The 71,900-nt window shown below is 48.9% G+C and overlaps 1 long non-coding RNA gene across 1 annotated transcript; it reads right to left on the reverse strand.

Moving 5' to 3' along the window:
• Positions 1 to 18,788: 18,788 nt before the first annotated feature.
• Positions 18,789 to 30,600, reverse strand: LOC131998921 (uncharacterized). The gene is made up of 4 exons (XR_009398924.1): positions 30,331 to 30,600; positions 26,087 to 26,261; positions 20,293 to 20,406; positions 18,789 to 19,042 (listed from the first exon to the last, which is right to left on the reverse strand). It is a non-coding gene; the product is annotated as an uncharacterized LOC131998921 (long non-coding RNA).
• Positions 30,601 to 71,900: the final 41,300 nt, after the last annotated feature.

A 71,900-nucleotide genomic window follows, 5' to 3' on the forward strand; every position in this document is an offset into this window, starting at 1 on the left:
AGGGTCAATGGTCTCTTTGTAGTCAATTAGGACGCTGGAAAACGATTGTCTGCAAAGGTTTGGGCAAATCCTTATACATCAACTCAGATGCCCTCCATCTGCCCCCAAAGTTAACACCCACAGGGGCCCCCCCAGAGTTGATGGGATCCTGAAGGATCCACCAGTAAAGTCCTACCAGTAATTCCCTTAAGTAGTCAAGAAGAAACTAAAATTTAAATTAATGGGAAACCTTTCCAGTTCTTGTAGATACCACAGCTGCATTCTCCACTACCAACCCACTGTGATAGGACAACAGATCACTTGAAGTGAAAAATGATGTTTCCATATTGGGAGTATCTCATAAAATTCAGAGAGACTTACTATCTCAACCAGGACAAATGACTCTAGTATCTTTCACTGAAAAACCTTCCTTTCTGCTGTGATTCGGCTCCCGATTAGGTTGAGATCTTCTTTCTAAATTAAAAGCACTAATATGTTTTACCTCTGATGGAAGCCCCACCTCCGAATTTCCTGACCAACAACAACCTGATCTTTTATCTGCTTTACAATCTGTCCTTGATGTAGAAGAGGACAAATTCCAGCGAAAGTCCTCTAATGGAATCAAGATGACCTCAAATATGTGGGCCACTTCTAACACTGACTTCGGAAGAAGAAAAAGTGCAGAGCCTCTAAAGATTCTGGGAGACATGACCAAACCTTGTCTCAGATTGCCTGAACATCCGTTAAAGCCCAAGACTGCAAAAGGTGCACACCAATCGTGGAAGACCTTACCACCCATGGGCTAATCATCCCCTGAGCCAGTCCCCCAACACGCTGAACTGGCCAGTCCAGAAACCTAATGGGCATGATGACGATTTGTGCAGGACTTAAGGGCTATTCACAAGGGAGTGGCTCCGCATTTCCCAGTTGTCCCAAACCCAGACACCCTTTCGTCATGAGTTCCACCAGCTCATAGAGGTTCACTCTGTGGACCTGTGTTCAGCCTTCTCCAGCATCCCCGTTGACCCAACAGCCAGTACCAATTCACCCTGACTTGGAACAATTCACAGTCTACCAGGATAGCCATGCCTCGAGGGTTCCCTGAGGCCCCTTCTTATTTCCCCCAAGTACCCCTCCAAGTTCAAAGCATGTCCCATTCTCTGGGAAATCGACCCTTTTACAATCTATAGATGACCTCTTTCTGTGTTCTGTTACCCAAGAGGCGTCCATAAAAGATTCCCTTCATTTGCTGCAAGTTACTGAAAAGGGCAGAACAGCTATAAGCTATAAAAATTCCAAAGACTTCTAGATACCGTTCATTACCTAGGTCATAATCTCGGGGCTGAAAGAATCCAGGTATCTCCAAAGAGAACGAAGCTAATGCAAGAATTCTGTAGGTGCCCTACTGAACAGCAGCTTCACAGATTCCTAGGCCTGGCTGGCATCGTAGCTCTAGGTTCCCATTGCTTCTCTATTGGCTTCCCTACTCTAGGGGAACTTACTAAAATTTTCAGTCCCTGGGCGCCCTCCTTAGGAAGGTGAAGATGAGCCGGTCTTTACACAACTAGAATAAGGGCTATGAGAGCCACTTGCCCTGGGGCTACCGAACTCCTCAAAACGCTTCACCAAGTTTATGCAGGAAAGAGACAAGCAGGCCCTGGGGATGCTCATACAACAGCTGGAACATCTGCTTATCACTTTCTAGGGCACGGGCCTTGATTCCGTCCCTCCAGGCTATCTGAACTGGCTAGAGCCACAGCTGCAAAGTTAACAGAAGCTTCTGCTGATTTAACCCTAGGAAGTGACATTGTTTTACACACTTGGCTGCCCAAAGTCTCCTCAATTCTGAAAGGACCCAACGTCTCGCGGCAAGCAGAGGGACCTCCTCTGAGATCCTTCTGCTGTCACCACCTAATTTTATCTTAGACGTTGCAACATTCTTAATCCTGGGGCTCTCCTACCCCCGCCTGACGAAGGCGAGCCCCATGATGGTGAATAACATCCCGTTCGTGACACTGAGTCCTGATTTACAAGGCATCCCTTTGACTAATCCTGATCTAATTTTGCTTGTTGGTGGGTCAGATGGTAAAGACAGAAAAGGAAATTACCGAGCTGCCTTAGCTGTTGCCTCGTGTGAACAACCTGAGAGCGGACACCTTCCACAAGTTAAGTCGACCCCCGGGACAGCCCCATGCCCTCCCCGGAGCAGACCACTTATCAGAGGGATGAATTAATATTTATCTTGATGGCTCGTTTGCCTTTGGGGTTGTCCATGATTTGGGGATGTTGTGGAAAGAACCGGGACCCCCGTCGTAAGTGGACCAATAAACCAGCTTCTCACAGCTCTTCTCTTATCTTCTGAAGCTGCTGTTGTCAAAATTGAGGCTCCCACTGAAAGAACTGAGCCTGAATGTCAGAGAAATGCCCTGGCTGACTATTAGGCAAAGGTGGAAACCACAGGATCTCCAAAAACTGTGGTGCATGTGGATGAAGTTCATTCTGCTTCTTCAGGAGAATGATCCCCAATTGCCAGACTTTGGCCATCCCCTGGTCCTTGTCACATGGCAGCATTCTGCTCTTGCCTCAGAGAAACCATGATGGCAAACAATGGCTATAAAATCAGTGAACAGTCAGGGCTGTTGGAAACCCAGGGCAGCTGCTTGCCTCTTCCTGGCTCCCTGGCAGACGCTGTCTTTAGGGTTTTGTGTCCTTCTCCCACCACAGTGCAATTAAGATCACTCAAACTATGAACACGCTCTGGTGGGGAAACTTCTCTAAAACCGCCAAGACAGTGTGCCACCGACATCTGGCCTGTCAGGCTCATAATCTTGGAAAGACTATTATGCATTCCCAGAGCCCTCCAACCTCCTCCCTCTGGACCCTTTGAGTGCCTGCAACCAAACTTTATTCAACTGTTCTTCCTATGGGTTATCAGTATGTTCCGGTTATTGGACGTGTGTTTTCTGAATGGGTTGAAACTCCCCTGTCCCAAGGTTGATGCCCTCACAGTGGCAAATAAGCTCTTGGAAAATGTGATTCCCACTTGGGGTATACCTACCACCACATCCAGTGATGGGGGCACTCACCTCATTGCGAATCCTATAAGCCTAAAGGAAAGCCTTGCAAACTTGTTCCTGTTACCCTCCCTGGTACCCTCCATATTCAGGCAAGGCCAAGAGAACTGATGGGATCCTCAGACTCAAAATCCCTAAACTGGCTGAAACTATTGGACTCCGTTGGTTTAAAGTGTTGCCTTTGGTCTTGCTGAGTGTTTGAGGTACCCCCTTTAGGAAACATAAGCTCACTCCTCATGAGATAATCACTGGTAGACCAACATCTGTTGTCTGCAAATGTGACCTGCTACTGTATGTCCTTAATGTCTTATGCTAAAGTCTATCATCAACAGATTGAAGAAGCCTCCCCAAAACCCTATTCAAAAAATTCGGTTGTGGTGCTTGGGTGGCTCAGTCGGTTAAGTGTCTGTTTTCATTCAACTCAGGTCATGAAGCTGAGGTCCTGGGATAGAGCCCTGCATTGGGCTCCTTGCTCAGAGGGGAGTCTGCTTCCTCTGTCTCCCTCTGCTGTTCCCCTGCTTGCATGCACTCTTTCTCTCTCTCTGTCAATAAATAAGTAAAATCTTTTAAAAAAAAAAATCCTGTTGGTCACGGTCTAGATCCTAGTAGCTAGGCATTCTGGAAACCTCACCAGAGGAGGACAGCCCTAGAGCTGTGATGGAAGGGATTTTACCAAGCGCTCCTGACCACTGACATTATAGTAGAATTAGAAAGCATTGAACCTTGGGTTCACAACTCACAGCTGAAGAAGTTTCTACCTGTTACCTGATTCTGTGCAAACACTGGAGACCTCCAAGTCAAATTCATGAGGAAGACAAGCAGCTGACGTGGAGGTAGACTGCTTCCTCCTAAGATACCAAAACTTTACACTTGAACTAAACACAAGACCCTCTCTTCTTCTCTTTCTTTCCTTAACTCTGGCATTGGCCTGGAAAGATAACGCCATCATCCCTAAATCCCAGGCCATTGCCAATGAGGGTAACCTTCAGGTTGCTGAACTTGTCATCCAAATACGTCCATGGTGCTAAAGATCTCCTGGCCCTTCTTATGATCAATTTCTCTTCTATTCCCAATGTCATTGTAAACGACTGTTGACCCCTGTGCCAGAAGCCATTTACAGAATATTTTATGACTAGAACATCCAAGTGCCTCATTTTTACCTTTCTCTAATTACACCTGTACCCAACTAGACACACATACTTATGTAGACCATAGTACATTTGCACCCCCAAATTCTTATGATTATCTACACCAGGTCTGCCCCTAGTCACAAAAAGATCTCACCAGCAGTACCCATCTTTGCAAGGAATTTAGATCACCTTTTTATTTCAGCCTAGGAGATTTACCTCCTGACAGTGCTAGAAACCTGACTGACCCCTACCCTTGGACGGGTAGATGCAAAACAGTGCCCCCTTAGCAGGAGTGGTTCATGCCCCAACAGGATTAATCTCTGCCTGTGCTGGTTATTATTCTTCTTAAACCCATGAATGTCTTGACAGCTAGCATACAACCAGGCAGCTTCACTTATCTGTGCCCCTAACTGTCCAAAATTAAACTGAAATACCTCATTAGTCAGCTCCCCTGCACTTACATCATTGAGTTAGAAGGGACCTATGAATAAGCTTTGATCCAGGATTCCCTTTCTTTGGCTTTCCCCACCCCCCATCTAGGAGTGAGTGCAAATGAAGCTATAGTGAGGAACTTCTCCATAACTCCTAAGATATTACAGTCTTCTGCTAAAGCAGTAGATGCCCAACAAAATTCCTTGGACTCCCTAGCCATGGTTGATCTTGATAATATGATAGCCTTTAATTATCTTTTCGCTGAGTAAGGAGACATCTGTGTTGTGGCCAATACCACTTGCTGCACCTGGGTTAACACTTTGGGGAAAGTTAAACTCAGTTCTACCATATTACTGAACAAGACATTTGGCTTAAGAAAGTGACTCTTTCGGGACGCTTAGGTGGCTCAGTTGGTTGGGCAGCTGCCTTCGACTCAGGTCATGATCCCAGCGTCCTGAGATCAAGTCCCACATCAGGCTCCTTGCTCAGCAGAGAGCCTGCTTCTCCCTCTGCCTCCTTCCACCAGTACTCACTCTCTCTCTCTCTCTCTCTGACAAATAAATAAATAAAATCTTTAAAAGAAAAAGTGACTCTTTCAATGGAATATTTTTATGACTATTTAATTTTGATTGGTTTGGGTGTTGGAGACTGTGCTTCCAAAGTGTACTCCAGAGATTGGGAATGATCCTGCTTATAATAATCACAATCGTCTCCCTGTTGTACTGTGTTCTCCCAAAAGTTTTAGACGCATGTTTGCAGCTGCTAACCACCAAGCTAATGATCTCCCCAGGACTGGAATGTCAAAAAAGGAACAGAGAAAGACCATCTTAAAAAAAAAAAAAAAAAAGTGAGCCCAAGGTCATGACCTGTGAGGTTCATAGAGATTCTGCAAAAAGATCTCATGACCTATGGATACCACCAAGGATCAGCAAAAACAACAAGAACTTAAGAACTGTAGCTATGCATGGTGCTGATGCCTTACACTTTGATCACGTCTCTAGTTAAACTGTGAGTCTGATCCAAAAGGGGACTTGTTACAAAGAGATAATAGGCCTAAATTGGAGTCACTTGTGCTAAGCCCATGTCACCAAACTGGAGTTTCAGCCCCATCCTCACCCCCAGGAATGTAATCTTAACCCATCAACCTGGAATTACCTGGTCAGCACCTGGGAGGTCATCTGCCTGAGGAAGGTGATCTTGCTGAAATAATCCAGTCCTTGCTGGCTATTTCCTTGTCCTGCCCTCTTCTGCCTCTGAGAGTCTTCTGATTGTACAGTCCTTGGAGCTAACAACCATCCTCTTGACGGGATGCTGTCTGATTCATGAATGGTCGAACAAAGTCACGAAGATCTTTAAAATTTACTCGGTTGAATTTCATTTTTTAATAGTGCTTATTACATTTTTTAAAAGAGTCCATTTTACTTAAAAGTAGGTATTTGAGGGTTGGGGGAAATAGGAGGGGGAGATGAACCATGAGAGACTGTGGGCTCTGAGAAACAAACTGAGGGTTTTGGAGGGGATGTGTGGTAGGAGGTTGGGTGAGCTGGTGGTGGGTATTATGGAGGGCACATATTGCATGGAGCACTGGGTGTGGTGCATAAACAATGAATTCTGGAACACCAGAATTTAAAAAAAAAAGAAATTTAAAAAAATAATATTTTTTAAAAGGAAAAAACCTTTTTAAAGTAGGTATTTATGGGAAGTCTTTTGAAGGTAAATGGCTTTCCTGGTTGTGTTTGCTCTTGGGAAAGAGCATATATTCCTATTCCAGAAGTGGCTGCTGCTGCCATAGGGCTTGGTATGGGCCCTGGCATGGTCAGATCTGGGACTCAGAAAAGCAGCTTAAGCAACAGGGGTGGGTGAGGCTGACATCCCGCAGCCTTGAAGGAAGCAACATGGCAGCAAGGCACAAGCTTTGGGCCCCTGTTTGCACTCCAGCTTTGCCGTCTACTCTCCCACACACACACACGAGTTGGGACCAGTTATTTAACCTTCATAATGGTTAGTCTCCGTCTGTAAAGTGAAAATCAGACCTACTGTCTAGGGTGGTTGTGTGGTTTAAATTTGATACGACAGGGGGAATATTCCTTGTGGAGTAAATGCTCAACAAAGTCTAATGTCCTTTTCCCTGATGGGATGAAGAAGGTGGGAGAAGGGGCCAAGAGTCACAGGGCCTCCAGCTGCCCTGTTCCAAACATTTCACAACTCGTTGGTTCTCTCCCAAGGCCCTGAGTGCTGGCTTCAGGGTCCCTCTAAGGATTCACTGATAAACATCTTAATCTGCACAGAGAGGCACTGAGTTAAAGGGAGGAAATTAACATTTTTGAAGCAAATTCGTCAACAGTTGAGTGTGACTGGAATATGTTTAAAAGCCAGCTTGAATCTGTACTTTTCCAGGCCAAAATATCTCTCACTTCCCAGGGTTCTGAAAAATCATTTGTTTGGCCCTGCACTGAGTAAGCCTTCAGTGACCACCCACCGTGCACGAATCCTTATGCTAACCACTAACAAGACAAGAGTGCCTTCTCCCTGTCACTTATTCAATGGACCAAAGGACATTTCTTGAATGCCTATTAAAATAATTTTCTTTCTATCCTTCTGAGCCCTCAACTGAGACCACCCAGACTAACAAGAGGAAAATAAATATAAGATAATTAACATATACCTCATAAAGACATAGGAGAACTCACAGAAGAATGAGCCATTCCTCTGAGGTGGCCTACACCACCAGCTTAAATATCACATCGGCACTAAAGACAGAGGAAAGCATGTTTGTGGTGAGGGGCTTTGGAGAGGCCAGGTATGGAAAGTTACCAGAAAAAGCATGGTGAGCAAGGGCAAGGGTGTTACGCACATTGAAGCCAAGCCTTCTCTAGTAACGAGTCTCCTGTGATTTAGAATGACCTTTCTCTTCTTGGTACAGAGAGGGAGACAGGCTTGTAAATGAGGATTTCTTTCACAAAAACAAATATCCCTTACAACTAACTATTTTCAGAGCCTCTAACTGCTGTCTCTCAACAGCCTTTAACTGCTGTCTCTCAAAATAATCCATGTGTCAACGAGGCATATTTTGGGGTAGCATATTCTGTGCAAGACCCAGAGGACACAAAGATGAAATACTTGGTTCTTATTCCCAAAGGACTTCGCTGGTCCAAACAAAGACTTCAAGAAACACAATAAGCCCAGAAAAATTACTCCTACCTCCCACCTGTCCTCTGGAGACGTCCTTCATTTTGAGTGTTGGTAACATACAATAAGGAGCAAGGTTTTAAGCCACAAGCAATTATGGAGGAATTCTAGGCTTACCACTGACAATAATAGGAAGTTTGTGAGTGGGGAGTGGACCTTTCACAAAATCTCTGGAAATTGGATCACACAGGGAGCACCCGAGTAACTCAGTTGGCTGAGTGTCTTACTCTTGGGTTTGGCTCAGGACGTGATCTCAGGGTTGTGGGATAGAGCCCCAAGTTCAGCTCCCCATGTTCAGTGTGGAGTCTGCTTGGGAGTCTTTCTCTCCCCCTCCCTCTGCTCAGCTTCCCACCGGTAATAAATAAATAAATAAAATCTTTAAAAAAAGAAAGAAATTGGGTCACATATTCTTGGGTGATGTCTTAATGCTGGTTCATCCACCCAGTTGATATTTCTTGAGTGCCTACTCTGTGTTAAGCATGGTATCAATCGTTTAACTAATGCTCAAGCCTTCTTTCTTCCCTTTCCACATTTCAGACCCAGCAGAGGCTATGGTACCAGAAATCTATAGGCACATCCCCAGCATTACTGATATGGGCTCCTTTCACAGAGGCCCACGAATCAAATCATAGGCCCCTGTGACAGGTTTTCTCTCCGGAGAATCATGGACATTATTAATTCAAGAACATCTTAGAGAAATAACTCCCTAGTAGGGATGTCAGTATAGGGGTGGAAATTTTTTCCCTCCTCCCTTTTAAGTTCTTTGGCTGGTCTAATAATTGAATGGACATAAGACATAGGAGAAAACAAATCTAATTTCATACACACAGTTACTCTGAGGCTCAAAGAGGTGACCAAAGCAGTAAGCTTTTATGCCTTTTAGACAAAAAAAGAAAAAACAAAACCATGAATCTGTGGAATATTGACAAGAAAAAGGTTTGGGCCTGGAGGTAGTAAATTGGTGAAGTGATAAGCTTTATTTTTCAGCTCTTAAATTCCCTACCCCTGGTGATAAGGGTGCCTTCTACCATCCTGGTATGTGGAGAAGAGAAGATGTGGAGAATCTTCTCACAGAGGGATTCATCTCCTGTTTTCAGGGGACAAAGGAAAGTGTCAAGGTGTCCTTCTTGTGCTGGTTGTTTCTCAAGGTTTTTTTGTTTTGTTGTTTTAAAGATTTTGTTTACTTATTTAACAGAGAGAAAGAGAGTGAGCACATAAGCAGTGGGAAGGAGCAGAGGAAGAAGGAGATACATGCCTCTGTGGAACGGGGAGCCTGACATGGGCCTAAATCCCAGGAGCCTGGGACCACAACCCAAGCCAAAGGCAGACACTTAACCGACTGAGCCACCCAGGCGTCCCCTCAAGTTCCTTTAATTCAAAATAATCAATATGCCAAAATGGCATAGTATGGTGTGGCATATACCGTTCTCCTTCACCAGTGTGGGGAGAGAAAGTCATTCTGTCTTATTAAAAGCCAGAGTGTGCTGCATGGTCACCTTCTGTTTGTCTTTACATCTTTTGGAAAAATAAGCCCCAAACCAACATGGCCTCCATTTCAAACTATTGAGATTGTTTCTAGCGTAAGCCATACGGATGTGGGTTTCCCTCTGCCCTAAGTGAAATGGTCGATGTGTGAGAGATAGAGAGTTGGCAACATCAACTCTGAAACACCCAAGAGTGATTCTTTGTTCAATTTTTTTAAAAAAGGAAAATAAGCAGGGAGAAATGCCAGTCCACACAGAGTCTGTAGGCAGCCTGTAGGATTCGTGACTGCTAAGAATCTACCATGAAGCCCCAGAAAGACAAGTTGCTAACAGGAGCTGAGGACACAATTCGGAATGACCATAGTGATTCTGGGGAGGGAGGTGTGTGATGCCTCCTGCTGCACCCAGGGACATTGCCAGCCAAATTTGAGGTCCCGTTGTCTTGATACATGAAGGAGAGAAAAGATGGCATCCTGAAGCAGAGGAGGAGTCCTGGAGTCTATGGAAAGAAACAGTGGCCTGCTGAAGGAGATCAGCAACAAAGAGCCCCCACTGGAGCCATAGAAAGGCCTTGACTTCTAGAAAGAGAACCTCCTGCCCCGCTCCTTTCTCATCTTCTCAGCCATCAAACTGCAATGTAAGTAAGACAATGAGGAGAGGATTTGGGGAGAACTGTAGGTCTCCAGTGCCACCCAGGGTTCCACTAGGAGGACCAATCCTCTTTGTCCTGCTTTCTGTCCAGATGTTTGAAAAGTGCCATAGAAGGTTTCAGAACATTCATAAAGAGAATAACAGATGTTCACACAGTTTCAAGCACTTGAGAGACCTACCTGTGGGTCCAGGATCTGGTAAGGCAAGTAAGGCACTAATCTTGGCACAAAATTTCAGGGGTGCCAAAAGAAATAGCTGCAGCAGTCAAGATAGATATTATTCAAGGCAGTGTTTTAAAAAAGCCAAATTTGTGCAAAAAAAAAAATCCATGACAAATAAAATGCACAATAAGCTCTCGATAAACAGTGATGTTACAGAGCAACACAGCAATGACAAGAACAAGATGAGTCGGCTCCAGATGGTTCAGTCTCTAAATGGGAGGGTCCAGTGCGTAGGCCAGGAGCCCCAGAAGCATGGAGAAATAAGGGAAGCTTATTTCAAAGAATTAGGAAAGAAAACATTTCTTTGTAAAAATAGCTGATATTGTGATTTATAATAAGAAATATATATTTAGTCTTCATCCCCATTTCTGCCACAGAGCTCCTAAAACCCCTGGAATGTTCTAAGTGAAGAGAAGCTAAAGGTGTCTTTCATGGTGTGAATGAGGTGACTTTAGGGATGGGAGCTGGAAGTTTCAGTCCCGCCCCCAAGGCCTCTGGGGAGGGGAGAAGGGTTGGAGGTGGGATCAGTCACCAATGGCCAATGACTCATTAATCATGATTATGTAATGAAGCCTCCATAAAACCCAAAAAGGACAGGTAGAGAGAACTTCTGGGTTGGTGGGCAAGTAGAGGTATGGAGAGAGGTGTGCCTAGATGGGGCATGAAACTCCATGCCTTTCCCCCATGCCTGACCCTATACATCTCTTCCATGTGGCTGTCCCTGAATTATATCCTATTATAGCAAACTGGTGATCTAATTAGTAAAATGTTTCTCTGAGTTCTGTAAGCTTCTCCAGAAGATGAATCCAACCCAAGGAGGGGGTCGTTGGCATCTCTGATCTATAACTGGTGGGCCACAAGCACAGGCGACCAGCTGGACTTCTGGTCAGTGTCTGAGGTGGGGAAGAGCGGACAATTCTGTAGGACTGAGCCCTTAACCTGTGGGATCTGGTGCTACCTCCAGGTAAACAGTGTCCCATTGGAATCAAATTGTACGACACCCAACTGGTGTTGGAGAATGGGTTGGTGGTGCGGAAAAGAGCCCCACATGTTGGAACTGGGTGCAGAATGCCAAAAGAACATCTCTTTTTGGACTTGCTCTTGCCCAGCCTACCAATAATAGGTGTTTACTTCGTGTTTGCTGAAAGAAAGACAAGATCTAGATGAAGACAGCTCATGGTTGCTTATCAAGGCTTAGTGTCAGAAATGAGATCAGTGAGGCAAGACACTGCCCAAGGACCCCAGAATTCTGCTTATCCAGAATTCATGCTGGGCTTCTCATTTCTTTTTCATTATAGAATTTTTTAAAATATTCATAACAGTAGAGTGAATCATACAACAATCCCACCACATATTCACCACCACCAGCTTCAATAATTATAAAGATTTTGTTCATCTTATTTCCTGTACCTTCCATTCTCATCTCAGAGTACTTTAGAGCAAATCCCAGACGTCATATTATTCCACCCATGAATACTTCGGTTTTGCCTCCCACAGATAAAGCCTTTAAAACGTATCATTGCAGGGGCGCCTGGGTGGCTCAGTGGGTTAAAGCCTCTGACTTCAGCTCAAGTCATGATCTCAGGGTCCTGGGATCGAGCCCCACATCAGGTTCTCTGTGCTCAGCTGGGAGCCTGCTTGCCCCTCTCTCTGCCTCTCTGCCTACTTGTGATCTCTGTCTGTCAAAAAAAAAAAAAAATCGTAAAAATCTTAAAATGTACAACTGCAAAATCATAGTCACAAGTGATAAAATTAAAAGTAATTCCATCCATGTCCATGCATACCTAGGCAAGGTCCAGTTTCTCCTACTGTATCAGTGCTATTTGTTTATGCAGTCATTCTAATCAGGATCCAAATATAGTTTACACATTGCGTGCATCTGATTTGTCTCTTAAACCTTTTTTAATCTGTAATGATTCCTGTCTTTTTTGCCCCCTTAAAAAAACAACTCAAACCATTTGTCCAGTAGAATTTCCTACATACTTGTAATGACCATTAATGGGTTCCTCTGACCTTTGAATTTCCTGTAAGCTGGGGATCTGATCTAAAGGCTTGACTAGATTCCAGTTGAGGGATTTTGGTGGCATTCTTAGGTGATCTTGGGCATTTCCTATTACGTCACACACCAGGAAAAGCATCACGTCTGTTGCCCCACCATGAGTAGGGTAAGGTCCCCGCATATAAAGTCCTACATTAACCTTTTGCCTCATGATTTCGGCATCCAATCGTTATTCTTAACTGGGCCAGGAGAGATTGCAAAATTCTAGCCATTAAAAAGGGGAACCTCTCTGAGCTCTGTCCTAGGGCTTCTTTTTTCTCACTTTATGCCTAAGATTAGAAATACAACATAACAATTTGTTTTGTTTGAACTTCACAGTGTTTTTTTAAGCAGTAGAGCTGGCATTTTAAAGTGGGGGTATTGTACATTTTAAAAATGCAATTTTTCTGCTTCCTTTGAAAAGTCAAACAGCATTGGGGATGCCTGACCACAGGATGGCAGTCTCTGGGATCTGAGGAGGGGCTGACACTCTAGACACAGTGTGCTCCTCGTTCTCTGGAACCCTGCCAGGCCCTCCTGTGTCTTCAGAATGATGTTGAGCACCTGTTGCATCTACCAGGCCATTGCTACATTGTCTTCCGTATGACAGAAAGATCATTCTCTGGGCTAAGGCCTCCATCAAAAGTACACCAAAAGCGAAGCTGGTTTCAAGAAAAGTAATAAAGAGAACCTTTGTGAAAATAACTTTTAAAAAAATAAGAATAATGGCCAAATAAAGTATATCTGTGTTAAAAGAATACAGCTCAAAATGCTAGTGGGTTCCTACCAGTGCGTTTGTTCATTGATCTCTGGGGTGTTGACCCCACCCCTGCCCTCCATTCTCAGCATCAGAACACCCGTCCCCACAATCTCAGAACCCATCTTGCTAGGGACTCAACCTTATGCCCCCCAGAACTCAGACGGACACCCGTCAAAGAACAAAACTCAACTGAGTAAATTTGAAGATCTAGTTGGCTTTATTCCACAATTCATGAATCGGGCAGCGTCTCCTCATCAACAAGTACAAAGGAGCTCCAAGAGCTTTGCAAAATGGAAGGTTCTTAGAAGCAGAGGGTATGACAAAGAAGGCTCTAAAAGCAGGATGAGTTCAGGCAAGGTTACCTTCCCTTAGGAACAGGCAGAGGGTCTTACGGAGACTTCCTCACTAGGGCTGATTAGGAAAATCCAGACTGAGTGGTTTAAAATTCCATTGCTGGGGGAGGCGGAACCTGCCATTAGGTTAGGTATTAAATCTTGGTAGGGCTTAGCAAAAGTGACTCCATTTGTGACCTATTATTTCTTTATTCTTTCTTTCTTTCTTTCTTTCTCTCTCTCTCTCTTTTTCTTTTAATAAGCCCTAACCCCCTAACCCCCCATGTGACTGTGTTCAGACATGGGATCTTTAAAGAGGTGTTTAGGTTAAAATGAGACCATTAGAGTGGACCCTAATCCAATCTGACTGGTGTCCTTATAAGATGAAGAAATCAAGACAGAGAGACAGCAGGGATATTTATACACAGAGAGCAGCAGAGTAGTCAAGGGCAAGCCAAGGACAGAAGAAAGCAACGCAGTCTGCTCCCTGATGTTAGACTTCCAACTTCCAGAACGATGAGCAGATGAATTTCTGCTGTTTAACCCAGCCAGTCCCGGCAGATCTAGCAGACTAATATACATCCCTGTGCTTTAGATCTTAAGGCCATGTCCCCAGTACTGTCTGAAGCCCCAGACTAGAATATCCAACAGCCCTTGCTACAGCTACAAGCAAATATCCTGCAGGTTTGAGCAAACGTGCAAAGACAGGAATTGACTGAGGTCGGGGGGTATAGGCTTAGCTAAAGTAGAGAGGACAGGCAAAGAAGTTTGGACAGGTAGATGGCAGTGAAAATTGTCAAGTGCTCAGAAGCAGTAGGGTTTTCAGAGGCCACCAAAGAATTTCAGACCAAGTGACATTTGGGAAAGATTAATCATGGAAGTGTTACCTTTCCTTATTAGGAAGAGCTGTTAACATGGTTTGTTTTGCTTTGGTGTATTTTAATCCTCAAACCCACCAACCAAACATAGCTGACCGCAATAAACATTTGTTAATTTCAATTGACTCAGAGTCAACCCTTGGGAACAAAAGGGCAGGAGCCCTGGCCTGAATTGGCATTTTGCGGTTGTGTAAACAAACACCATTTTGTGTGCTAACCACCCCCAGGTAAAAAGGGACTAAGTTTGGGCCCATGGGGGTGGGATGTAGCATACAAACACGGGGGAAACAAGGGTTTTGTCTGTGTCAGGTTAGCATTGGGTCACTGATGGAGAAGGGGGACTTCATGCTTGAACACCCTCCCAAACGGGTAGCAATGAAAGAAGAAAAGAAAAGAAAGAGACACTCAGAGGAGATGAAGTGGGACTAGGAAGCAAGGTATACGTCTTTGAGAACTAGAAAGAGAACAGGAATGCAAAGCTTTAGTGAAATTTGATGGAACAACGGAGGGAGTTGGCCAAGCTCACAGATTAAAGACAGGGAACTGGATCCAGCTGGGGGGATGGTGGATGGGGGGGTCTGGGGGTGGGCTCAATTTGTGGAAGGAGTTGCGGGAAAAAATGGCCCATTGCTTGTGACTACAACTTTATCAAAGCCTTTGGGAAAGGGAGGTGGTGTGGTAGAGAGGACAGAGACTCTGCCACTGGCCCAAGGCCCTTCCTGCCCACTCTCTCTGTAGCCAGATTATGGTTTCCTTGGTGTCAACAGGAAACAAGAGCTCTAAAACCCAAGTGCAGGTCAAATGTCTGTTCTAGGCCCCTGGGGCCTGTGTGGAAGCACCGGAAAAAATGCACAGAGATAGGAAGAGTGAGAAATGCAAACAGATGCAAAACCCCCCAAACCTCACATTTACTTTGGGTTCATGAACAAAATATAAGAAATACATGAATGCCATGCAGGAGAATCGACCTACTGGACGAAGGAACTTTCATTCCAGATGCAAAAGCTTTCTGAAACACTACACATGACAAACCTATGAAACAAGGACATCTAGGGTGCTCAAAGAGTTGAAGGGAAGCATTGCCTCTGCTACAAGAGGATATAACAGGATATAACAAAACAGGCAGAAATTAAACAAGACGGATGTGAGAAAGAAAAGAATGAAATCGTAGTGTCTGCTACACACAGCCCAACTTGTTTTCTCAAGAAGCCTCGCAAAGAGGGGCAAAATGTTTATTTTCACTAGAAATCAGTACAAAATAGACTAAACTTGAAAAAAATTAGAACAGCTCGGTATTGCTATTGATACAAATGTGCCAGAAAGCTACATGCTCCTCCATCTACAAAGCCATGAAGATGTTCGCATCTTTTGACTCAAAATAATTTCACATTGAGGCATTTACTCTATAGACACAAAAGCGAAAGGCTACAGGTACAGATTGGTCATCACCTAAGATGGCTACTTCCTGAAAATGGTCTGAGTGTGCTTTATAAGAATCATAACTTAATAAAGCATGGTATCAAATGAGGGGAAGAATACAGATTCATTAAAACAATTATGATGATTGCGTGAAAACATTTGAAGGATTTATGATGAAGAGGTTAAAGCCTAAAAATAAGTTTTGCAAGGTGCTGGGTGGCTCAGTCAGTTAAGCGTCTGCCATCAGCTCAGGTCATGATCTCAGGGTCCTGGGATGGAGGCCCCCATCAGGCTCTGCGCTCAGGGAGGAGCCTGCTTGTCCCTCTCCCTCTTTGCTCTCTTTCTCTCTCAAATAAATAAATAAAATCTTCTAAAAAAGTAGATTTTGTTTTCCAGCTCTGATGGAGTAACTATCCAACTAATCATCCCACCGTAAACAACCAAAACACGAGACAAAATAGATAAGAAACTGTTTGTTTGGCATTGGACATTACGTAGTGCGAGCGTGCCAGCCCCGGGAGAAGGGGAACTTACAGGAAGAGCCCCATTATAACCCCAGCCCCTCCATAAGGACAGTTTCCCAACTGTGATGTGGCAAGCTGGAGTCTAAACAGACTGCAGAGCTCCTCTGATCCCGGGAGGCAGGAGCTGGAGAAGCTGAAGTGGTTGAAATCTGTGGGGCAAACATTCAGACAGGAGGGAGCTAGGGCAAGCATAAATCCATGTTCTGGGTCTTTACAAGTCCTTCAGTGAATATTGGGCTGCATGCTTGCGGGGTGAGAACACCGGACATCTCTAGGTAGTGGCCACGAGGGGCTGAAAGCAGAATAAAGGTCACATGATTGAGTCATGCTTGGAGAGTACTGGGGTTCAGGACCAGCCAGACCCCACAGTTAAAGAACAAGTAAAGCATATTGTAAAAATTGTAATGTCATTCAATGCAACAACTCGGAACACTTGGCTTTGTCAAACTAATTCATGAAGAAATAATCTATCAAGAGACCCGTAGCTATGAAAGAAGTTGAATTTGTAGGGAAAAACCTTCTCACAAAGAAAACCCCCGGTCCAGGTGGCTTCCTTCGTGAATACTGTGAAATACTTTAGAAAGAACGAATATCAACATTGCACAAACTCCTTCAGAAAGGAGAGGAAGAGGAAACTTTTCCCCGTTTGTGTTATGAGGTTCGCTTTACCCTGATTCCAAAACAAACAAAGACATTTCCAGAAAAGAAAAGTACAGATAAAGATCCCTTGTAATTATAGATGCAAAAATACTCGAAAAATTAACAGATCCAATCAGCAACATGTACAAGGGAGGGAAAAAGTCTCTTATATCATGACCAAGGCGGGGTTCATCCTAGGAAATCAAGTTTGATTTAACACTCAAAAAGACCCAACCGTGTAGCCACTGTGAAAAACAGCTGGGCAGTTTCTTAAAGGGTTAAGCAGAGAACTACCAGACAACACAGCAATTCCATACCTGGGTGTCTGCTTAAGGGAAATGCACATGTTCACCCCAAAATTGACACATCAATGTTCATAGCAGCATTATTCACAAAAGCCAAGAACAGCCTAAATGTCCATCAACTGGTGAGTGGATGAAATGGGTATATCCACACGATGGATAGACAATAGGAGGGACAAACTACTCGCATGTGTTACATCATGGAAAGAACCTTAAACTAGTATGCTAAGTGGAAGAAACCAGACACAAAAGACCACGTACGGTATGATTCCACGTGTAATGGAAAGGTCCAGAAAAAGCAAATATATTATGTAGATGAGTGGTTGCCTGGGAATGGAGGTGGGGGGATAGGGATTAACTGAAATGGGCTTGAAGAATCTTAACCAGGGGAATGAAGGTGACCTAACACTAATTCATCATCATGATTGCAGCACTCAATAATGCTACTAAGCATCATTGAGTCACATCCTTGAAAGGAGTGAATGTTATGTAAGTTTGAAGTTACTTGGAACTTGTTTTTTTTTAATGGTATCTTCTTTTTTAAAAGATTTTATTTATTTATTTGACAGAAAGAGAGAGATCTCAGGTAGGCAGAGGGGCAGGCAGAGAGAGAGGGATGAAGCAGGCTCCCAGCTGAGCAGAGAGCCCGATGCCGGGCTCGATCCCAGGACCCTGAGATCATGACCTGAGGCGAAGGCAGAGGCTTAACCCACTGAGCCACCCAGGTATCCGACTTAGAACTTATTTTTAAAAATGAATGTATTGACTACATCAATAGAATGGAGAAAAACCATGTGGTTATCCTAATAAATACAGAAAAAACATTAGACAAGTTTCAACATTCATTTATAGTCTAAAATAAAAAATTTAAGAAGTGGGAAGAACCAACTCTATAGAAATCTAAGAGTAGAAAAAGCAAACTTCCTTAATCCTAATAGAGGGCATCGATGACAGGTCACAGATAGCATCATATTTTTTTTTTAAAGATTTATTTATTTGACAGAGAGAGAGATCACAAGTAGGCAGAGAGGCAGGCAGAGAGAGGAAGGGAAGCAGGCTCCCTGATGAGGAGAGAGCCCGATGTGGGACTCCATCCCAGGACCCTGAGACCATGATCTGAGCCAAAGGCAGAGGCTTTAACCCACTGAGCCACCCAGGCGCCCCACAGGTAGCATCATATTTAATGGTCATCTTAACTCATAGTTGTTTATGGTGGACCAGAAGACTTACCAATAACATAGAGGTCAATGAACACTCATTTTGTATGTTATATGTATAATATACTGTATTCTTACAGTAAAGTAAGAGAGAGAAGAGGGGCACCTCGGTGGCTCAGTGGGTTAAAGCCTCTGCATTTGGCTCAGGTCATGATCCCAGGGTCCTGGGATCGAGCCCCACATCAGGCTCTCTGCTCAGCAGGGAGCCTTCTTCCTCCTCTCTCTCTCTCTGCCCGCCTCTCTGCCTACTTGTGACCTCTCTCTGTCAAATAAATAAATAAAATCTTTTTTCAAAAAAAGTAAGAGAGAGAAGATATTTATTTTCTTTATTAAGAAAAGCATAAGGAAGAGGGTGCACTTATAGTACTGTACTCTGTTTACACTCTACTCTGTTTAGTGAAAAAAAAAAAAAAACCCACATATAAGTGGACTTCCACAGTTCACAACCCTGTTGTTCAAGACTCAACTGTAAATCTCTAACTGAAAAATATAAACCTCAAACTACTTCACAGCATACATAAAATTTATTTGAACTGAAGCATAGACTTAAAAGTTGAAACCATAAAACAGAAGCAAAAGTACTTATGACATTGTAGTAAGCCAAGATTTAAAGCACAAAAAGCACGAGCCATAAAACAATTGATAAATTGGACATCTTAAGAATTCAAAAGTCCAGGGCATCTGGGTGACTCAGTCAACTAAGTGTCCAACTCTTGATCTCAGTTCAGGTCATGATCTCAGGGTATGAGTTCGAGCCCCAGGTTGGGAGCCTACTTAAAAAGAAAAAAAAAATTTCAAACTTTTGACTCTTCAAAGGATATCATTAAAAAGGTAAGAAAACAAGCTACAGACCAGGAGAAAACACTTACAGTAGATAACATCCAACAAAGGATCTGTATTCGGGTTACACAAAGGACACCTGAAGCTCACTAATAAAAAATTTCAAAACAACCCAACTTAAAAGGGAATAGTGGAAGACATGAATAGAGACTTCACGAGATAAAATCTGTAAATGGCCAATAATTGAGAAGATCAAGTGTGGCAAGGACAAGGAGCAACTGGAATTGTCACGCACGACCGGCAGAGCATAAAATGGTGCAGATGTTTGGAAAACAATTAGGTAGTTCTCATAAATATATACTTGTTATGTACTCTAACAATTATACTTCTAGGTATTTACCAAAGATGAATATATATGTACACACACACCCAAAACAAACAACAGCAGCAACAAAAACCTATACTTAAATGTTCCTACCAGCTTTCTTCAGAAAAGCCCAAAACTGGAAACAACTCAAATGTCCATCAGCTGGATAAACACAAGGTAGTATAGCCATAAAATGGACAATTACTCAGCAATACTGATGGGGTCCGTGATCAAAGGAGCGAGACTGATACAAAGTGAAGGTCAAGCAAAGCTTTATTTCGCACCAACACCAAGAATCAAACCGACAGGCCAGGGCATCTCTTATGGAGAGAGCGACGACCGCCAGCCTCACAGACTAGCTTTTAGAGAGCAAAGGCCATGTGGTTGAGCCTGGCCAATGAGACTGTAACACACAGAGAAAGTTGCATAGTCATGCTAGGTCACACATAGGTGGCCAATTGAATTACAATTTACCCTATAGTAGCTGTTTGAACTAGCCTATCACTCTGGCCAGAACTGGTGCCCTAGTTTGGCGCCCAAAAGGCGGGGTTTACATTCTTTGGTGGTTATGGAGATAGTATGTGTCTTTTACTGATTGGATGTCTCCACCTGGCCTGACTTGTCCTTGCATTCTGGACTCTGTTATTTCCACCTGACCTGACCTGTCCTTGTATTTTGGGCTCTGTTATTAGGGACTGATCAACCATATTTTACTGGGTTTCCCAGACTTGCTTTTAAGTAAGTTCCCCTGGGAGAGGTGAGCAGGGTCAGTTTACGTTTTACTGTATAAACAACAAAATGGCTGTTTAAACGAGATGGAGTCGCTCTGGCTACTTAGGCCCCTACAAAACAAAGGAATGAACTACTGATACGTACCTCAGCATAGATGAACCTCAAAAACATTATCCTGGGAGAAAGAAGTCAGTCAAGAAAGGGCACCTGCTGAATGGCCGTGGCATTCACAAGTTCTCAGAACAGAGTACGCTGAGTCTATAGAGATGAAAATCAGATGAGTGGTTATCTGAACAATGGGTGTGAATGGAATTCATACATACATACAGGGGAAAATTTTGGGGTGCTGGAAATGTTTTTCTCTCCATTGAAGTGGTTACCTGGTGTATACATTTGTCAAATTCATGAAGCTGTGAACATATTGCATATAGATCATACCCCAATAAGGTTGATTAAAAAATGGATTTTACCTGTGAGTTTTTGTTTCCTTAAGAAACCAGATAGAGGAATTTTACCTCATGGATGTCTCAGATGTTACTTATACAAACATCTGAAGATAATAAGAAGGAACAGGAAGGGTGGGGGGGAGAGGCAGGACCTTGACCATAACCTTGAAGGGTTTTGTGAATCCTGCTAAGGTATCTGGACTCCATCCTGTGTTAGAGGCAGTGGGATGATAGCTAAGGTTTAATGAGGTTTTTTTGAAATGTTCCATTTATATTATTGCCATATTTTTTCAAGGAAATGTATTTATTTTTAAATATAGGCCAGGGACCCTGAAGCTGACATGTTCTACTGGAGAGGTAAAAAAAATTAATACCTTAGCTGGATTAGCAGGTCATCTAAGCAAGTCTGTTTATCAGTATGTATTGATTCAGGTGTTTAATGTACAGTGCCTAATTTTATTTACACAAAAGTTCTAAAATATAAGCATATTATATCAGCTCTTACTACCTATCAAACCACCCCAAAAATAGTGGCTTAAAAAGAAGTCACCACTTATTTAACTCACTGTTCTGCATGTAGACAGATTGGGCTGGGCTCAGCTGGAAGTCTTCTAGACTCGGCTGTGTTCACTTACATCTCCATGCTTAGCTGCCAAGCAGACGGAGGCCAGCTGATCTGAACGGTCACTCCCAGAGAGGCTCCTTTCTGCTCCACATGCCTCTCATCCTCCAGTAAGCCATTCCATGTTTTCTCACATTGCAACTGGGCAGGGTTCGGAGAGAGAGCACACGTGGGCAAGCCTTCTTGAGCTTAGACTTGGAACTGGTGCCCATCATTCTTTGAGCCCAAGCAAATTAAAATGTCCACCCAGATTCAGAGGGATGAGAAATAGAAAATCCACCCCTTCTGGATGGATGCAGCTCATTGCTAAGGGTGAGGATTTAGGAAGGGTGGACGATTGTAACCATTTTTGCACCTAATGCAATTGCCATCGCCTTTTCATGTGAAAAAAAGGGGGGGGGGGCTAGAGAAGTGAAGTGATTTTTCTATGGTCACGCAGTAAACGACAGGCTGCCAGGCTCCAATTCCAGACCAGTTCCACAACAAAATGTGAATCAGCATGTTAACGTATAATATTTCATGCTATTGAAACCATGCTTCCCACAGAATCAACAGACTGGAAAATGAAGGAGCAAGAGGTTTAGGAGCAGTAATGATTTTAAATTTAAGAGTTTATTTCCTGAGACCTAAACAGAAAAGAATTTCACTTCTTTTCAGTAACATCAGTAATAATGTCCCCCCAAAATATTCCATTTGGCCCTAAAGGGGTTCAGAACAAGTGTCCCCACCATGTGCCACTTTGACCTGAGGACTGTTATTAGCTGAAGTCATTAAGACCCGGCAGACTCAAGAAAACTTCTACCTCTCCCATAAACCTCCTAAAAGAATTCAGAGAAGGGGCCTGGTCCAACAAGTGAGCTATTACCAAGAGCACCTCTTTTATCCAAATGACCTTTCTGTTCAGCAGGACAAACAGCTAATTACCCAACATCTGCTCTTCTTACCGTCTTTTGAATCCCCCTCTTAGGAGCCTCCCGCCCCATCGCATCCTTAACTCACGATGGCACATAAGCCTCCATTGCCTGCTTGTCTTTGGGTCTCATAATCTTATTGGGCCCCATGGTTATGTAATTAAACTTAGTTTTCTCCTGTTAATCTGTTTTATGTTAATTTGGTTATTAGACCAGCCAAAAAATCTAGAAGGAGAGAAATAAAATTATTTTCTCCCCAACAGCCCTGTGTTTCCTTATCCTTCAGAAAAAGAGGAACACAAAAACACCTGTCTATTTACCAAAAGCTCTTTGGGGTATAAAAGCACACATCTGTAGATATAACCACAATGTTTTGAGGGGCCACAGTCAGTCTTGGGAAAAGGGGAGGGAGAAAAGCCCTCTTTCTGTAACTAAGCTACCAGTTCCTATGCAGGAATCTCAATATTTGGGCAAGAGATCACAGGGAAAATCCCCCATGATTAGAAACATTATCAGATTATTGCCCAAGCAAGCCAGTCTGGAACTGGGTAGATGAATGGACATTTAAGATCAAATGTCAGCAGGGGAGAGAGCTCATTAATCCTGAGACCCCAACAATGGGTTGGAGCTAAGAGAGAACAATGGCAGGACAAGCTCATGGACTACTCTAGAGTCATTGGCTGGGGACGGAGCAGCCAGGCCAGTGCAGGAAGTGGAGCTGGACTGCGGGAAATGGGAACTGGAAATGTACACATATACATTGACAAAGGGAGGAAGCGGCTGCAGAGAAGTAGGACTAGTTAGAGCTAGGAGGTCTCGGCTATCAAGTTGCTGAGGTATGAGAGCTTGGCATAGCTATTTACTGTCACACCCCCAAATTTGAATGAGCCAATCCTTCTGACCAAAATAAATGGGATGATGCAGAGATCTTCAAACCTGCCCAATCAGGGGGTTCCCCTGGAGAGCTTATGCACAGTACACCTTCCTGGGCTCCTGCCTGGAAATCCTGATTACTGTCCGTTATGGCGGGGTGGGGAGGGAACCAGGAATCTGTGTTTTTAACAAAAGCTCCGGATGGTCCTGAGGCTGAGACAAGCATGGAATATGAATGTGCAGTTGTGCAGAGCTTTCTAACTTTTATCTCAGTGGGGCACACATTAGAAATACTTGGGGTGCGTATGGGAGGGCACTCTTCTTGATGGAAGGCAACAGCCTCAGGTGCTCTGGCCCCCTGAGGGTTGGGGTAATCAGGATCTTAGTGCTCCTCAACGGGTGTAATAGTCAAAATACAGAGTCATAATAGAGACAGCGTCTGATGCAGGAGGCTCCCTGCTTCGCCTGGGTCTGCCTTTTACGCTGTGTGAGAGTCTGGAAGATTCCAGGGAAGGATCTAGGGCAGCAGGCTAAGGCAGGAGGCCTTGGAAGGCTTAGGGCCTTTGCTATTTGTTACCTTATAAGGAAGAAGTTCAACATTAATAATAGCACTGCCTGACATGCATTCGCTGGGTGCCATTTGGGAGATTTCAATGTTCTGGAAAGGGTTTGGTATTTGGATTCCCACACAGGCACCACCATGGACTAACTATGAGCGCTGGCCCCGTGTAAACCACCATTTCCTCATCTGCAGAAGAGGGTGACCATGAGTCCTCACTCGTAGGACTGTCAGGATCATCAAATACACAGAGTAGCCCCTGGTACTTTCGTTCAGACCGAACCCACGGCACAGGCTCTGGCTCCTCTTTTCAATCACGAAATCTAAAGATGCTACAGGCACCTCAGTTTAAATGTTGTTTGGGATTTTCCTTCTGTTTGTGTTTTCAAGTTGAAGGGGAGCAGACTTTGCAACCACAGTCTACGCCTCTTTGGTGTAAGGATTGTTTTCAGCTGCTTATTTTCAAGAAACAGCAGATACAGGAGACACTTAGAAAACTGAGTAGAAGTTACCGTTTTGTGAGAGAAATGAGCATTTGTAAGGGAAGTCTCCGTTTGGGGCCACTTAAATCTGCACAGCAACCTTACCCTTGTGGATTTTAATTTTCCTGGTCACCTCCCATCACTGCCCCCCCCCCCACATCTTCTTTGGGCTGTAGCTAGAGATGGTATTTAAAGTGGTAGCTTAGGAGCGCCTGGGTGGCTCAGTCAGTTAAGCATATGACTCTTGATTTCATCTCGGGTCATGATCTCAGGGCCATGGGATCGAGCCCCAAGTTGGGCTCTGCATGGGGTATGAAGTCTGCTAAAGATTCTCTTTCTCCCTCTCCCTCTGCGCTTCTCCTCCTGATCTCACACACACTCTCTCTCTCTCTCTCTCTCAAAAAAAAAAGGCAGTGGCTAGGGCCATTTTGGGGAGTTACTCAGTTTTCTTGGTATTTCCCATGCATACAGGAGGGATACATGTCAGTAAACTTCTGTTCCTCCCCCTCCGTTAATCCATTTTTTAATTTCAAGGGACCTCAGCCAAGAACCTGGAAGGGTAGAGGAAAAATTATTTTTCCTACCCCAGAAAGTAAGTGAAATGTTCTAAAAGTTCACATGCAGGTCCACAATATCTTATCTGCAATGCCAAAGTCCAAAAAAACTGTGAATTCCAGAGGCTTCCCATATTTGGTGGAACAATTTGACCTGACCTGAAACCCTTTCCAAGAAAACCCTGACATAGGCTTTGCTCATATGGTTTACTCCAGAAATGCTAGTGTTCCATTTTGAGGTGTTCCTCAAACTCCCCTAGGGTTCTGACATAAGGTACGATATATGCACAGTGTTTTCTTTCTAAAATCTGGAAAGTAAAGAATTCTGGAATAATTGATCCTAAGGGGAGGTGTTTTTACTCATAAGACTTCCGACATAAAAAATGTGGGGTGTTTTTCCTCACATCAACCAATTCGCCAACTCTCCAGATACTAAGTGGGTGTCCTACAACTTAATCGTGACTCCAGCTACCCCAAATCAGCTTCAGATCCACAAGTTTAGGGGCCAGTTCCACAAGACTACCCCCACTTCAGACACCAGTCCCAAGTATTGGGTCCCCAAGTAACCTACACTTCTATCCATCTTGGCTACAACCTCCCCTCCCTTTCAGGTTTGGTAGTTTTCTAGAACAGCTCACAGAACTCCACAAAACACATTACTGGTTTTATTACCAGTTTATTATAAAGTATATAAATGAACAACCACATGAAAATGTACATAGGGTAATATCCAGAAGGGTCTGGAGCACAGGAGTTTCTGCCTCCATGGAGTTCAGAGTTCAGCACCTTCCCAGCATGTACCTAGGCTCCCCAACTTGGTAACTCCCCAAACTCCATCATTTAGGGGGTTCTGTGGAGGTTCCATTACATAGGCACAGTTGATAAAATCATTGGCTGTTGGTGATTGGACTCAGTCTCCAGCCTCTCTCACCTACTGGAGGTCTGAGAGTAGGGCTGAAACCTCCAACCTTCTAATCACAGGGCTGATTCCTCAGGCAACCAGCATCCATCCTGAGGCTACCCAGGGGCCCACTAAGAGTCACCGCTTTAGCATAAACTCAGGTAAGGTTGAAAGGGGCTTGTTATTTATAACAAAAGACACTCTTATCACTGAGGAAATGCCAAGAGTATTAGAAGCTCTGTGTCAGGAACCAGAGACAAAGACCAAATATATATTTCCCATTATGTCACATAGGGATTTCTGAGAAGGGACTATAACCTGTCTTCCTCCCTCCCCTTCCCCCAACTAAAAGTCACAGAATTGTTAGCCATTGAGGAGGTTTCTAAGATGCTTTGCAATGGTGTCAGGATCTCTTCAATCATATCTCCTGTAAAGAAATCCTAACTTCTTGTAATTATGGACCTTGAAAATAAAATAACATGGTGTTTCGCCACAAAATTGGTTTATTCTGGAATAGCAGAGAAACTGCAGTCAGAGACACCTATGACAACCTGTAGGCAAGTCCAGAGGAAAAAAGAGAGGAACATTACCTTCTAGGAAAAAAGGAAGAAGCTGGGAGGGGTTGCTTGGAAGAAAAGTCCATTGGAGGAAAGTGAGAGTTCAGGGTGGTGATGGCTTCTCATTGGCTGGGTTGTGGCTGTGGCAGATGCTCACTGACTGGGCTATTGCTGGACAAGCAGAAAATCTTCCTGCTTCCTGTTGGGTCTACAATTGATGGTGAATTAGTGGGGCATGAGAGCTCCCTCTTTTGGCCCCCCCAACTCTATTTTAAATGAAGTTTCCTGTATTCAGTTGCACAGAGTCTTTCAGAACCAGGGACCTCAGTTTTTAAGTCCTAGAAAGTCATTCCATCATGGATCACTTCCTCTTTTCAGAGGACTTCCGGAGTCTGCACCAAATCTGTTTCCTTTGTCCACCCCTACCTCTCTCCCCTCCTGCCAGTTGTCCCTGTCCTGCTACCTGTAGCCCAGAGAATCTAGCAAGCCCTCTTCAGCCAGGTCCAGCTCTGAGGGCCAGCCATATAATTCTGGGGCCAAGGACAAAATGAAAATATGGGGTGCTGGATCAAAAAAAAAAAAAAAAAAGGACAAAATGCCACTGAAGGCATTAAAAATATAAAGCTTTTTCCTTTCTTCCACAGTCACTCTCTCTCAATTTGTCATGATGGCTTTTTGTTTTGTTTTGTTTTGTCTTGCTTTTATTTTTTTTAAGCAGGCCCCACACCTAGTATGGCAGAATGTGTGCTTACTGAGAAATAGGACAAGAGCAAGAGTTGATTTTGTGCAGTGTCTCAAATGTTCTGGTAAGAACAAAATATACATGTACAGACTGGCCATGAAGTGCACACTGTGTCATTTTCCAGATTGGGTTACAGGAGCCTGCCTCTTTGGTCTGGGGCTCTCTCTCCTCCCTCACTCTGAAGGAAGCCAGCCACTGTGCTGTGAGCAGTCTGATAGAAAGGGTCCTGTGGTAAGACACTGACAACAGGTGAGTGAGCTTGTGAGTGGATTCTCCAGCCCCAGTCAAGCCTTCGGTTGACTGCAGCCCTGACTGACAGCTTGACTGCCGCTTCCAGAGAGACGCTGAGCCAAATGACCCAACTGAGCCCCTTCCAGATTCACTGATAGGAAAGGAAAGGGAACCATGGGTGCCTGTCTCCTTTCCCTTCTACTGGAACTCCCTTGTCTATGTTCTGATTTCCAAGGACGTTCTGGTTGGAAAGTGTCATAGCTCCCCTCTTATTGGGTTGCGCCTGTAACACACTTACCTTGTACTCACTTTGAGCCTCCCTGGACTCTTGCACAACATGAGTTTATAGGGCATCTTGAACACTAACGTGTGAGTAGGGAGCAAGGAATGGGGACATGCCTATTGTGTGTATTTCTTTTATTCATATACAAGCTCCAGGGCCCCATTAGATTTCACTTACCAAATACAAGTTTAAAGATAAAATTATAAGTTCAAGACAGCCCCAGCAGAGCATTAGGCCAGGCCCTTCTGACCACGGGACCTTGTGGTGCCTGCACAGTTCACAAAACCATGAGGCTAGGCCTTCTGCAGGTGAGGTCTACAGATTGGGTCCTCCTGCCTGTTCTATGTTTGGACCATCCAAGTTTAGGACCCCCAAGAGAGACAACATCTAAGCCACCTAAGGGTTCTAAGCTGGAAGGAGTTCACCTATGCAGTTTTTAATGAAGAAAAATGGTTTCCTGTGCTGGTCCCAACACCAGGGGCATTTTGCAGATTTTCAAGAGGTTGTGTAAGACAAAGTCTCAAAAGCACTGGTTGTATTTAGAAATATGCAGGTCACCTTGATAAGAGCCATTTCAGTGGAACGTGAGGGAAAGGCAAGAGCCAGAGCATCGTCTGATCAATGAGTGAGGATGAGGAAGAGGAGTCTTGGGGGGATAGGTAATGAGCAGGAGAGAAAAAGCTGTGGTGGGGGAGGCATGAGTTCAGGAGAGAGGTTTGCAAAAATAAGAGAGAGTCAAGCACTGTTGGTGCTGCTGGGAAGAAACTGATAGGGAGATTAGTATGGGGCCACTGAAGACCCAGGGGAGGCAGGAGACACAGACGAGGCTGAGGCTGGTGAGAATCTGTACATCTGAGACAACAACCAAGAATTCCATGCTCCCCCATGGAACTGCTCTTTCACTGGGGTCTGTAAAGTCCAGTCTGAAGGACAGGATCCACACCTCACAGGCAACTACAAAATCACTCAACAAGCCATGGAATGGGGATTCCAGAGATCACGTGGGAAAGCGAGGAGAAAAGAGAGTGGTGAGGCAGGAAATGCTCTGTGTGTGTGTACATGTATGTGTGTATGCACATGTGTCTGTATATTAGTCTGCATGGGAATAAAAATACAGTGAAGCAAAACAGCAGGAAGGACAGACAGGACGGCGAGTGGAGTGTGAATTGAGTCAGCTTCACTCTCCATAGCCCTTGTCTCACTTTTAAGGTCCTACCTCCAATGTTGGGGACCAGCAAGCCAGATCAGTGGGACCCTGGACTGACTACTCTGGAGCTTTCCTTCAAGCCAAAGCCCAGCCTGTCCAGATTTGTGATCTGCCCTTCAGCCAAATCTGCAAAGAAGTTGTAGGGGAACATGGAACCTTGTCAGGAGGCCAAGCCCTGTCCCAGCTCAGTCAACATCTGTGTCATCTTGAGGGCAGCCTTACACCTGTCTGGGTTTCTGTTTCCTCATGTCTAAAATAGAAGGTGCATGGATAGGCAACAGACCCAAGGCTCCATTCAGCTCTTCAGCTCTCAGGTTAAAACTATTGTAACCCAACCAAAAAATGGGCAAAGGCCATGAAGAGACATTTCTCCAAATGGTGACAAGCATAAGAAAAGATGCTCAACCTCATTAATCATTATGGAAAGGCAAATCAAAACTGAGGTGAGATGCTTCACACCCAGTAGAACAGCTAATTAAAAAAAAAAAAAAAAAAAAAAAAAAACCTGAAAATAACAAAGTTGGCAAGGATGTGAAGAATTTGGAATCTTGGGCGCCTGGGTGGCTCAGTGGGGTAAGCCGCTGCCTTCGGCTCAGGTCATGATCTCAGGGTCCTGGGATCGAGTCCCACATCAGGCTCTCTGCTCAGCAGGGAGCCTGCTTCCTCCTCTCTCTCTGCCTGCCTCTCTGCCTACTTGTGATCTCTCTCTGTCAAATAAATAAATAAAATCTTAAAAAAAAAATTTAAGAATTTGGAATCTTTGGGTACTGCTGATGCAGAAGTAAAACGATACAGCTACTGCAGGAACCAAGCCAATGGTCCCTCAAGAAGTTGCACATAGAATTCCCACATAAGCTTGCCATTCTTCTGGGTGCATACCTAAAAGAATTGAAAACAGGCGCTCACATAGGTACTTAAACATGAATAGGTACAGCAGCACTATTCACAGCCAAGGCAGGGGAACAACTCAAATATCCACTAATAGGTGAATGGATAAACAACACGGAACATCATTCATCCGCAGAAAGAATGAAGTGCTAGGACGTTAAGCTTAGTGAAACAAGTCAGCCAGAGAAAGACCAACACCACATGATCTAATTTCTGTGGAGAAGCTTAAACAAAAGCAAACCAAACTCACAAGTACAGAGGCTAGATTGGTGGTGGCCAGAGGTGGCGGCAGGAATGGGAAGGGGTGGGCAAAATGGGTGAAGGGAATCAAAAGCTACAAATCTCCGGGTGTAAAGTAAAGAAGTCCTAGGGATATGACGTACAGCGTGGTGAATATAGTTAATAACACTCTGGATCACATTTGAAACTTAAGAGAGTAGATCTTAAAAGTTCTCACCACTAGGTAGAGAAGACGGTTGCATAGCAATGTGAATGTACTAAACATCACTGAATTGTACACTTCAAAACGGCTAATTTTATATTACTGTGCACCTTACCCTAATTAAAAGAAAGGGGAAGAGGTGACCCTAGGATCTCTTCATGGGAGAAGAAAACCCCCTATGAGTACTTGAAGTCACTCTTCTGAAACGAGTCACAGCCCCTCCAGGCTGCCCATCTCCCTCCTCACATCTGATTAATGGGCTTGGAGTCCACAGCACAAGACACAATGTCTCTTCCTTAATGACCAGCCCCAAAGGTCTGCCTTCCCCCTTCCCCAGTTCCATCCCCAGATATCTGGAAGACGCCCTTCCCTTGGTGAGTAAAAGAGAGCCACTTCCCCAGCACCTATTTTGGGAACTAGCCTGGAGCATGGGAAAACAACCACCATATAGGGAGACATTCTGCTGTGAAAGCCTCCGACTTACCAGAGGTGGAAGGTGGAGCCTCTCCCCGGAGCCTGAAGGGCTGAGGAAACAGACACTTCAAAGGTTGGCAGAGGCTGCTGTCCAGGTTTCCTGTGGCCTGGGAAGAGGCGCACGGTCCCTGGCTTTGTCTCGCCCGGATGGACCTGGGTGTGTGGGATTAGTCATACTCTGGCTCACTTTACAAAGGAGGGGACTCTTGGACAAATTGATTCTCAACCTGTTCTCCTAAAGAACTGTGGGGAGTCGGTTATTTTCAACCTCTCTTGGGAATGCAAATGTTAGCCTAGACGGAGGAGGGAGTGAAAGGACAAAAGGCCTTAAATTAGGACCGTATGGGGGATGGGGCTGAGCTGGAATTGCCCGGTAAGTCACCAGTGACTTTGGGCAAATGATTTCACTGCTAATTTAAATGGAGGGGTTTGCCTTACACCAGGGAAAATGAAAGAAATCAATGAAGTTCTGTTGCAGATAAGTCTGCCGTTCAATATATGCAGACCTGTGTCACTGTGGGTGCTGAAGCTTCCATGACTTCTGGGAAGAGCAATACCTCTGTGACCTAGTCTCCAGGTTATGGTAACTGAAGGCTCTTGGGGTCAATGTGGTCACAAAATATAACACCAATAAGCAATAAAAGTTGACTTCAAGACAATGATACATAGCAGTGCCTGGGTGGCTCAGTCAGTTTAGCATCTGCCTTTGGCTTAGGTCATGATCCCAGGGTCCTGGGATTGAGCCCCGCATCCCATTGAGCAGGGAGTCTGCCTCTCCCTCTCCCTCTGCTCCTTCCCCTGCTCTCTCTCTCTCTTTCTCTCTCTCTCTCTCAAATAAATGAATAAAAAGATAACCTTATATAGTGAGAAGGGGGAAAAAAAGACAATGTTCTGTAGTGAGAAGAAAAAAAAGACAATGTTGGGTAGTGAGAAAAACACTGGAGTCCATCAGACGTGGGTTTGTACCAGTTGTGTGGCCTTAATTTCTCCCTCTGTAAAATAGAACACACACACAGATACCTGTTAGAGTTGTGGATATGAGAAAGCATGAATGTCATATGTCTAGAACACAGTAGGCTGTCAATAAATAATGGTTGTTATTTCTCTGACAAGCCTCCCACCTTCTATTGAGGTTGAGTTTTTGTCCTAGAGACCAATCAGACCATTATATGCCCAGTGCCTGGAGACAGATCCTCATCTGGACCTCCAGACATGTCAGAAGTGTAGGATGAAGAGATATTAAGATATCCCTTCTGGCACCCCTTCTCTCTGTACTAAAAGCCAAAACACATATCATTATTAATTCCACTCCTAAGAATGTATTAAAAGGAAAAAACTGGTGGAAAATGAAAAGACCACTCATACAGGTGTTTTTCAGAAAGTTGTTTATGATACACAACAGAAACATATTCTACTAGGAGGCCTCGGAAGATGACTCATTGATACCATGGCATATCACGTCAAATGATCAATGCTGTATTGTAGAGAGATGACAACATGTAAATACAGTGATGTAAAATTTAAGAAATTGACCTCAAAATCACACACACTTTAGAATAATAACTATTCAGCTTATAGCCAAACAGTGGAAGGGCCCAAGGAGAAATGCAATGACATTAGGGTGCAATTTTTTTGATGCCATACAGCGATTTAATATCAAATATTCTTTTAATTATCTTCTTCCTTTTTTTAAAAGATATATTCATTTATGTATTTGAGAGAAAGAGCACAAGAGTGAGTGGGGAGAGAGGCGGAGGGAGAGGGAGAGAGAGAGAATCCCAAGTAGACTCCCTGCTGAGTGTGGAGCCCAAAGTGGAGCTCGACCCAACAACCCTGAGATCGTGGCCTGAGCCAAAATCAAAGAGTCAGATGCTCAACTGACTGAGCCACCCAGGCGCCCCTTTAATTATCTTTTCTAACGATGTGGTTGAATAGATGATTTCTGAGACTTCCTTCCTCTCTAGGGCTCTTTGGCCCCCTGCTTGAGCAAGCTGCCTATAGATTTATCTCAACTTGTGTTTCCTCGTCTGTAAAATTAGATAGTACTTCTCTAGTTTCAAATTCTGAGATCCACCTGTGCTCACTGTGGCTGCAAAATAAATTACCCCTAAACTCAGCAGCTTCAACAATGAGGACTTATTGTCTCATGCAGTTTCTGAGGGTCAGAATCTGGAAGGGGCTCGGCTGGGTTGTTGGGCTTGGCGTCTCTCTGGAAGGGGCAGTCAAGCTCTAAGTCAGGGCTGCAGTCAACAGAAGGTTTGACTGGGGCTGGAGAATCCCCTCACACACTGTCAGTGTCTGGCCACAGGGGTCTCTCTGTGGGATTGCTCACGGCATGGTTGCTAGCTACCCTCAGAGGGAGTGACTCCAGAAAGAGAGCCCCAGATGGAAGCTGAGGGCTAATAATCTGATCTGGGAAGGGACATGCCATCACTCTGCCACATGCTATTGGTCACACAGAGCAGCGCTGAGACTCTGGGAAGGAACTACTCAAGGGTGTGAACACCAGAAGGTAAGACTCACTGGGACTAGTGAGGGCTGGGTATGGTATCATAAGACAAAATTGCACCCTGCCCGCACACTCCCACATACCGCCCACATATCAGGCTTCACATTGCCCACCACACTCCACCTAGCAGGTGGTCAAGAAATCCTTATTGACTAAGGGAAGACATGATTTTCTGCATTTATTAAAGGTTTGTGAGGAGTAGAGACAATATACAAAATTCCTGGCTTATCAAATGCACCCCATGGAGAGGCAGACACCCCTGTCCTTCTCCATACAAATGAAATTGCAGCTCACTCTATGAAGGGTCACAAGCTGGCAAGGTAGCAGAGCTTGGGTCCAAACCCAGGTAGACCTACCTGACTCTGAAGCCCATGCTATTTTTATTCTTCACTATATGTCGCTGAATTCACACACACACACACACACACACACACACACACAGAGAGAGAGAGAGAGAGAGAGAGAACAATCTCTCTTTCAGGCCTACGATTAATTTTCAGGTGACTCAGGGGCAGAACTTTCAAAACCCACTGCACATGTGGGACCCATCTGTTAGATTCCCTCTTTCCCATGTGCCTTCCCACCCCCTTACCCACTGCCAGAGATGAGCTGATAAACGCTTCATGACCAGCTCTGTGGGCTAAAAGACATGCTGATCTGTAGCTATTGCTGGTGGCCATGGTGTAAATATTCCCACCAAGGCCACCTTCGCCTGACGTCACGGAGCACAGAGCTGGGAAGAGAAGCACCGTACACTGCTGTGAACCTGTAAGAGCCAGCTCCAGCCCACCACCTAGTCCTCAAGTATATGAAACTTCTAAAAGGACAGAGAATGGCTCTCAACCCTATTTGGACCTGTTGAAAAGTTACTGCCTTTCTAGTTATTCCTGCTCTGCCTCTTCCTGTACAAGCCACCTGGCCTATGGATGTGTACATGGAGTCTGGAGCCTACAGTCAAGCTGGTTCTGAATTTGCCTCCCCTGAGCCTTGTCCATACCAGCAGCTCTGACCCAGGGCTTGTGTATGTATGACTTGGAGGTACAGACCTATCTATTGACCCTTCCCATAGAAGTTCTAGATAAAACCATCGATGTCCTAGCTTGAACCTTCCCATAGGAGGTTCTAGAGAAGACCACCAATGTTCTAGTTATCCCCATACCCACTCCTTTTATATTGCCAGCTGCTGCAGGCTCAGTGGGAGTACTCAAACTTCTTTTGTGGGAGGCTGGGGGGGCATTCATTATTAGACATCCTAATGTCAGAGCGGATGAGAGTGCACAGCCACACAGAGTACAAAGCTCACCGAGCTTTGTGCTGGCAGTGAGTCTTACCTTCTACCCATCAAACCCACAGGACTATGAGCATGGGGTGTAAGGAGTACTTTCTCTTCCTATTCAACTCACCTCACTCTGTCTTCTTAATACACATGGGTCTCTCTGTGTTGCTACTGGGCAACTCCAGCAGGCAATCCTATTACAGACACTAAAGAACTGAACCCCTTTTCTATTCTCTTAAACCCCTCACTCCCCTCCCCAGGGTCCTGCCTCTTTGAATCTCTGGTCAGTCTTAGTGCCGTTTGGTTCCAGTTTCAAGAGAGACAAACCTCCAAGTTCTGCCTGTGGAACATCTGAAAGAAACCCAGACCCAGCATGGGTCTCCTGCAAGTGCCATGAGCTCACTGGAAGAGTCCTTCCTTGGGTTCCGTGACTGATTGTCCCAGCCTGGGCACAGAGAAGGTCTTGAGAAGACGGTGCAGTGGGATCCTGATCCTGGTGCCCAATCGCTGTGCTGCTCACATTGTGGACAGATCCTTCTGCTTTGCCAGCAGCTCCCAGGAACATTTGTCTCTTTCTAAGACTCAACGAAGTGCCCCCAGAAGTCGCATTTTGGAAACTGAATCAATTTAGACAAAAGCAATTAGAGCCTAGACTTGGGCAGATCTGGGGAATGGACCAAACCCCAGTGGAGGAGACAGACTAGCAGAGGAAGGAGGATGTCCTGGGATGGATGAAACAGGCAGAGGGCCAAGGAGAAAAAACCAGGGTGGCTGGCCCACGTCTCCAGCCAAGACCAATCGGTGTCCTCATTATTTTAAAAATGTGTCCAGGATTTTGTTTTAATCAGATATGGCAAGGTGACCAATGCAGAGACAAGTGCCTCAGAAGAATTGGCCATGACTTATAATCCCCAAGAGAGAGGGGCATACCAGTCATGTCACCCAGGGCCATGGGGGGAAACAGCAGGGTCAGTCGGGAGGTAGGAGTGAAGGGTGAGCATGGACCTGAGACTTCACTGTGGTTCTTGTAGGACAGAATGGGTGAGGCAGGGTGGATAAGTTGAGTTGGTTTAGGATTGGATAGTTTGGATAATTCTAGCAGGCTCTGGGCCACAAGGGTGGTCCCTGGTGGTTCAGAACCAGCCCTGAGTGATTTAGGGCAAAGGGTAGATTGACTTGGTGTATGAGTTTGATAAAGCAGGTGGGCAGGAGTATGGGCTTTTAACTCATGGGCAAGTCATTAGCTATCTTGAGGAATTAGCCAGGACTGGGTTGGACCATCCCTCCCAGGGCCACGGGGCCCCAAGATGTCAAAGCATCATAAAATATAGAGAACAAAAACATGATTAACACAGTCAACCTGGCAGATTCCTCTGTCTAAGGATCTGAGGTTCTGAAATCAGATGGATCGTGGAATTCAAGCTCTGGGTCTTCTCACGCGAGTTGACCACAGGAAGTTGCTAGAAGGCCCTGAAGGTCAGCTTTGTAGACTGCATGGGGGGGTGGGGACGTAACCCCAAAACAGATCCAACACACAAGAGGCACTAGAGAAAGAGCAACGCCAATTACGATTAGCAGGAGGCGAAGAGTGAGTGGGGTAAGGGTGTGGGAGAGGCGGGAGGGTGGAGGGAGGTGGGGGGTGGCTCGTACACTAGCTTTGTATTTCATTCTGTTCCATTTCAGCTTGTTAAAAATCACAAGTGAAGTGATGGTGAAGTGCCATCAGCAACACTGATGCCCTTTGATAGGTTTTGTTAATGTCTAGAAACTTCCACACAAGGGAACATGATACAGTACAAATAGGTGAGGAAATATGATCATACAAAGTAATATTTATGTTTTGTAATTGAGGGCAAAAGGCAGGGCACAAGATCTAAACTTTCATAAAATCTCATTTGAATTTATACATATAAACACACATACCCATATCTGGTCCCTGGGTGAAAAGGGAGATTTTTACCACATGGTGCCATCAACGGCTCTGGGGACACTAGCCTCCTGGGCTGGTGGGTCCCACTTGCGATGGTTGGGGGCAGACTGGGAGCCCTTGCTGCTCGGAGCTCTGGAGTCCCCCCAGGCCAGGCCAGCATGGGGTTGGGGAAGGAGAGGGGCCTGGATCAGAGGTGGTCCTCACAGAGGGGAGCCAAGCATAGTTTGTCCCACCTCCCTGGCTAATTTGAGGCATCTGAAGCCTCAGCACCTGGACACAGGGCTTGGACGGGCTCTGGAGCCTGTGAACAGTGGTGACGTAGCCCTTGGTGGCCCCCAGAGGCTGCTGCATCAGTGATCTGAGGCATAAAAGGCAGGAACATAGGTGAAATAATCCCACAACAGAGTATGGCATGTTCACCCTGCTTAGGGCCACCCAGACAGCCTCAGAGACAGATGGAGGGGGCATGAGTTGGGCATTAAAAAGTCACCTGTGGGCGCCTGGGTGGTTCAGTCATTAAGCATCTGCCTTCAACTCAGGTCATGATCCCTGGGTCCTGGGATGGGGTCCGGAATCAGGCTCCCTGCTCAGCAGGGAGTCTGCTTCTCCCTCTGCCCTTCCCCCTGATTGTGCTCTCTCTTGTTCTCTTTCTAATAAATAAACAAAATCTTTTTTTTAAAAACACCTGTTTAGCCAAATGTAAATAAGGCACCACAAGACCTTAAAGACTTCATTTTCACAACCCACTATCCCCTTATTACTGCCCACCATCTGGGGCCGCTTGGGAAACCTCCTTTGCCTCTGTGAGCCTTTGTGTCTTCATCTATAGAATGGGAGAGAGAGCGTCTATTTCCAAGCTTATTAGGAGAATTAAATAAGATCATAAACAATTTTGTATCTGTCTGTCTATCTATCTATATTTTATAGGTTACACTGTTCAGCTGTAATTTTCAAAAAGCTTAAAACATGATTCTCATTAAAATGTACAGGGAAGGGGTGCCTGGGTGGCTCAGTTAGTTACGTGACTGCCTTCTGCTCAGGTCATGATCTCAGGGTCTTGTGATCAAGCCCCGCGTCAGACTTCCTGCTCAGTAAAGGGTCTGTCTCTCCCTCTCCCTCTGCCCCTACCCCAACTTGTGTTCTCTCTCTTGCTCTCAAATGAATAAATAAAATCATTTAAAAATACACACATATGTGTTTTATATATTTTATATATTTATGTAACTGTATTATTTCATATATTTATATATGTTCCATATACATAGTGAAAAATATGTACAGAATGAACACAAGTGGAAGGTTTATTCAGTTTATTTACAAGGGAACCAGTAAGGTAATAGAACGAGTTCCAGGAGCTGGTAGGAGCTGCATTTTCTAAACATATATTTTTTAAGGTTAAAATGAGATACTGAACTGCCACAAAATTGGTCCATGTCCACACAGGTATAGTCTTTGGGGTTATCTTTTCCACTGAACCAAAAAAATTGGTATTTCTGCCAGACAGACCCCTCCAGGCCAGCGTGGAAGTCAGCACACGGTGTGCCTTGGGAAAAGCAGACACAGGCTCGCTCTCCGTGGGGGAGCCTAGGAAACAAGGCCCGGGAGGATGTGGTAAAGACAGCCTGAGCCCCTGCAACTTGTTCCACCTTCAATTGTGGAGCGACGTTTCTGAAGAACGCAGAGCCGTTTCCAGCAACCGTGGAGTCTCCTTCACTCGCTGACCCTGTGCTTCTGCTGCTCCTGAGGCTTCCAGAACACGAGAGTGTTGTTTTCCTCCTTTCGTCCCGCAAGAGCCCTGTGAAGCTGGTGTTGCAAATCCCACTTTCAAATGGGGGGAACCAAGGCGCGGGGGTTTGCTGGTTTCTGTTCCTGCTAGCAGCAGAGTTTTCTGGTCTTCCATGAAAAATGGCCCAGGAAGACATAATCCCCAGGGCTGAGCCATAGCTGTAAGACCCACCAGATGCTGTAGCAAGCACTGGGGGGTCCCCCCATCCCCATGCCAGCTGCAGGCTCTGCTGGATCCAGGTCCCAACAGGGCACTGCTGTGGCTGGGATTGAGGAAACTCTTCGTTTCTCCTTTATTCCTCTTGGAGAGTCTACAGCGGTGGTCTTCAAAGTGGGAGACAATGCCCCTTGGGCCACAGGAAGACTCACCCACAGGTTACCCAGGGGTACCATGTTGAAGGCAATCAATTTCCAGATTCTCAACTTCCTGTTGACTCCCAAAGCAGATCGACCCAAGAACCCAGCCTGCAGTCCAAGAGAAAGGCAGCTCTGTCCTTCCTCCTCCTGCCTTCCCCCACCTCACAAAGGAAGGGCAGACCCATAGCCTCTCTACTAGGGAGTCTTGCTTTGGGGTGTAAATTCCTCAGGGGCCAAATAAAAGAACTAGAAATATCCACATCTACTTGCCCTCAATTTAGTGAGATGTTTTCTAATTCCTGCAACTAAGTGGAAGAAAGGTCTAATTGTGCCAAGAGAGCATTAAAATGCATTGTTGACAAGAGACAACTGTGACTTAGAAGACAGTTGAAGAATAGAATGACGTCATGGCAAAACTTCCTCACCGTCTGCTTGTTCATGGGAGCAAGGCTGGTCAGAACTTACATGTATAAATACAAAAATTAGCCCAGAACTGAGGCTGGACCTGCATGCATTTTTGCAATAATACACATCCAAAGATGCACGAACTCCATCACACCATTTTACTTCCAGTAACATTTTACTTTTTTTTTTTGTTTGGCCATTAACATAATCTGCAACATATTCTCTTGCTTAGCCAAATCATGTACTGGTAATCATCAACATGACAAGTCCATTCAGGAACCTCTTTCCCTATGTTCCTATGTTCAGAGGGAATTACAATCATCTGCCTTTTTAACCACATCCATAGTTTCAAAGCAGGCAAGGACTATATTTACTACGTCGAAATCAAATCCAGGGGGAGGGACGTACGAGTTCAAAGAGGAAAAAAAGGACACTATAAAATATACAACTTTGGCAAGGAATTATTTACGTATTGTATAAATGTTTGATAATGGGTATAGAAGGAAGCCAGAATACGTCATGCCAAAATATGCCTCTTTTACCTAAAAATTATTTTGAGCTGAAGGCAATTAAGAAGAACCAAATGCAGGAAAAGCTCTCTCCACTCTGCCCCTTTCCGCCTCAAGGCAGGGTGTAAATTTTCCTTTGCTAGAGACAGGTCTAGACTCATCAGCCCAGCGGTGGCACCAGGGGACAGCACAGAAACTTGACTCCTTTCATTTCCCACATGTGTTTATATTTCCACAGTCTGCTGCCCTTGGAGCCTGAAACCTTTGTCCTGTCATCTCTCTACAAATGCATCGTTCCTCCTTTTATTTTTTTTTAAATATTTTATTTATTAATTTGACAGAGAGAGCAGAGGGAGCAGGAGAGGGAGAAGCAGGCTCCCTTCTGAGCAGGGAGCCCCGACATGGGGTTCGATCCCAGGACCCCAAGATCATGACCTGAGCCAAAGGCCAATGCTTAACTGACTGACCCACCCAGGCGCCCCTGCATCACTGCTCTTAAAGATGTCAGATAAGTCCTCATTGTCAAATCAATTTCATTTAGGTCATTTAGGTCCCGCGAGTCAGGACAGTTCAAACGATACATAATGAGGCATTACGTCCTCCATCAGACTCCTCCGGGTCTGATGTCACACCAATAGCTTGAAATCATCCAGGGGAGAATTTATGCCGCAGATAACAGCAAAGGCTATGAATCAGACCTTGATTTGTTATTTTGTTGACTATCTGCACTTAAGGCACCGCAGAGACAATGTTAATAATGCAGATGACAATTCACAGAGTATCGTAATTGCAGCTGCCATATAATGAATAGTATAAACCAAGAGAGAGAGTGTTCTTCCAGTATTCAACAGCAGTACCCAATCCAGCAAAGAAGTCACTCCTGGAGCTGACACATCAGAGAAGCTCCCATGCCTTGCGTTGTTTCGCTTTTGTAGTCATTAACAAATGGAAGCATCAACCCTGGTGGGTGGCCTACTTACCCTCCTTTGTCCTTTGCAAGCACGGGCTATGGTTTGGCAAACACTTTCTGGAGGAATCACTGGTTGTAGAATGTATAAGAAAGGGTATTGTATATTTTTTAAAAGATTTTATTTATTTATTTGACACAGAGAAAGAGAGAGAGCACAAGTAGGCAGAGAGGCAGGCAGAGAGAGAGGGGGAAACAGGCCCCCTGCTGAGCAGAGAGCCCATGCAGGGCTCAATCCCAGGACCCTATTTATATATAAATATATAATTTTTTTAAAGATTTCTTTATTTATTTGAGGGGGGCGGGCAGTGGGGAGAGGCAGAGGCAGAGGGAGAGGGCTAGAAGCAGACTCTCCGCTGAGCAGAGCCCAACACAGGGCTCCATCTCACGACCCTGAGACCATGACCTGAGCCAAAAAGAGTCAGACACTAAACTGACTGAGCCACCCGGATGCCTCTGGCATTAGTATTTGTAGAGTCTACCAGCTGAGACAAACATGCAGAAGGGCTAAGAATCACTGCCCTAGAAGGAGCTGAAAAGGAGAAGAGATGCTAGCCCCTCTCCTAGCACGAGCCTTCTGCTTCCAACAGGTGCAGCTCAGGGTCCCCCCCTCCCCCAATTAGAGAAACTGGCCTGTCTCTGCGCTGCACCCATCACGTCTGCAGGTAGAACTCTTGCTCCAGTGCCATCGACCATAAGGTCATTCCCCCTATCCTGGGAGCTTCCAAGGGACCAGGACCGCGCCTTAATTTATCCACTGAAGGCCTGGCAAGTGGTTGATGGGTCCTGGACATTAGGCAAATAAATCAATGAATTGCGTCAAGAGAATAGCATTCCAGACATCCAACAATAACATTTTGGATGAATAAATTATGGAACAGTCATTTAACAAAATGCTCTGCAGCCATTAAAAATGATTGTGGGGGAAATGATTTAATGCCATAAGAAAGTGTTCATGATATATTGTAATTGCAAGGTGATAGATGCAAGATAGCATAGAAATTATGAACAATTTTATTTCAAAAACAGGTATAAAATATGTTCCTTAACTTCGCAGCGTATCAATCAACTCCTGGCCTGAGTCCGACTGACTCCAGGGAAGCAAGTGCTTTGTAACTCTGTGTTTGGATTTTTACTGAAAATCCATCCTCCAAGGGAAGAATTTGTTTAGTTTATGATTAATAGTCTTAGGATTCTGACACAGAAGGGACTAGGACTCACTGGAGATTCATCTTTATCATTTTTAATCTATGGAATTTTCAAATTTGATTTTTAACATTTACATAACATGACTTACCCACGGTGAGCAGGTTGAGAGGCCCAGTGATAATTATCCAAGGGTTAGGGAGATGGAGGGGAAAGATAAAACAGCCCCTTGAAAACTCACGGGAACAAAGTGAAATTGTTCCCGGATGGATCTGGAAACCACTGGCTGGGGACGAAAAGAGAGGACAACGATGTAATGTGCTTAGCAACACTTTGGAACTCAAACACACTTTACCAAATAAATCATTCACCATTGTTCTAGATCATGGCTCCCCTGGACATTGCAAAACAAACATTTCTGCGGGCATGTGCCAAGAATGGGAAAACAGGCCAGCCAGTTCCCTCTGGACCAATACACTAAATGGGTTGGTGTGGGAGATTGGCCTTGGCCCGTCTCTCGGCCCTTCCCTGCTTAGTCCCCCAGAATGTGTGTTGGGGGGGGAAGTGGCATAGAGCCAGCTTCCAGAACAGGCCGCCCCACCCAGCATCCTGGAGTGTACAACTGCAGGAACCCAACAAGGGGAGAAACACAAGCAAGAACTCAAAGATGGCAGTGCGGACCGAGTCTGACCTCATATTCCCCCTGGCATGCAGTGGCTCAAGCAAACACATTAGATAAGTCTGAAAATATGTCTTCTGACAGAATGCTTGGCCTTCTGGTGGACTCCAGAAATTGTGGGCTCTTTTCAGTGCTGAGAAAGAAATGGGCCGGCCTGCCGGTTTTAAGGTCTGGTTCATCTCATTTTGCATTTTCACAGACTTGGGTCAAGCACTTCCTCTGTTCTAGGGACACCGTAGCTGCTTGGGACCCAGCAACCAGACGCAATTTCTTTCTTCTCCGAGGTTCCAGGTGGAAGAGGAGACAGGTAAAGAGAACCACTTAAATTCAAGACAGAACAAATCAAGGGACCATGATCATTGTCACTGCCATCAACGCCACAGCCTAGCGCATCAGTGGAATGCCTCTTCTGGTCTGGAGCCCCAAGACCTTGCATGTACCACCACTTTAATTCCCTCAAGAGCTTACGAGGAAGCTCCTATTATCAGCCCCACTTTACAGGTGGGGAAATCGAGGCTTAGAAAGCATGAGCAATTAGCTCAGTGTGTTAAAGCCAACTGTGGCAAACCAAGGGTACAATCTTGAGTCTGTCTCCAGAGCCCCTATTAATTTCCATCATTTTACAAGAAAGGAAGATATGAGCGAACACGCGTGGGGCAGTGACGGGGCCATTGAGGGCGAGGGAAGCGTGAAGCAGGGCTGAGAAGGAAATCAAGGAAGTCTCCACGGAGGAGGAGGCATCGAAATCGGATTTTGAAGCTGAGCTCAATCCCAAAAGGTGAGGAAGAAGGGCCCCCTGAGCAGAGGCCCGAGGGCGAGAGTCTGGAAGTCCTACCAGAGTAACCCAAACGTTTGGCAGTATTGGAATAAGTCAACTTTAACTGCTGTTGGCCACTTAAATATTGGTCTTCAAAGAGGCCTCCCCCGGAACCCGTTCACTCATTCTGCAACTCCTATTACTTACCCAAACTTAATCTCAGATTCCTCTTGAGAAGTTGGAGAGGAGCCCGTGTTCCATGTGATAGCACAGTGTGACATTGCTTCCCTTTCGCTGCCTACTGCAATTTGTCAAACAGCCCCAGACCAAAGGTTAATACAACAGGAGCATGTGGTCGCCTGCTCAAAACTGTCGGGTGATAAGTGACTGTTCCAGCTGGGGCTCCTTTCCAAGAACCAACACAGCTGCCATGCTTGGAGTCACAGGGGCATGGCTTGTCGGTCCAGGGAGGGTGGAGGGAGTAAGTGCGGCTCTCTGACACCTCCCGCACTCCAAGTGTCCGTGCATGGGCAGTGAGACCCTCGGAGGACACCTGCATCCCATGGCATGGGGAAAGGCGAGGCTGGAGAAGCCAGAAGCACTGGATCCCGGAGGCCCGGAGAGCCGTGCTCTGGGATTTGGTCCTGCCCTGCAAGTGCTGGGTCCCCCTCGCCAGTTTTCAAAGAGAAGGGGACCATGATTTGAAGTACGTTTCAGGAAGGGAAGCCTGGCTGTCATCTAAATAAGGCTTAATATTTCTGTCTCAACAACTGATAAAACAAAGCTATACAATGTTCAGTAAGCCGTGACCAATGCTGTGCCCACCAGGCAAAGCAACTGCAACATCTGTCCCTATTTCAAGGGCACATTACATGTTCACCAGGTCAGCCTGATGCTGGGTGTGGACACTGACGTCCACAGATTGTTCTTTGTCACCAGCATCTCAGGGAACCTGCATAGACACTGCAAGGCTCAGCCTCACAGATCCCCAAGTTATCCTCTCCCATTCCGACATTCGGTGATTTCTCCCACTGCTAAGTGTGAAAGAGCATCTTTGCGAGGGAACGCAGCTCTGGCTGCGGGCCTAATGTGCATTTAGAGAGCTCTCCGGAGACCCATCCCTGTCCTGGGAAATGGGGGCAGACGCGTAATTACATTTTAGCGGCGGGACCTGGATGGTGGCACGCCTCATCAGTCCCACGGCTGGCGCTTCCCGGATCATAGCTGGCACGGGTCCAGGATGTGGAGGTCAGATGGCAGAGAGGCTACGCCATAGGCCAGTTAGCTGGAAAACCTTCCCACCCAGACCAAGCAGTTGTACAAGGCATGGAACCTGGAAATTAGGGCAGCTGGCCCCCTGCAGCGCTCCGTAACCGGGTTCTCACACAGACACAGCCCAAGTACGGTTGCGTGCATTAGCATGGAGAGTAGGCACAGTATGGAACGGAGAGTCTGATAGGAGAGGACACCGTTGCTCCTGCTCGTTGAAATATCTGTGGCTCTGCAAGGCACCTGGGTGCTGCCTTAATCACCCAGTCTCCGGGGGCCATACGGAGGCTTGAAACAAAATGACATGTTGAAATATGGGGTTATCCAGAAATAATTTGGAGTCCCCAACCGAAGAGAAAGATGATGGCAGTGCCAGAGAAGCCTGGCTGCTCTTTGAGAAGAGGCTGCAGGGGACAGAGGTGCCCGCTGAGTGCCTAGTTCGGGGAGAATTGGCTTCCGCAGGGCTTCCGTTTGGGACTTCGCTCAAGAAGAGCTGAGCTCTAGTCTTTCCAAATGCAAAGCCAGAAGTGAGATGAGCAGAGTCAGGGGCCTCAGGGAAGGTGTCTGTCGTGGACGTGATGCTGAGCCCGAAGATCCTGTCCACTGCCACGACTCACACCACCAATGAGCGCACAGCCCTCCCCTGGCCACATCTGGCTGAGTTTGGGCGTGTGTCTCAAGCTGGTCTGATCAGGCTGGAGGCAACCATCCCTACAGTTAGGAAAGAGGTTTCTCTGTCTTGTCCTGGTGAGTGTGAAAAAGGAGGCACCTTGGCCCAATGGTCACTGGCCACCATCTGGCAGTCAGGACATGGATCAGCTCCAGGTGACATCAGTGCTGAGCAGAGAGGCTGGAAGGGACCTAAGTCATGGCTGAGCACCATGACATGGGCCGAGCGGTGACGGAAGCCTGCACCTCTGGAGCGTGAGTCACGTGAGACGTTCACGTCCTCCCTGTCTGAAGCCTCTTGCGTCAGATGTCTTCCTTGGCTGCTCGGAGCCTCCTGAGCCGTAGAGCTCTCCCTTCCCCCCAGCCCTGGAGCGGCTGCCCACGGAAGTGTGAGCAGGTGTCTCACAGGGAACCTTGACGCGGGAAGCAGGCCGGGGCCGCCTTCGAACCTCCATGGCTTGTCTGGAGCGTTCACAAAATGTTTCGGTGGCATTCCTTCTACAAAGACATACTTGGTTTGCATAGCAATCAGGGGGAGCATTCTTCATCGGCAGCAAGGAAAGGATGCTCCTGTGTTTCAAGAAATGCAAAGCCCTTCCGGTGTGGCCTGCGTTTTGAAACAAGTATCAGTCTGAGAAATATCTCACTCTTCTCACTAAGGAAAAAACCAGCACAGATGCAATGGTAAATGGCTCCATGAGGAGGCGACCACAGAGAGGAAGGGACCCGAGTGAGCAGGAGACCGGGGTGATGGGGAGAGCTCACACCCCACCCAACCCAGCTGACGGGCTTCAGCAGGTGCTTGCCTGTGGGAATGGGGGCCCAGCCCCCCTCCCCAATCTTCTGATTCCTCGAAGGAAGCTGTAGAACAGAATCTGTATGTGAATTCTCCACTTAAAAAAGAAACAAAAGCAGATCAATGCTGTCTAGATCAGCGTCATGTATCTGTGGCCGTTTGAGCGGGTTCCTGGCCAGGGTGTAGTCTGGCCGAACCCGGGCTGTGTGCCATGGGCCCTGCACCTCCAAACAGACGACCAAGTGTGTACAAAGCTGAGTCATCACAGTGTCCTCTGTAGCACTGCCCCTGGGGACACAACCTTCATTCCTAATCACAGGGACAAGTTCCGTAAACACTGGCCAAGCAAGCTCCCTGGGTGCGAGGTTACACAACTGTTGAAAAAAGTTATTTACAAGTAACTCAGGAGAAATGTTTATGATACTGTAATGATAAGCAGGGGAAAGGAGCCTGCCCAGTTACAGACATTAGGGATTCCGACTCTGGCAAACTATACAGGACGGAACCACGCGTTAGAAATGAAGCCGGGAAGCAAACAAATCATACACGAACAGGAATTCTCTCCGGGTGGAGAGAGACTATTACTTATTCTTCCTCTCCTTACACTTTTTCGAACTTTGCATTTGTCTCAGAATTTCATAAGCATGAAAAATAAACGTCATCATCAGGTTTCTAACTCATTAGGGCAACGACTGCACCAAGCGTGTCGGTGCCTGGACGTCGGCTTCAGCTGGGTTCGTGCCTGCAAACATCCCCAGGGCCGCTATTTTCCTGCCACACTCTGGGCCAGGCGTGCAGGATGGAGCTGAGTTCGAGCCTGTGCCTGCGCAGAGGAGCCAACATACCAACTGGTATGAACCAGACAACTTTAAAATGGTGCAGTAGGAAGATCTCTGGCACAGAGCCATGGGGGTCCACGCTTCAGATGAGGGAGGCGTCTGCGGAGAAGACGATGTCCTAGCAGACCCGTAAGAGCTTGTCAGAGCTCTCTGGCTGAGCAAACAGGGGAAGGGGCTCTAAGGGAGGGTCTGAACAGTGCAAAGCAATGGAGACAGGAAATAGTACAGCCGATTTGGGGAAGCCTGGCCATTTGGGGGAAGGCGAAGGCCAAGCCTCATGTATCTGTCCTGGCTGCTGACAGAGTGGGTCTGGTTGCAGGAGTCTCTCTTGCGAGGATGGGATCAGTGGTCCACTTGACACCTGAGTCATCTCTGGGATACCCCGGTTCAAGCACAGAGGCTCTGGGGCTGGTACAGCAGCATCCTCACATCCACAGGGCAGACCTGAGCATGACGTTAGAGACATTTGTTCCCAGTGCACCTGAGTGTCCACTGAGATGGGTACCACAGGGGCTGTATCGGGGGAGCCTGGTTCCGGGAAACCCATCAGACCACAAGTGTCATTGTCTCAGCCATGTACAGCCATGTAGGAAGGAGGGAAGAAAAAAATGGATGTTTCTGAGCACCTTTCAGGGCCTGGCACTTTGCTAACTCTTTCAGATATACTAGCTGGCTTAACCCTAATAATTTACTGAGGCAGGTATGACTGTCTTTGCTTCAGGGTTAGAAAACCAAGACTCAGAGAGGGAGCTTGCCTGAAGTCACACAGCCCGTAAGTGGCGGAACTGGGCTGCCTTCCTCTCCACTCCACACCACCTGGAGGAAAGGGACCGTGTTTCTAAGCCCCTGAAGCGGTCAGAGCACCTAGCATTGAGCTTTCTTTCCACGCCAGAACTGCCCCATGACTGAGTGCTCATCCGGACTCCTTGGCCAGGCATTCTGGCCCCAAAACGCTGTGTACACCAGCTCTCTGTCTGGACTTCCAAACCATTTCCATGTTTACCTGCTCCGCCCAGGCCCTATCTCCTGAGGAGGGAAAGGATACGTCAACATGATGTGAATTTCCCTGCATGGCCGATGCCAGACCTGTGACCCTTGGGACATCCTCTCTCGGGCATGGCACAAAATTCCAGAAATCTCCATCCCTAGGAATTCTCTCTGTTTGTTCCTATAGTTTCCAGGTGAACTTCATATGTCAGCAAAGCAACATGCGGCTCTTCTCAAGGACAAAGGATGGGGGAACATGCCCCTGTGGGAGGCAGCCAGAAAGGATGGGTAAACCACCGGGCCATGAGGCAGGGGCCCTTTAAAGGGCCTGTGGCCTTGGGCAAATCATGGCCTCTCTGGACCTTAAGGACAAGACCTGAATCGGACTGAAGCTTTCCGGCTGGAGGGGGAAGCAGTCATCTGCGGTCCTTGCTTAAACATGCGAAGTCCCTGGCCCTCTCCGGAATGAATGCTCATAGTTAACTCTTCCCAGGATGCTCGGAAAGGCTGTTCCCAGGGAATCGGGGTCTCTCTGAGCTGCCCGTGTGCCCCCAACCTGCACGCATCCGCCTCCACTTGTATTTTCCTCAGGCATCTCCAACTAGAAAGAGGGCCCCATTTACCCCACCCAATCTCCCTCCCACAGGATTTCTGTCTGGTCTCCTCTCTTTGCCGTAAACCACGTCCAGTCCACCAGCCAAGTCCACTGGTCTCCCTTGGCAGAGTATCTTGAATTAGCTGAAGGCAGTCACTGAACTCAATCAAGGAGCACAGTCTCTGAGCCAAGTGTCCTTGTTTTGAGACCAAAACAAGGGGAGCTGGCTCAAGCCCACCTCTCCTGACCCCTGGGGTCTCCTCCCTCAGTTTGGGGGCGGGGACAACGGTGGGCCCTTTTGTCCCTTGAGAAGCAAGGAAGGAAGACCAGCTGCCATGTTACTGATTCCGGCTCTTCCAATCCCCATCTTGTCCTTGTGGAAAAGCAGAAGGGACATCGCCTGCATCCGCAAGGCTGAGAGGGACAGCGGGAGGAGCAGGACAGACTGTCAGCCATCTGCTCCCTCTCCTCTCCCTGCCAGTGCCTTCCGCCTGCCCCTCAACACCACCCCAGCTGCCGGGACAGTTGAAGGGGTCAGCAGGGGTAGCAAGGGCTGTGGACACACTGATTCGTGTCTCTGCCTTCAGGAACCGCAAGACAGACTCCCAGGGAGAGAGAAGCCTCCAGTGCTTCCAAGCCCCCTCCCTGACCCAACTTGTATGCAATTGCCCAATGCAAGCCCAACCACGGGTCCTCTCGAGAAATGCCCTCTGACCGCACAAAATCGTGCTCCTTTCCCATCAAATCTTTGCCACAACAGACTTGCTCATAACCCCTGACCACAGAGGTGGCCCAGATAAGTCTCTTTGCGCCTTGGCCTGCCCACCAGGTTGGGAGGAATCCGTAAACATGAAATTGAAACAAGTGCCCTTGTAGTCAGTGACAGGGAGTGAGGAACACGGAGAAAGGCTGGCCTGTCCCTTCCCTTTGAGGCTGGCACAGAGCAAAGACATGATGGTGGCCCAGCGCTCTGCCCAAGGAAGGAGGAGACCTGCTGGTTCTCTGCAGCCCAAGGGACAAAACAAGACTTCTTGGTTTGAGCTCATTCCAGATACACAGTAAATCCCAGAGGGGCAGAGCTCTTACTTGGAAATTTCTTGCTCCTAAAGGGAAGAGAACATGCTCTGTGAAAGGTCCCTTGGTCCTGCTGAGCATGAGTGGGCTTGGACATGTGCAGGGAGCCAGTGGAGAGGGGCTGCTCTGTGGAACAGATCCTCTTTCTCTGGGGACCAGCGGGGAGGTGGGGCATGGAGAAGTGGGAGGGACCTGCACAGAGCCTTGTGCACACACAGGATGGTAAGAACCTGGGGCTCAGGGGGAGCCCAGGTGAGGGCCCAGAGGGCCCAGAGGGGGCTCTCAGCAGGTGGCTGTGGGCATTGTTGCAATGTACACCCACCCCTTCTCACAGACACTCAGGGGGTCTTCTACATGCCCGTGCACATGCGTAGAAGATTCGTTCGCAGAAACAAGGGAGCTAGGGTCCAGGTCAGGCTCAACCCACAGGTGGGATGTGGGGCAGGGAGAAAAGCCATGAATCGAGTTCAAGGGCTTGGGGCCAGAAGCATCCGTGGGAAATTGAATCCCCAAAAAATATTGGGAAAAGCTCTGCATTTCCCCAGGGTGACAAGAAGGGGCTGCAGCCAATCTGGTCTAGATGACCGGAGTCAGAGAAATCTCTGCTGACCTCAGCCTCCAGGCACTCCCACGATGCCAGGTGAGGCCCCCCTGCATAAGCGTCTACGTAACTATCATCCTGCATGACCCCTTGGGGCACCCAACCCACTGTATTGTCACCCCCTGCCCGCTTCCTTCCTCCCCCTCTGGATTCCAGGGTCCTCAGGCCAGGGCTGGGAAGTCTCAGACCCCCAGGCTTAGCTCAAGCCTCAGTAAGGCTGATGTAGGGTGGAAGAGAATAGGGTGGACATGGCTGGAGCCTGACACAGAGCCAGACTCGAAGCATAAGAGTCCGGTAAGACCTGCAACCTGTTCCCAGGGTCCTAGTGGATGGCATCCTTAGGGACGGGGGTCCCCATCTCCAGGGGTATTGGGGTAGAGGTTGAACAACGAAGTTCAACAGCAAAGAATGGGCCAACACTCAGCTCCAGCGGCCAGTGGCCTCGATGGCTTCCAGTGCCCCCTCTGGCCCTTGGATCACCTGACTCCTTGAGATTGTGGTCCTCTAAGGTTCTGCAAGGAAGACTGTGGTCCCGTGACCTTCCTGTGTCCAGCAAGTGGTCCGTGAGTGGAGGGGTAAATGAGAGCTGAGTCACTCCGTGGAATGCCTGAATTAAAGTCACCTCCGTCCGCAACAACTATTATAAACACATTACTGGCCAGAGCCTTGTGTTTGCTCCTCAGAGTTTATGTTGTTGCATGAATGTGATATCAAAGACGAGCCCGCAAACATCTGACCACCCATACTTACTCATCTTTGTGTCTGGTCTGTACGTCATTCCGCCCTCAACATACTTGTGCTGGACAAGAGGAGGGGGTGTGGGGGGTAGCGGCCCCCAGCCCACGGCCAGCTCACCCCTCAGGAACCATCCTGGCCCCACACCTGGCTTGGGGTCATTCTTATCCCGTGAGAGGCTAAGAGGCGGCCTTCTAGGCTGGGACACCCAGGCCAGAGCTCACAATGCCCTTCCTTGTGTTAGCTTCTCGAATCTCAACTTTAAATCCCTAGTAAGGCTGGCAGCCTCTTTTCTGACATCCCCAAAACAAATCCGTAAGTTATTGGGAACCCATAGCTTGTATCAGATACCTTATATGATGGATCTGTTATTTCTGGTCTTCTTGATAAATTCAGCTTTAAAATTCCATGTTGCTACTGGGGTTCCAGGAGCTCAGCCGGATAAGAGATTTTTCCCAGGACCCCAATCAGCCACAGGCCAGGCTGGCTTTGGGTGGTGGGCTCTTTTCCTGATACAGTTTCTTCCAAACCACTTCCCAAACGAAGCTAATGGCATCAACTCCACCTTGTTCTTCACACTTCCAAAGTCATTTCTAACATTAAGATTGGCTTGAGCCGTGATGTGTCATGATCTAATTACAGCGACATTCCCAAAGAAGCATCTCTTTGCTCCACATGACATAAAATCCGGAGATAGGCAGTGTGGGGCTGGTGCACTTGCTTCAGGGAGCCATCAGGAACCCAAATTCCTTATAGCCTCCGGCTCTACCACCTTGACCTCCAAGCTCTCATCCTCCTGTCACAAGAAGGCTGCTCTACCTCCAAGCATTGTGATTATATTCCAAGCGGGAAGAACAGGAAAGATGTAGGTCAAAGGCTCCTGTCACCTGAGTGTGTCCTTTTCAAACAGGGAACAACAGCTTCACCCGGTAGACTTCTGTTTATGCGGCAATGCCACAGATGGGTTACACGGACATGTTCCACCGCAAGGCATGTGAAAGGCAAGTAGTCCCCAGGCATTCTGCTGCTCTGAACAAAACTAAATTTCTTTGGGAGAGAAACAGGACACGGACATTTGATAAGGAAGCAGCGGCCCGCCGCACAGCTTCCACATTTAACCAGCGCTTAAGTCCTGTTGAGTCTAACTTCTTGTTTGCCTAACTTCTTGGTAAGTCTATAGAGTCTAACCTCTGCCAGATTGCCCTCTGCCCCTGTCCAGTCTCCATTCTGCCACCGGCCACCTTTCCAAAGACAGAGCACATCGTCTTCCTGTACTCAAATCTCCAGTTGCTCTCCATTACTTAAAAAAAGGAAGTCCGAGGGGACACGAGAGGCTCTTTACAATCCAGTCCCAGGTCATTTCCTCCCTTAGCTCGTAAGTCGCCTGAGCCCCTAGCCACACACTGGCTCCCAACTCCCACGCAGCGGGTCACTCCCACACTCTTGCACCTTGGTGCATTTCATCCCCTAGCCCCCACATCTTTCTTCCTGCCTATTCTACTGGCTGGAAACGCATCATTATGCCACAGCTCAAAAGGTACCTTCCCTCGACCCTTTGCTGAGCGCACAGTCAGAATCAATCTCTCCTCCCCAGCATACTCTTAAATAATATTTTGCAATTAGGCTTGGACTCCAGCTGATTGTTGTGATTTCTTTTATGGCTTGTGGACACCCAGCACCCATTTCTCTATTTCCAGTAACAGCTTCTTGGGGGTCCGCCCCTCCCCATATTGGTCCTCAGGGTTCTGGGATTCTGGTGCCATCCTGTGAGTGTCTCTTGAAGCCAGACATACCGCTGGACTCTGGTGACATTGGACTCTAAAATTCCTTCCCACTTGAATCTGTTTCGGCTGGAGTTACCGTTACTTATGCTCCAAAGAGGATTCCCAGAGAGCACTGTGCATCTCTTTCTGGCTGGGTTGAAACACTTTAATAGGTAAGGTCTGTAGCTTCTTCTGCTGTGTGCCCCTTGCCCAGCACAGAGCACCATTCCTGTGCTCTGTGAGAAGCTGGTGGGGAGTGAGGACACTGGGGATGTATAGGGCACCTACTTCATCCTGGATCCCTCGGACCTCTGCCTGGATCTGCTGAACCGCATTAGCCACGTGGGTCCTCAGCCTGTCCCCGACCCCTGGCATCTGCTTAGGAAAGTCTTGGTCAGTCTCTCCGTGGAATGAAGTTTCTCTGCCAGTACCTCTGGTTCTGAGTTATGTTCTACTCCAGCTGGCAGTGCCTGGCACACAGCAGACATTTACTAAATGTTAGCTGTTTTTATCGCCAGATTCTGGGGACAAGCTGGTAGACAGAGCACAGGCTATACAGCGGTCCTGTAGATGGCTACTGTCCGAGCTACGCTACAATGCTGGCATCCTTATCTACGACGTGCTACGACGGAGCTCGCCTCTGATTCCCGCAAGCAATCCATATAGGGCTGGGGACCACCCACCTCAAGCCACCATCATCGCTCCCCTGAATTGGGGCAAAATGTTCAGAACTGTTCTCCGCCATTCCCACTTTCCCCCCGGCCACCTGTTATTAACATAGCATCCAGGGCGCTCCTTTGAAAGGATAATCAGATCTGAAGCTCCTCAGCACAGAACCCTCCAGAGGCTTCTGTCCCACCCAGAATAAAAGATTAAAAAAATCCCTTCCCTGGCTATTCGGATCTGGCCCCTGGCTACGCAGATCCGACCCCACTGATGGCGCTTGCTCAACGTACCTGGCCCTCCCCTGCTAAGGCCTTCATCTTTGCTCTTCCTTCTGCAAAGCTGTACCTCCAGAGGGCTGCTCGTCCCCCCTCCTCGGTTGGGGCCCTCCGCACGCGTCCCTCCCACCCCAGGACTCCCCCTCCTCCCTACCCTCTCTGATTTCCCATCCGGCGCCAGGCTCCTGGTGGAGCGCAAATCCACCTGTTCGTTGACTTAGTGCCGCCGTGAGCCCCTCCCCCACCCCCGGGCAAGCACTCGGTTCATTGCTGGATCTCCAGGCCAACCACCATGCACATGATTTCCAGGGGTGCGGAACACAGAGGATGTGGCTTTTGTCCTCCAGAAAAATGCCACAGAACCTCTGGCCAAAAGGGCCGGGTTGGCGATCTCTGTCTCTGGTCTCATCCCACCTCACATGCGAGAAGGAAGGATTCCAGGATCAGCAAACCACAGCCGAGAGAATATTCTGCTGGATTCGGAGCCCGTTCGTAAAGGAGCAGCACACGTGTTCTTCTGCAGTTAGCTGCAGACACACTGGGGGCGTCAAGAGGGGTTGAATTCTTTGAGTCACAGAGCTCTGCCCCCAAGGAGCTCACGTTGTCATGGGGTGCGGGAACCGGGGAACTCTGCCCAGGAAACCAAAGGCAGGTTTGTGGAGAACGTGCCTGGTAGCCTGGGGAGTCAGGGAGGCTCTCTGAGGGGGCGGCTTTTGATGAGAAGGCAGCAACCCCAAGCTCTCAGGAAGAACATTCCAGACTGAGGGATGGGGGGGTGGAAAGGCCCCGGGAGGTCCTGAGAGGGTCACAGGATGAGGGGCAGAAAGAAGGTCTGTGTGGCTGGGCCGCAGGGGGAGAGGAAGAATCTGGAGCTCAGAGATGTCTGGGCTGGAGAATGGGCTTCAGAGTCTGCCCCGGCCCACGTGAGCTCACCTCCAGGGTGTAGACGGCGGCTGGGGGGGGCGGTGCGGGGCAGGGCTGAGCGTGGGCTCTGGGCACCCCAGTTCTGCGGGGTCCGTGGCAGGAGGAAGACCCAGTGAAGCAGTCACAGCCTGTGGAGGTGGGTGGGGGGGAGCCCAGGGAGGGAGAATTTCAGAAGGACACTGACCAGTCACATCAAATGACACGGGGAGGCCAAGGGAGGGGAGCATTCACGTCGGTGCCATGGAAGGCATGGGTCAGCCAGGACCAACTTGCGGGGAATGAGGGGACAAGACCCAGATGGAGAGGCTTGGAGGAGAAGGGGAGAACATGGAGCTAACAGGTCAGGACAGCTCTGTGGTACTGGGCAGGGAGCAGGACCGTGGTTCGTGGGTGGAGGAGGGCATGGGGTCAGGGGAGCATCCTGGGGCAGCCGTTACCCATCCTGTAACGGCCGATGGGAGAAGGACAGGTGACGGTTCCTGAAGCAACATCCCTGAGCCGGTGGAGAGATGCAATCCTGAGCTACGGGAAAAGAAAGCAGGTCACATCTTCTATTGTGGGGCACGTGGGGACCGACAAGCGGGCTGGGACTCAGCTAGAGGGGACTCCCATCTAGATATGGTGACGGTCTCTCTAAAATCTGAGATCAGATCGTCAGCCAAGAGGGAGGGAAGGAAGCCACGTGGAAGACTAGGGACGTACAAAGGGAAGTTTCTAGGGAAGGGCACATGGATTCGTGGCCCTCTAGAGATCTGCGCTCCTAAATACAAAAGGAAGAAAGCCACCCCATTGTCTGATTTTTCCCAGCTCTCATCAGCTTACAGGTGCAGTCAGAAGGGGAGCAGACAGTTGAGGCAGAGAAGTTTCAGAAGGAGGAGGAATAGGAGACGGGGCTGAGATGGGTGGCGGGAAAGGTCACGGGCAGTGCGTTCAGATCAGGGACCTGGGAGGCTCTGGCTCTGGGGGTGCGACGTGGGGGGCGCCTGCCCAGACTCCAGGAGGCTGCACTCGGGCTGCACTCCCGTGCTGTGGACCTCAGCTGATGGCAGACGGACAGTGGGCATGAGGCTGTCCCCCCCACAGAATGGAAGGAGCCAGGTGCAGCCAACACTCCAGAGCTCCCCTGGGGTCACGCTGAGGCTGGTTTCCAGCAGAGATCAGCTTACCGCTCAGCTTTTCTTCCACCTGCCGTTCTGCTGACCTCGCTCCCTTTTCCCTGGGAGGACTCTGAGCAAGAATCCAGTTCAGGCTCCACTTCTAGAACAGATAGTCACCTGCCAAGACCATTGAAGGTCACAGTGGTGACATTACTGGTAACTAAGGGGGCGATCAGGACATCCCAGCCCCGGGAAGGAATAAGCATTGCGAAGACAGGCAGTGCACTTGGAAGGAACTAGGGACTTTGTGCAGGAAGGAGATAGCATGGACGTCGAGGGAAGAGCGACAGATGTTGACTCCGCTGCTCCCAGATCCTGAGATTGCAGCACGTGGTAGGGAAAATCAACACCTTGGGGTGCCTGGGTGGCTCAGTTTGTTAGGCCTTTGGCTCAGGTCATGATCCCAGGGTTCTGGGATCAAACCCCGCGTCGGGCTCCCTACTTCTCCCTCTGCCCTTCCCCTGCTTGTGCTCTCTCATTCTCTCTCTCAAATAAATAACATCTTTAAAAAGAAGGAAAATTCAACCTCTTGAGAAGTCTGGGGCGGGGAGCAGAGTCCTCCGCAGACACCGGGCTTGGGGGCTGTACAAGGTGGAAAGACCAGAACTCGGACGGACCGTGAGTTCTGGAGCGCTCGGAGGAAGGGAGAGGCAGGTGGCTAATGGGATCCGAGGAGAAGATGCACAGAGTGTCTGTGGAGGTGGGCAGTCCTGGGGGACCCAGGAGGCCCAGGTCCTGCCCGAGGCTGAGGGGATGGGGCATCAGATGCTTGGCAGGATTGGTCTGGAAATGCAGAAAGCCAAGTGACGCAGCCCTGGGCCCCCAGCAGAGCCCAGAGAGCTGTGTCAGTGTGGGTGACAGCAAATTTCTCGGGGCTGTTTCTCCAGGTTCATGAAAAAAACAGCTAAACTGATTTAGACACAGAAAACCTAGTGGTCAAGGCACACAAACCTAAGCATCAAGGACCCCACGGAGGGATTTCCCTGCCTTCCTGGGATTTGGAGAAATCTTACCCAAACTCTCAGTTCACAAGCTCAGAGCCTCCAGAAGACCCTTCTCCCCCGACACCCCAACCTTCCACCCCCAAAATGATTTTCGTGGCTTCTGCACAGCCTGCCTCCTGGAGCTCTTCCCTCCAGCTCTGAGCTCTTGTTTCCCTGAGCGCTGGCTCAGTGCTGGCCTCGGCGTCCTGCTCGTGAAGCCCAAGACCCCTCCGTTGTTATACCTTGTGACGTCAGCAACGGAAGGCCCAGGTGGTCGGGGTCAGGGTTGCCTTATGGGACCATCACCCCCTGCCCGGGTTCAGGCTCTTCCCTTCCTCTCTCTCTCCACTCTCTCAACACAGCAAACTAACCAGCAACGTCCGCTGGCCACGAGTGGGATGTTTCTGCCCCCACAGAGGCCCCGGGCGCCCAGCTTCTGTTCCCCGTGGGCTTGCCCAGGGATCCCTCTCTGAGACATGTCACATTCCTGCCAGAGGAGTTCAAGGTGCACCCCACGTCCCCCTGTGCACAAACAGTGCACGTGGTCGGTAAGGACACAGACTCTGGCCCAGCAAGAGACCTGAGCTTTCTGAGCCTCAGTTTCCTTATTTGGACACTGGGGCAATCGTTGTAGAGCTAACATTTTTCTAGCACTTTCCTTCTTTTTGGCACTGGGCTAAGTACATTATCATCATCGACTTATTTAATCCCAGCATTAGCCTTATAACCTAGAAACTAGCCCCCTTGTCAGAGGACAAAACGAACACTTACCAATTTTAAATAAGGTATCTGCCATCTGGCTCTCTTTGTGGCTGAACTCGATGCCCTGAAAGGTCTTTTTTACTTTGAAGACCTCGCGTTTACACCACATACATTGACACAAAGTCAGGAGTCCTGGGTCCCGCCACTTGCTCTGCCACTGACCAGACCCTCCTGCCCTTGGGGCCTCAGTTTCCCCATCTGTAAGATCCCTTCTGGCTCTAAGACAGCTGAATCTTAGAAAGTGGCCGTTGTGGACTGGAAAGAGTTAACACAGTTGCATGCAAATTCAAAATTCCCTTCTCACCAGGAGCTGACCCAAGTTTCCAAAAGAGCTTTGAAGATAAAAAGCACATAACTGGCAGGAATTAGGAAGCAGTGAGTAAGAACATCCTCCGTACCTCTTCGGGGAGGTTTCTAAATTATCCCAAAACAGCGTTTTAATTGTTTTCAGGCATGATATTTTATCCACAATGGGACCCCCTCCGAGGGATCACAGCGCTAGAAACCAACTTGGAAACCCAGGGCCATCACAGAGCAGAAAGGTCAGGGCAGAGCCAGGAGGCAGAGCAGATCTCTGAGTCCAGTGTGCACGTGTGTGTGTGTGTGTGTGTGTGTGTGTGTGTGTCTACACTTGTGTGTGCATGTGTCTGTGTGTGTCTGCATGTGTGTGCGTGTGCATTCATGTGTGTATGTTTGTTAGTGCGTGTGTGCACGTACACGTGTGTGTGCATGTGTCTGTGTGCATGTGTGTGTGCACCCCGCCAACTCACAGAAAGTCCCGGAGGCACAGGACAGGCATGGGACATCTTGACTCAGCCCTGCGAGGCCAGCACAGCTGACAAACATGGCTTTGTTTATGTTCCTGGGATTCTGAAATACACAAATGAGAAATGGAAACGACATGTTTGCCTGTAGAGCTTCTGGGCTCTCGGTCGCATCTGAGCGGGACAGCTGTGCAGGGAGAGCCCTTCTGAGGGCTTGAGGATGAACAGAGCAGGATCGTCCTAACAGCCCAGCCATCCAGGGGCTACGAGTTGAGGTTCAAGAGAGAGCGCTGGGTTGGCACCATGTCTCCAGCTCCAGGAACACCCTGGGCTTCTGCAGCCACCGCCCCGCCCTCCAGCATCACCCAGGACCCCCACCTCCGTGCTCTCCCAGCTCTGGCCAGTGTTCACAGCAGTGAGCTTCAAAACCAAGGCCAACAGCCCTGGGTCCCTGCTTCGCTGCCCCTGGAGCCAACGGGAGACCCACCAAAACCCAGCATGTGGCACGTGAGGCCCTTTGTGGTCTGGGGCCCACCGAGCAGGAGCTCATTAAATTAATTCATGCCTTTATTCCCGAATTCATCGATACACGAATGCCCTATCAACCCAGCGACTCCCGGCGGTATGGCCTCTTTCCGCCACCCAGAGTCCTGCCAAGATCCCGTGGACAGTGGGTGGGAGCAGAGCTTCCTGAGGAATGAGGGAAATGGGAAATAAATTGTGCAGGAACTGAGAAAACAGAAACAAGCCGGGGTCGTAAGTGTCAGAAATGACTTCTACTAGTAAGAAAGCTGCTGTCGATACCCCACTGGGGGAGCAACTTTGTTGTTGTTGTTATTGACAGACAGAGATCAGAGAGGCAGACAGAGAAAGAGGAAGGGAAGCAGGCTCCCTTGCTGAGCAGAGAACCAGATGAGGGGCTCGATCCTAGGACCCTGGGATCATGACCTGAGCCAAAGGCAGAGGCTTTAACCCACTGAAGCCACCCAGGCACCTCCAACTTTTTTGTTCTTGTGATCTGTCTTTACGAAAATAAATTGGCTAAGAGAAATCAATCAGCTAATTTAAACAAATCCTGGCCCTTGTTTTCTCACTGGTAGAAAATATTGAAAATATATGGAAATAACACAGCATGTCGAGTCCAAGCTTGGAGGACAGTCTAACCGGCTTGTGATGAGGATAAGAAAGAAACCTTCGTGGCTTAAGCCACGAAGACGTCAGGATTGATCCACTTCTGCCATGTAGCCTAACCTCCCCGCTGTCCACCTCCTAAGCCATGCTGTCACTTTAAGGTCTTGAATTCCACTCCTCATAAAAAGTGCTCAACAAATGAGCCTTTAAAAATAATGAATCATTGGGGCACCTGGGTGGCTCAGTGGGTTAAGCCGCTGCCTTCGGCTCAGGTCATGATCTCAGGGTCCTGGGATCAAGTCCCTGCTCTTTGCTCAGCAGGGAGCCTGCTTCCCTATCTCTCTCTCTCTGCCTGCCTCTCCATCTACTTGTAATTTTTCTCTGTCAAATTAATAAATAAAATCTTTTAAAAAAAATAATGAATCATAAATCAATGAGCAAGCCATTTACTCAGCTGGGTACTAGACAATCTGAGGCTTATGGAACTTCAGGGAAGAGAGAAATCGCTGTGGACAGGAGTAAGTAGGAACAGGAGGTGTTGAGTGGAACCTGCTAGGATGTGCATGAATCAGGTTCTCGAGAGGAATCGGGAGGCTCTTCTGGGCAAAAGATGGTTTCTGACATCAGGGGGTTTCTGTCGACCATCCAGGAGGCGGGAAGAGCAGGGAGGGATGTGCTGTGTCATTCCTGGGAAAGTGAGAAAGACCAGCATCCTGGAAGGGCCTTCGGTGGAGGGGCTCCTTCCCACCCCTGTCCCCCTCTGCTCCGGGCCCTCAGGATTGTCCAGGCCTTGTTTGCTGAGGTCTCCAGGAAGCCATAGAAGAGGCAGGGATGTGGAGGTCAGGCGTATTAAGAAAAATCTGGCTGGACGCCCGGGTGGCTCCGTCGGTTGAGTGCCCAGCTCTTGGTTTCAGCGTGGGTCATGATCTCAGGGTCATGGAACCCAGCCGCACGTCGGGCTCCACACTCAACAGGGACTCTCCTTGAAGATTCTCTCCCTCGGCCCCTCCCCTGCTTAGATGTACCCCCTCTCTCTCTCTCTGTAAAATAAATAAATCAATAAATCTTCCAAAAGATGTCTGGGTATACTCTCTTCTCATGTTCTAGATGGAGAAACGGGAAGCCCTTGAGTTTTCGTGCTTAGACACAGAGAGCCGCAGGTTCATGTCCGAGGCAGGTCACGGATATAAACCAGGGGACGTCACTTCCCTTTCCCGCCCCCCACCAGGCCCCCAGCACCTAGGACAAAATCGTAGGTTCCTGACCGTGACCTAGGAGCCCTAGCTGATCGGGTCCTTTCCACTGCCATTTCCGCGACTGGAGAAGAACCTGGTTCGTTTCCACCAGTACCTCCCGTCCGTGGCGGGCCAGCCGCGCTCCCAGCCTCTCCTCCTCGGATAGTCTAGGAGAGACCAAGGAGCGGAGTCCGACCCATGGAAGGTGGGCCAGAGTGAAGTGCACCCCTTCCGAGCCCATCCCCAGAGCTGCCTCACAGTCTCCCGTGATGTCTCCTTCCGCTTGGCTACTGGCCCCGTGCAAGGATCCATGGAGGGCTCCCAGACACTAGGCACCCCGGGGCGGGCAGGTCATGAGACCGCAGGGGCCCAGTTCCTCCAAGACTGGGGGAATAGAGCCTCCCCTACACCCACACGGCGCTATGAAGTGGGCTAGAAGCAGACCCCCCGCATCAGGCCTGGGCTCTGAGGATGGTTCGTCCCCACAGACCCCATCCTTTCCCCGGCTGGTCAGCCCTGCGGGTCACTCTGCCAGTGTTCTCGTAGCTTTGATTCATCTTGTTTATTTTCAGCCTCCTCCTGCAGAATCCAGACTGCGTGAGGTCAGGGGTTGGGTCTGCTTTGTTTACGCCAATATCGCAGCACTTAGAGCTTAGGAAGTGCTTTTTTTAAAATATCGGTTAAACAGGGCGCCTGGGTGGCTCAGTGGTTAAAGCCTCTGCCTTCAGCGCGGGTCATGATCCCAGAGTCCTGGGATCGAGCCCCGCATCGGGCTCTCTGCTCAGCAGGGAGCCTGCTTCCTCCTCTCTCTCTCTGCCTGCCTCTCTGCCTACTTGTGATCTCTGTCTCAAATAAATAAATAAAATCTTTAAAAAAATAAAATAAAATATCGTTAAAATGAATGGGCAGTGAAAGCATGTCTGATCGAATCTCAGTCCCGTGACCCTCGGGCTGACACCCAGCCGGTCACACTTCATGATTCTGTCACTGGAAATTACAGAGCAGATTTTTTTTTTTCATCAGTTTACCCAAAAAAGGGGAACCTGGTCTCTGGTTTAAGGTTGGCTTGTCTATTTGGCCAGTTAAAGAAAGTCTCACACATCTCAGGAACCTTCCCCGAGCAGAGAGGTTTGCGGCCCTTGGCTCCGTGGGCCCCTGGCTGCTCAGCGGTTGGGATCGGCACACGCGTCGGCAATAAGTGAGAAGTATTTTTCCGTCTTTCAGGAAAGAGTCAGTAACTCGCCCTGCGCTCTGGAAGGTCAGAGAGCTCACCCGAGGACCCCAGAGTGGCAGCTCAGGATTATTTATACCCGGTGCCTGCCCAGCCTGGCCAGACCTCAGGAACACTGGTCCTCTAGCATTTTCTGCAGAGACAGCCAGCGAGCTCTGCCTTCACTCGGGGGCACAAACATTGTGGAGCCAATGGCCCTGCTTAGAGCCTCCCAGTGAGTGGGCCTGGTGCTACCACCTCGCAGGCAGGCAGACTGAGACCCTCAGAGGTCAGGAAGGCCTCACCGGCTTCCGATTCCGATTTGCAGAGAAAGCAGGCACCGTCTTCACTTGTCCGACTTGCAGATTTCCCGCAGTAAACCGAGAGCTGAGGTACTGAACCCTCACCCCAGTCACGAGATGGGCGGTAACAGGACAACCTCTTCCTTACAGATGAGTAAACTGAGGCACAAGCAGTTTAACAACGCACCCACGTGAGGCAGAACTGTGGTTCGGACCCAGCCATCCATGCACTTGACCACGACACGGCTCGCGGTTTGACAAGGGTCTCCTGGGAGCCAGCCTCACGGGACCGCAGGGAGCAGACCCGGGCTGTAAGCGGCAAGGGGCCATGCCAACGTGGAGTTGCCGTATGGGAGGGGAGAGGGTTCTGGAGGGGCAGGAAGAGAGATCTGGATTAGCCCGCGTTCTTCAAAGAAACAGAATCAGTAAGATATCGAGAGAGAAAGTGACTGACACACACGCACACTTACCCACACATGCACACTTGCACACTTGAATCCCTAGTGGTTTCCCTTGACCCTTTTGGACAAAGCCTAAACCCTTTCTGCAGCCAACAAGGCCATTCTCTACCTCTCCCTCTCTTCGACCCCCAGACCCAGCCCTGAGGCACTCGCTCCATTCCCCAATGCCCCCACGACGCCCAATCAAGCTCACTTCACTCATCACAAAAAGCCTTCTTCCTCCCCCCCTTCGACCCCAGCCCCCCGATCTCTGCCCTGCTGTTCCCACCGCCTGAGGTCTATGCTGCCCACGCGCCCCGCCAAACCTGCCTTCCTCCAGTGGTAGCTCATAACGTCACCTCCATGGGGACCAGTCCTGGACACATAGTACAGAAGTGGCTAAATAGTAACCATGTGTCAAATTGCACGTTTACTATCTGTTTTCCCCAGATGTCCTGGTTTCTCCAGCAAGAAGGCTGCTTGGCCCTCCTGGAGTCCCCAGCCGGTGGGTGGCGCACAGTAGGCCTGCACAGCATTGAAAAAGATAAATGAATGTCTACCATGATCCAAACACGTGTTCCCAGTTGGGTGCAGTGACCATTCTTTCTCATCCCTGACCACATATCGTTTGCCTGGATAACAAAGGCTCACACTCCGGAAGACCCACATTGTTGCACAACCCAAGATCACACACCAGCAGTGTGACCAAGCCCGTCCTCAGACTGCGCACCTCCACCCAGCATCCCCCTGCTGCATCCCCCTGCACCATCCCCCTGCACCATCCCCCTGCTGCATCCCACTGCACCACCCCCTCCCAGCATCCCCCTTCCACACCCCGATCGTCCAGCCCCACGTTCCAGACCCCGGTGCCGAAGCCCCACGTCTCCCTGACGGCAAGTTCCGATCCAAGACCCAGCTCAGCTGCCTAGTCTCTGTGTCACCCGGGTCAGGTGACTTAACTTGGGTCTATATCTCGAGAAGCTGGGTCAGAAGATGGCCACGCCCTCAGCCCGGACTGCGATCCGTGGCCCTCTCTCTCCTTCTGCATCTCGGCCCGAATGCGCCCCCCCCCCACTGCCAAGGCTTCCTGTGCCGGGGAGCAGAACCCGCCTCACCTCTTTGCCCTAAGTAACTCGTAAACCGCCAGCCTAGGGGAGAACTGGGGGCCACGAACCCAAAATAAGGGTTTCCTCCATCTTTCCCTGCCTGTGAGGGCATTCCGAAAGCTGAGCCGGCTTTCCTCAGTGGGTCCTACACACTCACACACACAACACTTACACACTCACATGCCTATCTACCCCCCCGCTCACACATACACACTCGTGCTGTGACTTGTAGACACTGGCACGCTCACACTCACACACGCCCACACGTTTCCTCTGTTTCCGGTGGGGCTTTTTGGTCATAAGCCACAGAAACCAATTCTGGCTTATGTAAGGGAGAGAGGGCGTCTGAGGGCACGGATGGGGATGAAGAAGAGATTGGGAAAGTTCCAGCATGACAGAAGCCGGTCTTGGGAAGGAGGGGGGGCAGCCGAGGGAAACACCCAGCACCAGAGACGAGCAAGGGTCCCCTAGAGTTTCACAAGCAGGGCAAAGCAGCCCACCACCGCTGCCCGATCTTCACGAACAAATTGCACCCTGCGTAGGAGAGATGGCGTTCATTAGCAATGTGCGTAAATCAGACAGTCCCGCTCTACGCTTGAGGCGTATCTATACAGTGATGTGCAACAATTATATCTCAGTAACGCTGCGGTGGGGGGGGGGGGGTGGATCACATTCATAATATTACCCATACGGTGTCGAGTATATGGTATAAACCGGCCTCAGAACATGGCCAGCAGGTCAGAAGTCCTCACAGTGCCAGAGCGCCCTGACCACACTCCGTCCTCACATACACCCTCTCAAAGGTCAGGTTCCGGGAGGAGATCTTCAGGTCCTCCCAACCGAGCCACACACCCACTGCTTGATTCACAGTCCCCACGAAACTGCTCTCAATGGGGAGCTGGGGGGGCTCCTCTTGGAAGCCGCGGGCCTGCGTGCTAGCCGGAAGCTGCAAGACTGCTCCATGGGGATCCTGCTCCAAAGCCACTTCCTTCTCCTGTGTCCTTTCGGTTTTGACTCCCTGTTTCTTGCCCTTCCTCTCTAGCTTAGGCGTGTGTCTGCAGGTTTGATGCCGAACCCTACCAGAGAGACAGGGAGGCCGTTGCTGGCCTTGAAGCTGGAAGGGCTACAAGCCGGGGATGTGGGCAGCATCTAGAATCTTGGCAAGGCAAGGGAATTAATATGGTGATCCAGGGGGCTGGAAACCTGCGGGGAAGAGGATATTAAGACGCCCTCTGCCTTCTCCTTTTGTGGGATGGAAGTGAGCCCAGCTCCTCCTGCCATGGCTTGCCGCATGCAGTAACCTCCCATGTAAACACCGTCCGCAGAGGCCTTTGATTCTGTCTCCATTCTGCAAGGGGTTTCTGCCCCGATCTGCTGTCAGACACCAGGTATCCCAGGCTACGGGCCGGCGGGGCATCGGGAGCTCGCGTGGCTGCTTAGACACTGCACCCAAGCGCCAAGCACACCCCCGTCTCTTAGTTCCGTGAGCTGAAGCAAGTTACTGCATCTCGGTGCGCCTCAGTACCCCTGAGGTAAAATGAGATGTCTACTTCACAGGTGTGTTTTGAACATTAAATAAAGTAGTAATTATAAAAATCCTGAAACTCGTTCTGTCCACCAAGAGGGGCTGATGTTAGCTTATGATCATTTCTTATTATTGGTGGGGGTGGGAAGGTGATCTGCCTTGAGGACTTTTCCAGGGTGTTTCCCCGGCCTGCACCTTCAAGGGGGTCCTGGTCCAGGTGGAAACTTCCAGAGCAGGTGGCCAAAGTCCCAGAGCTGTGTCTGAGCTCCGCGACCCCATCAGGCAGAGGGTGACGGGCCTCAAGCTGTCCTGACCTCTTCCTCTGGAATGAATGAGCATGTAATTAAATGAGCAGAAATTAAGGAAAAGTCAGAGCCCCAGAGTGACCCCGGGGAGAGGGGCAGGGAAGGGAGCACAATGACTGGCCCCGGCCCCTGCACAGGGCACGGAGCTGTCTCCACTCCCGGAGCCAGCGAGCTGCATCCCCCCACCCCACCCACAGGTGCAGGAAGGCCGGTCTGGTTCCGGGAGCCGCCCGCTGCTGCTGTGGCCACGGCACGTTTAATCCCGGACTCCAGGTAACAGTAAACGACAAGAGCATGCCAGGCCCTGTGCGCGCAGCACCCATGAGGTCCTTTCACAAGATCCGCTCGGGACTGTTTCCAGCTGCAGCTGACAGGTGACAAAGCGTTGCTAGGGCCCACCCTGAGATTTGCAGTGGAGCCAGAATGCGGACTGGGCAACTCGTGGCCTCCACCACGCAGGGGGCCGGCCAGCCGCTGAGTCCCAGGAGGTACCATAAAGTTGTTAACACGGCCCGATCCTGGTTGCTGGGTAAAGATTCACTCTTGGAAGCATTTGTTCGTCCATCTGCCCACAATGTCGGAACTGCTAATTTGGAAGAGACCTCCATGGCAAGGGGACGAAGATGTGCACAGACCCGGGGAGCACGTGCTTGCCTCTGGATGCCAAGGGGAGGGGAATGACCTCTCTCGGCAGACGCGGTCTACGGCAGGGAGACACGGGGGCCATGGATTGAATGGTGTCTCCTGAGAAAGGTTTGAAGCCCAAGCTCCATACCTGGGAATGTGACCAACGCAGGTGATCGAATTAAGATGAGGTCGTTCGGATGGGCCTGATCCAATATGTCTGTATCCTTATAAAAGGGAGAGAGAGCTAGACCCAGACATGCCAGGAGAACGCCACAAAAAGATTAGAGTGAAAATGTCACAGCCAAGAGGCTGAGAGAGAGGACCGGACCCATCTTTCCCCAACGCCCAGTCTCAGACTCCAGCACCCAGACCGTGAGAAAAGAAGTGTCTTGGGGAGGCTCTGGCAGCATCCGGGGACCTGCCAGGACCAACAATTCTAAGTCGACAGTGGCTTCAGAAATCTGGGCTGCAGGGAAACCACTGGCCTGGCAGAGAGGGGACAGAATGCAGTGAGGGACAAGGGGGATGGGGAGGGAGAGCAGGTAATGACTCAGGGAGCGTGAGCAGGCCGCGGGAATAACCAAATAAGTCATATGAAAAGAAGGGGCACTATAAGCAAAAAGAGAAATACTGGTTTTGGTCAAAGTGGCCATCCATGGGTCTCCCCCCACCCCCAAACCCCTTTAAATGTTAGTGGAGGTGTTATCGAAAAAGATAATACCCTACAAGATCATAAAACCCGCAGAGTCTACCACAGCAGCTGAGTTAGTGGATTCTTAGCTGGCAGAAAGCAGAAGAAAGATCTGACAGAATGGAGGGGGTTCCCATCTAACCGCAGGAAGAGGAGAACCCAAGAAAAACACCCCCTCGATCACAGAACCCACAGGGGCTTGAGGCTCCAGGTGCCGTGGAAGGAAGGCGGGTGCTGGATTCAGGACGGCTGGGACACCTGTCTCCTGTCTGATGCCAGCATCACCTTCTCCTTCCTTCTGTGCTACCTCCAGCCCCAAGACATGAGGTTTATGGAAAAATCAAGCAAGAAAGGGGAGAGAGGAGGCATGAAGCCGAACAGCATAGGATTCAGTGAAACTCTGCCCACCAAGCTCTGGCAGGAAGATCCCTTCCTGTCCTGTCCCAGGAGGGCCAGTGGCTGGGCTCTGGCCTCCCCAGGCAAAGGACCAAAGGTTGTGCTCCGGGAAGCTAAGTGGGTCTAAGGAAACTAGCACTGACATTGGAAGGTTCCCCAGCAGCATTCCTGGCTTGCGGCTAGATTATTTCTCCATGAGACACACTTGGCACTGAGCCCAGCCCAGGTGTGTCAAACCTAGGACCAGCTCACTCTTGGGTATAAAAAGACAGCCAGGGGAACTGGGTCTTGGAGGAAACCTGCTAACCCAAAAGCAAAGAGGAAAAGAGGCCAAGGGAAAGCAGGGCAAAAAATAGAAGAGATAGTGCAGAAATTTTTTTAATTATAATTAATACCCTCCCCAAAATAAAATATTGCATCAGCTAAAGAATGGGTGCTGTAAAAGTGAAAAAGAACACACAGCACTCTTACACATTAAAAATCTCATTACTAAGATTGAAAGAAAAATCTCTGCAAAGTACATATCTATCTGATAAAAGACTTGCATCCACAATATATAAAGAGCTATCAAAATCCAACAATAAAGGGGCGCCTGGGCAGCTCAGTGGGTTAAAGCCTCTGCCTTCAGCTCAGGTCATGATCCCAGGGTCCTGGGATCGAGCCCCACATCAGGCTCTCTGCTCAGCAGGGAGCCTGATTCCTCCTCTCTCTTTCCCTGCCTCTCTGCCTACCTGTGATCTCTGTCTGTCAAATAAATAAACAAAGTCTTAAAAAAAAAAATCCAGCAATGAAGAAACCTACAATCTGATTAAAAAACCAACAAAGATTTGAACAGATGTTTCACCAAAAAAGATCATATGATGTCAAATAAGGAGATGGAAAGGTGCATCATTCTTCACTGGTGAAATGCAAATTAACCCACAGTGACATACAACACATCTATTGGGTTGGCTAAAATTATGTGGTGCCAGGTGGCTCAGTCACTTGGGTGTCTGTCCGACTCTTGATTTCTGCTCAGGTGGTGATCTCAGGGTCATGAGATCAAGCCCCGAGTCAGACTCTGTATTGGGTATCGGAGTCTGCTTGAGATTGTCTCTCTCTCTCTCTCTCCCTCTGCCTTTACCCCAACCCACCCCTACCCTGTGCCCATGCTCTCTCCCTCTATCTCTAAATAAACAAACAAAAGATTGGCTAAAATTAAGGAGACAGACCTTTCCAAGTGCCAGTGTAACTGTGAGCTAATGGGGACTCATATGCTGTGGGTCGAAGAGTAAGATGATTTTTGCAGTTTGGGAAACAGTCTGGCAGTTTGCCAAAGTTGAACATACACTTGCCAGAGGACCCAGCCATTCCGCGCCCGGCTACTGACCCAAGAGAAAAGGAAATCTATGTCCTAAAAAGCCTTGTACGTGAATGCTCATAGGAGCTTACTCACAATAACCCCCAAACCAGAAACAGCCCGAATGTCCATCAAGAGATGAATGGAAAAGCAAATTGGGGTACATCCATCTACACTACCGGAAAAGGTGATGAGCCATTGGTAGGCGCAACGACATGGGTGAATTTTGAAATAATCACGTTGAGTAAAGGAAGCCAGACAACAGAAGGGAGCCCCACCTGCTTCCATCTTTATAAATCTCTAATCCGAACTCATCCATGTGACAGAAGGTAGAGATGGCAGGACTGTAAGGGAGGGATCCCTGAGGGGCTCCATAGCCAGACATTTGTGTTTGTTATTTTGATGGTGGTGATGTCCTCGAAGCCTATACTTACGTAAAAACTTAGTGAACGTCACACTTTAGGCACAGTTTGTTGTGTGTCCATTACACCTCAATAAAGCTGGTTCAAATGCAGTAACTCATCTTCAAAAGAAGCATCAAAAATAACATCAAAGGAATTTCCCCAATGGAGAGAAACAATAATAGTAATAGGAGTAAAAAAAGTCCTGAGAGTTAGAGTTTCCGTACAGGTGGTACCAGAGCTAAGACACAGAGGATGCAGAAGAAGAAAGCGGAAGGAAACCGGAGGGAGGAACTTGTCGCAGACATGATACATGTGTCCTTATTTGGAGAAAAGGGTCTCTGTGGATATGAGGAAGAAGACGAGATTCTGGATTGTCGTGTGGGTCCTTGATACTGTCCCAAGTGTCCTCATGAGGGGGGGGGGGGGGGGGGGGGAGCAGATGATCACAGGGGAGAAGACAGGCGACAGGTGACAGTGGGAGGAAGTGGCCATAAACCAAGGAACACTGGCCACCAGCGGCTGGCGGGAGGCCCACAGCCCAGCTGACACCCTCTTCTCGGACCTTGACCCACAGAACTATGAGACAACACCCTTCTGCTGTTGTGAGCATGTCCTAAGTCATTGGCCACAGCTGCCCTAGGAGCACCATAGCCCTACTCACGGCATGACACGGGTTCCCCTGTCACAACGTGTCCACACTACGTTCCCTACCCTGTGGGCACAACAACCTGCAAACGAATGCACCCAAACTGCTGATATGATCACACTGGGGGGAGGTGGGAGGAGACGGAAGAGTGGCGTCCATGTACATGGTGACATACCAAGACGCAGGGACACGCAGAGAGCAGCATCCGAGGAGGCAACGATCGGCCCGAGTGTGGGACGTCTACAGGGGAGGACTGCGAGCTTGTGTATTCTTGCTGGTCTCCATGCATCTCTGAGTCCCCCTGCCAAGTTTGGGGGCTCCCCACCCCCAGAGTCCTGAAGGACGGCAAAATCTTTCCCAGATTCTCTTGCAAGGTGGGACGTAGGTACGCCACCAGGATTTCCCATCAGACATTCCCACGAGGGCCTTTGACTCAGAAGCTGGTGAGCACCCAGGAAGCCATCCTGGTGGTGGTGGCAGCCGCATTCCGCTCTCTGGTGCACTGGGGACAGCGTGGCACCCACCCCCCCAGCCTGGGCCCAGCAGCATCAGAGAAACCTGCGCCCAGTGGGGCGGCAGCAGGGTCTGCTCAGAAGCCGCTCCGGGGGGCCTTCGGGGCACGTGGCTGGCCGCGCACCCCCCACCCCATCCCCGGAGACCTGAGCATTTCTTCAGGGCCGCGGGTGCCCAGACTTCCCCGGGTTCTGCCGCCTGTCGCTCTGTAAGCACTGTGTGCGTGCAGAGGGCAGGGAAGGACCATCTGTCCAGTCCGTGGGCAAGTGCTGACCGCTCGGTCTCCTGTGCCAGGCGCCGTGGTTCCCCTGGCTTCCACCCTGATGGCTAAAATGTCCTGTCGCCTCAAAAAAACTCTGGAGTCAAAAAGTGACCCTCAGGGAAGGAAAAAGCTCACCTCCTTACTTTCTGAATCACTCCAGTCTGGGAAGGGAACACAGCTCAGTGCCCGGAAGGGCGGCCAGCCACCACCCACGCAGTCCCTGCCTCCTCGGGGGGCCCCTCGCCTATTTCTGGCGACAGGGAGCTCTGGATCCTGCTTGCGGCTTGACACCCTCAGGAGTTGTGACGGCGGGGGCGGGGGGCATTTAGGAAGGTGGCGCTTATTCATGGGGCAGAAACAACAGGACATGCTTGCTGTTACCATGACGCCGAGGCTCGTTCCTCCCTCCCCCCAAAGCACCTCTGTTCCCCATCTCCGGGATCCTTCTGTGACCCACCAAGAAACACAGGGACCCATGGCTCCCTCGCGGGGGTAGAAAGGGAAAAGCCCAGGAAAAGTACCCCAGTTTCCACACCAGGCACAGGGTAGTTGGGGACCTCTGACTCTGAGGTGCCCCTCGCAGGCTCCAGGCTCCCGCTGGACCACCCCAGGGCCCCATGTAAAGGCTGTCCCCTTGCCCCATCTCCTGCTGCCCCAAGCAGCCTTTCTCAGAGTGCGGTGGGGCTCTGCGGGGACTGGGCTGCCCAGGGCAGCTACAGCTCTCCCTGGGCAGGTCACTGTCCCTTCTGTGGGTCATCCCAGGGTCACTCTCCTCCCAGAACTGTGACCAGGCGAGCAGGTGAAGAAATGGAGAGGAGGGTCCTCTCCGGTCTCGGAAGTGCACCCGGAGGGGGATGTTTATCTCCCGACCACGAGAAAGCAGGGACTAGCCTTCCCCGGTTCTGTGGGTCCTGGACGGGTACATGAGAACAAATCCAGCCCCAGGGGGTGTTGGGTGGACAGATGGATGGACGGACGGATGGATGGATGTGTGAGAATTCTGGGAAGGCAAACAAGGCATCCTGGAAAAGGTGCAGCTTGGAATCAGAAAGCAAGTGAGTTCACAGCCCTCTGCGGCCTTCCTTGAGCAATTATTAAGCACTGAGTGTGTGCCTGCCTGTGGCTGGTGGGCTGTGTCAATATGGCCCTTGACCTCACAGAGCTGAGTTCACGGCCAATGCAGGGCACACACAGAGGAGCAAGCCCACAGCACTGCACAGGGCGGGTGTCCCCCAGAAAAGCCCCCAGGGGACACAGGAGAGCAGGCAGGGGTGAGGGCTCCTTCCTTGCCAGGATGACAGAGCAGGCCCCCCGGGACGAGCCCCCCGAGGCTGTGGCTGGGGACTCAGGAGAAGAGGGCTTGGCCAGGGCACCAGAGGGAAAAAACATTCCCAGGGGAGGGACCTACAGTGCCCGTGTCCTGGGCAGGAAAGTGCTGGCTGGGCCCTGGGGCTTGGGGCTGGGTTTTCTGGGTGATCTACCTTCTTACTAATCCCTCTGGACAGAACCCAGATCCCTCGCTGTCAGACAGTAAGGGAGGCCTGAGCGCAATGGGGCCCATGCCTGGGACACGGCACTGTTCTGGGGGACTCTCGGGGGCTGGGCACATGAGTCTGCATTTATCAAAACCCACAGACCGGGACACCCCAAGAGTGAACTTCACTGCATGCACATTTATATTTTTTTAGTTTTTTCAAGTTTTTAATTACAAAATGCTCCCTCCAGCCGCTGTGAGGAGGAAGGGCGGGAGGGGCGGCGGGGACAAGGGAGACCGGCTGGGGGCCTGCCATGACCTTGGTGAGAGTGGCTGGGTCACATACCTGAGCTCAGGCTGCTGACCTTGGGGGGGCCCCGGGTCCCTCGTCGAGGATGTGGTGCAATGATTTCCACCAGGAGGCTGAGCCTGTGGGTGGGGAGGGCGACACCTGTAACCTGCGGGGGGGGGGGGGGGGCGGGCTTGAGCAAGGTGTTCAGCCCCCAGGGGCCTGGCTGATTGTGCTTTGCCAGAGGGTGGCGGCGGCGACCTCGGGGTGCCCCGAGGGGAACTCTCAGCTGGGTAGCCGCAGGGGGCCGGGATGGGCCAGGGGCCCAGTTCAGAAAACAGACCTGAAAGTAAACCCCGAGAGGAATTACTCAAGGGTGAAGGGCACCGGGACACATGCAGCCACCCTGGGCAGAGGAATGTGGCCCAGAGTGTTAGGGACTTAGCACGCTTCTCCCCCAGGGAGGCCAGAGCACTGGTGCTGGGGTAGGTCCAAGTGACAGCCTG

The sequence above is a fragment of the Mustela nigripes genome, chromosome 13, assembly GCF_022355385.1.
Source record: "Mustela nigripes isolate SB6536 chromosome 13, MUSNIG.SB6536, whole genome shotgun sequence".
Classification (NCBI taxonomy): domain Eukaryota; kingdom Metazoa; phylum Chordata; class Mammalia; order Carnivora; family Mustelidae; genus Mustela; species Mustela nigripes.